Source organism: Hemiscyllium ocellatum, chromosome 29, assembly GCF_020745735.1.
Source record: "Hemiscyllium ocellatum isolate sHemOce1 chromosome 29, sHemOce1.pat.X.cur, whole genome shotgun sequence".
Taxonomy (NCBI): domain Eukaryota; kingdom Metazoa; phylum Chordata; class Chondrichthyes; order Orectolobiformes; family Hemiscylliidae; genus Hemiscyllium; species Hemiscyllium ocellatum.
The window spans coordinates 50,510,421-50,582,509 of record NC_083429.1 but is presented as its reverse complement, the minus strand read 5'-3'; the positions used below and the strand labels follow the sequence as shown (position 1 = coordinate 50,582,509).

General features: G+C 40.6%; 2 protein-coding genes across 6 annotated transcripts; both read left to right on the top strand.

Annotated features, from left to right (window-relative positions):
• Positions 1-8,743: 8,743 nt before the first annotated feature.
• LOC132829602 (uncharacterized protein C4orf54 homolog) lies at positions 8,744-17,235 on the top strand. The gene has a single exon (XM_060846879.1). The coding sequence runs from the start codon at positions 8,813-8,815 to the stop codon at positions 13,466-13,468; it is 4,656 nt and encodes a 1,551-aa protein (XP_060702862.1). The 5' UTR covers positions 8,744-8,812; the 3' UTR covers positions 13,469-17,235.
• Positions 17,236-36,721: 19,486 nt separating this feature from the next.
• LOC132829611 (marginal zone B- and B1-cell-specific protein-like) lies at positions 36,722-65,490 on the top strand. Of its 5 annotated transcripts, none has more exons than XM_060846900.1 (5): positions 36,722-36,806; positions 58,278-58,455; positions 60,132-60,253; positions 62,052-62,156; positions 63,875-65,490. In XM_060846900.1, exons 2-5 carry the CDS (start codon positions 58,363-58,365, stop codon positions 64,038-64,040), a joined length of 486 nt encoding a protein of 161 aa, XP_060702883.1. In that variant the 5' UTR covers positions 36,722-36,806; positions 58,278-58,362; the 3' UTR covers positions 64,041-65,490. The 5 variants fall into 5 exon arrangements, with proteins under 5 accessions (XP_060702883.1, XP_060702880.1, XP_060702879.1 ...); XM_060846897.1 differs by having other exon boundaries at positions 36,735-36,887; XM_060846896.1 differs by having other exon boundaries at positions 36,789-36,946.
• Positions 65,491-72,089: the final 6,599 nt, after the last annotated feature.

Sequence of the window (72,089 nt, the reverse complement as noted above, 5' to 3'; positions counted from 1 at the left end):
GCTGGCTCCTCACCCAATAAAGCCAGTTGTTCAGAACTTTCACCTTTGTTTTAAAATCACAGTATGGCCAGGCATTATTGCTTTAATCCTCTCCAGTCATACATTTGCCCATTAAAGGTTTGTGTTGTTTTAGCCTTCGTATTTAAGGAAGGATATAATTGCATTGGAGGCAGAGCAAATGTTAATCTTCATTGTTTTGGCATGTCCCACCTTTAAACCCTGTGATTATTTAATTTGTTTCGCAGATATGGCTGTTGCTGAAAGGGCCAGTGTTTATTACACATAACTGTCTCTGCAATGTGAGGTTGGAAATCATTTTAACATATTCCTGAACATTTCCTTGCATGTTCTCCCAAATCTCAGCAGAATCAATCATCCAACTCTCCAGTTTCCAAAAACAGGTTTTAATCAATACAAAACAAATTGTGCAAAGGTATCTTTGAAGATCTTTTTTCTTTAAATGTCCTCTTGGGTTTGGATCCAAGTTCTCAGATTCAATTTATGAATTAACATTTTTAAAAACACTCTTGTTGTTAAAAAAGGACTATATTTGCCTTTCTTCAACTACATAGACCCTCATGTAAACAAGTATTCGTATTCATGTGCCCATTTCAAAGTCTTGATAAATATTTGAAATTGGGAATCAAAATGGAAGCTCACAGGCACCCCACTGTAATAATCTAAGGTTATGAAATTAGTGATGTCGCACAAATCCTGCACAGATCGTTCTGCTATAATATGAGTTTCATCAGTGCGAATTGGCTATAATGTGATTGATGAATTGTGGACATTATTTGCATAACACAAACTTTCTGATGCACAGGTATAGCAAGTCTTCCATAGCGCAATCTTCTACAACACGATTTCTATAGAGATTTCCCATAGCGTGATTTTCTATAGCATGAGGTTGCAGAGAAACACAACTGTCATGTTATAGCAGAATGATCTGTAACTCTAACTTTCAGGATTATCACAACAGAAGCAGTGAAATCACAAGCGTTTCTTTCTGATACTGCAACCTCTTCCAACGTGCCTGGACTTATCCAAAAGGGCCCTTACCGCTCCAAGTAACTCTGTTGGTGTTATGGCAAGGCCTGAAAAGTGCAAACTGCACAGGTCATGCTTTGAACGTCCCCACAGTGAAAGCTGGATCTGTTTGAAGACAGCTGTTCTCGAGCTTGTGCAGATGCTGCTGCAAACTATAAATGTGTAAAATACCCCCATGCCCCCATTCCCTCCATGGTGATAATGTTGGGTGCAATATTCAGGAGTACAACTTCTGAAATTGGGCTCCACTGTCATTTTGGTTATGATGCAGACCCTCTCCATCATTACAAACACTTGGAGGGGTTTAGGAATAAGCAGCAGAACATAACAGAGTGCAGGATAACAGGATGATCAGGAGAACATTAGAGAATTCGAATCTCAAGTTTACAATAATCATTAGGTTTTAACAGCAGATTTTAGAGTGTTTTATTAGTTTTTAGTCTGGATTTATTGAATGGCATAATTTTAACTTTGTCAGGAATGCTCATGTCATTTAGTCCAACTATTTCTTGATTTCAAAATATTGAATATCAGCTATTGAATTCTAATGCAGCATTATTTGCATTTACTCTGAGTTTCAGGTACAGGGTCACAAAAGTTCGTTGCTGTATTAAAGAATTGGAAATGAGAACCTGCAGAAGAACAGGAAGAGGAAGTGAAACAGAAACTATGTAGGAGTGGAATTGATCTAAAGTACAGAGCAAGTTGATTCCTTATTAGGAGCGTGACTTTAGCAAGATTATTCAGGACAGGAGCTTGACAGGTGGCTTCTCAATCACACAGCCAACGAGACAACATTTAAAATGAGAAAAAAAATCTTTAAAAATAATTCTTTATCAAAAATGCAGGACTGGAAAGTTCACCTTCAAAAATATGCTCCAAATGTTTGAGGGAAATGTCTTCTAAAAACTCCCTTAGAGAACTCCAACTTGATTTTCAATTGTATGGGAATGCGTGTTGGTATGGTTTGAAAATTCCTTTCTCAGAGATTGGCATTGAATTATGCCATCTCCGATACAGTTTGTAATTCTCAAGGACGTGACAGTAAGGACGGAACAGGAAATACACTTGCTGCCAATTAACAACCTCTGACGCTCTTTCAGGAGTTCTTAAGAGGCCAGACTGGAACAAAAAAAGATTTCCATCCTTTATTTTCTGGATGAATGCAAAGATATTAATTCATAGTTATTAAGCTCTCTGGACAGAATAAATTTTGATTCCATATATGTTTATTCATAAAGTCTGATGGATCAATTAGCACCAGATCAAGTATGCTATCTCACCTTGGTATCCAAGTCCACTTTCCACCACGTTTACTGTCTGGATCCCATCAAGAACTTCCATCTTTTCTTGGCATGGCAATGGTAGATCCCAAAGTGGCCACTGCCTACCTCTGCTGCTGATGCCAGTCTGGCAGCTCCTATTATTTTATTTCCAAAGGTAAGATGGCGCCGGATTGGACAGGAGTTGGGAGGTCATGTTACAGCTGTCCAGAGCATTGGTTAGGCCACTGTTGGAATATTGTGTTCAATTCTGGTCTCCTTCTTATTGGAAGGATGTTGTGAAACTTGTAAGGGTTCAGAAAAGATTTACAGGGATGTTGCCAGGGTTGAAGAATTTGAGCTATAGAGAGAGGTTGAATAGGCTGGGGCTGTTTTCCCTGGAGCTTTGGAGGCTGAGGGGGTGACCTTATAGAGGTTTATGAAATCATGAGGAGCATGGATAGAATAAATAGATAAAGTCTTTTCCCTGTGATGGGGGAGTCCAAAACTAGAGGGCATAAGTTTAGGGTGAGAGGGGAAAGATATAAAACAGACCTAAGAGCAACTTTTTCACGCAGAAGGTGGTACATGTACGGAATGAGCTGCCAGAGGAAGTGGTGGAGGCTGGTACAGTTGCAACATTTAAAAGGCATTTGGATGAGGAGATGAATAGGAAGGTTTTGGAGGGATATGGGCTAGGTGCTGGTAGGTGGGTCTAGATTGGGTCAGGATATCTGGTCAGCATGGACGGGTTGGACCGAAGGGTCTGTTTCCATGCTGTACATCTTTGTGACTAGATTAGATTACTTACAGTGTGGAAACAGGCCCTTCAGCCCAACAAGTCCACACCGACCCTCCGAAGAGCAACCCACCCAGGTCCATTCCCCTTCACCTAACACTACTTACCATGGCTAATTCACCTAACCTGTAGGTTTTAGGACAGTGGGAGGAAACCCACACAGACACGGGGAGAATGTGCAAACTCCACACAGTCAGTTGCCTGAGGCGGGAATTGAACCCGGATCTCTGGCACTGTGAGGCAGCAGTGCTAACCACTGTGCCACCGTGCCGCCGTGCCGCCCCTAACTCTATGACTATGATTCCTTGCAAACTCCTGCATGCAGATCTAAATTTCCTATTTCCTACAATTGTTCTACACTCTTTAAACTTAATAGTATATTTTTAAAAATTACTAATAACTATGTTTTATCTAAACTCACAGGTTTGAAGCTCCTCCGAACCTCAAAGCTGGCTTACTGGATGAACGCAACAGACCACGTGGTGCCCTCGACCATCCGTCCACCCCAGAAGAAGGCCAGGCTAGATGGAAGCAGCCTATGCGAACCCCAGGCTTGGGCCTGCTAGAAAATGGAGAGATCCGACAGACCTGCCCCAGGAAGGAGAGCCAACATGAAAACATTCGCCTGTACCTTTGTTTTTGGTTTTGTCGCTGTTTACCTATCATTTACTTATCTGTGCTACTTAACTCTGTGATCTGCCTATAGTGCTCGCAAGACAAAGCTTTTCACTGTGCTTCGGTACGTGTGACAATAAATTAAACTAAATTCAATTCAAATACCATTGTGACAAAAGATGCAATTCATTTGGAGTTGGGTTTCAGAATCTATCCAGGTGCCAGTTTCCTGATCCTGCTTTGAAAATGCATTTCCCCTCCCCCGTACATGTGGGTATAATTGGGATGTGTCTGTGAGTATTATGAAAACAGCCTCTGCTCCATCACAAATACAGAAGAGTGAATTAAGTTTCAGGGAAAATATAAATAACAGCGGTGTTGAACAAGGTCAGAGCTCGTGGTGAAATACTAACATAGACAGATAGAGGCAAGAAGGTGTAGATCTGATTCCTGACAACTCTTTGACCAGTTCCAGTTCTGCTGATTTCCTGTCGGGTCCCTGTAATTGGAACCTTTCAAAAAAACTCTCTCCTTCTAGATCACTTGAGATGCTGTCCTTATCTGGAAATGTTGGCTAATAGCAATTGCTGACTAACCATTTGTACTGCATTAGTTAAACCATTTCAGTCACCTGCACTTATTCCAGCTAACAAGATTTTGCACGAAATCCAGATAAATGTTTTCTGCTAGATTTATTTACTTAACAAACATGAATTGGATATTCAGCAACCGATGAAATAAAGTGCTCACAAGGATCCAAAATGCATCATTTTCATTTTAGGAAAATGGACTATTTTATCGCAAATACAGAAAAAAAACTAAAATGCACATTCATCTACTGTACAACTATATAATTACAGATCTAATAACTGTATTGATTAATCATTCTTTATCCAATAAATAAAATTAGCCATAATCAAGTCATCATAATCTTACCAGCCCATACAGCTGCTCCCTCATTAGAGAGAGATGACTGGTGGTGATTTAACCTGAGAGTTGCTACACCTCAAGCAAGGGGAGAGGTTGAGAGGAAGAGTCCTACATGGTAACCTCAGCTGATGATGGGAATTAGAACCCATGCTGTTGATATCACACTGCTTTACAAACCAGCTGTCCAGCCAACTGAGCCAAACCAAACCCTATTAGCTACAACAGATTCCATGAGCAATATCAATGGATTTGTTTCCATCGATATCAGAAACATTCTCCCCTACCGGACCCCTTCATGGCTCCAATGGCCAGTCTCCATGCATATGAGTCTAAAAGGAAATTCTGGCCAGCTATGTGACCACAGAAAGCAGCAGAATCCACCCCAATCCTAGTATCTGTGTCAATGCAATTTCCAGCAGAATTCTTTGGAAATGGATCAGCACTGGAAAATGAGGGAAGTTCCTAGGTGGGATTCTTTTTCTTCCCTATCCCAGGGTATGGAAGCTAGTTTTGTCTACTCAGCAGCTGCTGGGCATGGATCGAGGTAGCTTACTTCTCTGCTTGTTTCAGTAGCACAGTGAAGGGGTCTCAGCTGTGGTGTGCATTAACTTATGATTATAGAATCATACATTACAGAAAAGGCCCTTTGGCCCATCAATTCTGCACTACCCAAGCTATTGTAAATCCACACTAGTTCCAATTCCCATAGCTTTAAATGTTACAATATTTCAAGTACCCATTCAAATACTTTTAAAGGCTGTGAGGTTGTCCACCTCAACCATTCTCCCATGCAGTGCATTCCAGATTCACACCACCCTCTGCATGAAAAACAAAGTTACTCAAATCCCCTCTAAACCTCCTGACTTAAAAAATATGTCTTCCTGCATTGACCATTCCACTAAGGGGAACAGATGCGCTCTATTCACCCAATCCGTGCCCCTCATAATCTTATACACCTGTATCAGAACCCCCCTCAGCCTTCTCTGCTCCTATGCAAGCTGGGGCGGCACAGTGGCTCAGTGGTTAGCATTGTTGCCTGACAGGGACCTGGGTTCGATCCCTGCCTCGGGTGACTGTCTGTTTGCACATTCTCCCCGTGTCTGTGTGGGTTTCTTCCCGCATTCCAAAAATGTGCAAGTTAGGTGAATTGGCCATTCTAAATTGCCCATAGTTTTCAGAGGTGTGTATTAGTCTGCGGTAAATGTAGAGCATAGGGGAATGGGTCTGGGTGGGTTACTCTTCTGAGGGTCAGTAAGGATTTGTTGGGCTGAAGGGCCTGTTTCCACACTGTAGGAATTCTATATCTATATCTATTATCCAGCCTCTTTTCAAAGCTAAAGTGCTCCATCCCAGGCAACATCCTGATGATTGTCCTCTGCAACCCTGCTAGGGCAATTACATGTTTCCTATTGTATGGTGGACAAGAACTGCACACTGCTAACTAGCTTTGTGTAGTACCCATTAACATAAGAAGTATTCTTATCAGCATCATTTTAAAACAAAGTGTGATATTGAACCATTTGAGGAGATAGTAGGTTGGTGATCAGGAGCTTGGTCAATGAGAAATATCAATGAATAGACCTATCATCTTTCATGCAGAATGTTGTGGCTTTGAATCTACACCAGGGAGTTTGGCCCACACTGCAGGCAGACACTCCAGTACAGTACGAAGGGAATGCTGCCCTGTCTTCAGTGCCAACCACAGCCAAGGCTTTATGCCAAGGTAGCCCTGTCTAACCTGTCTGCTGGATTTAAACAGTCTCATGGCCATTTCAAATACTATGGAATGCATTGCCTGGGAGCATATTCCATAGGAGTTTTTGAAGAGGTTTGGAATAATGCTCAGTTAAGGGGAAATGTATTGAGGATGGAAGCCAATAAAACTAATTGCAAAGCTCCCTCAAAGAGTCCAGGTGGAATGGCCTCTTGCTATGCTGAAAATGTGTTGCTGGAAAAGCACAGCAGGTCAGGCAGCATCCAAAGAGCAGGAGAATAGACGTTTTGGGCATGAGCCCTTCTTCAGGAATGAGGAAAATGTGCAGGTTAGGTGAATTGGCCATTCTAAATTGCCCATAGTTTTCAAAGATGTGTATTAGTCTGGGGTAAATGTAGAGCATAGGGGAATGGATCTGGGTGGGTTACTCTTCTGAGGGTTAGTAAGGATTTGTTGGGCTGAAGGGCCTGTTTCCACACTGTAGGAATTCTATATCTATATCTATTATCCAGCCTCTTTTCAAAGCTAAAGTGCTCCATCCCAGGCAACATCCTGATGATTGTCCTCTGCAACCCTGCTAGGGCAATTACATGTTTCCTATTGTATGGTGGACAAGAACTGCACAATGCTAACTAGCTTTGTGTAATACCCATTCCTCATTTCCACACTTTCCTCATTCCTGAAGAAGGGCTCATGCCCGAAACGTCGATTCTCCTGCTCCTTGGATGCTGCCTGACCTGCTGCGCTTTTCCAGCAACACATTTTCAGCTCCGATCTCCAGCATCTGCAGACCTCACTTCCTCTTGCTGTGCTGTCTGGTTGTACAAGAGCAGGTGAGTTCTCCACAGTTCCTGGCCTACACCTTCTCCTGACAAACTCCCCTCCCTCCCCAATCCACTTCAATAACAACTGATGATCATATCATCAGAAATCTGTAAAATGATGACATGCATGGATAGGGTTGACAGTCAGAATCTTATTCCCAGAGTTGAAATGTCTCACACAAGGGAGCATGCATTTAAGGTGAGAGGGGGAAAGTTTAAAGGAGATGTAGGGGGCAAATCTTTAATACTGGGAGTGGTAGGAGTCTGGCATACACTGCCAGGGGTGGTGGGGGAGGCAGATACGTTCGGGGCTTTTGAGAGACTTTGAGATAACTTCATGAATATGCAAGGAATGGAGAGACATGGACCAAGAACAGGCAGAAGGAAATAGTTTAGTTTGGCATAGTGTTCAGCACAACATCGTGGGCTGAAGGGTCGGTTCCTATGCTGTCCTGTTCTATATTTTATCTGTGCTCATATCAATGTTGTGGGATCATGCTGTGCTTTATTTGGCTGCTTGTATTCCTCATATTGGAGCATTCACTACACTTCATTTTCACTTTGTGCAAGTTTAATCTTCACCATATAATTCCGGAGGAGGGTGGGGTAGTCCTGACCCTACAGATCAGCGGCAAGTCACCCTTTGCAAGCTTTCATGGGAGTTGTTTTGTGATAAGGGTTGGTAGACGAGGAGGAGGTTGGCGTCTAATCCTCAAACAAAATCTTTGAAAAGACAAGCAAGCAATTAGTTTCCATGTTGCAAGGTCAATATCCAAGACCTGGTTGCATCTGCTCCGGCCTCTCGCTGGCTGTGTGCGCCAAGGCTCATAGAATGAGGGACAACCTGATCCATGGGGTTAGTGTGTGTGTGTGTGTGTGTGTGTGTGTGAGTGTGTATGTGTGTGTGGGTGTGTATGTGGGTGTGAGAGTGTGTATGAGAGAGTGTGTGTGAGAGAGTGTGTATGTGTGTGTGAGAGAGAGTGTGTGTGGATGAGAATGTGTGTGAGAGTGTGCATGCGAGAGAGTGTGAGAGACTGTGTGTGAGAGAGAGTGTGTATATGTGTGGGTGTGTATGAGAGAGTGTGTGTGAGAGTGTATGTGTGTGAGTGTGCATGTGTGTGTGAGAGTGTATGAGAGAGTGTGCATGTGAGAGAGTGTGTATGTGTGTGTGTGAATGCGTGTGAGTGAGAGAGTGTGTGTGTAAGAGAGTGTGTGTGTTTGTGACAGTGTATTTGTGAGAGTGTGTGTGAGAGTATGTGAGAGAATGTGTTTGGGAGAGTGTGTGTGAAAGGGTGTGTGAGAGAGAGCGTGTGTGTGTGTGTGTGTGTGTGTTTGTGAGAGAGTGTGTGTTTGTGAGAGAGTGTGTGTTGGTGGGATGGGGGGAGACGTTGGAGAGACAGACACAGCAGCAACTGCAGAGGGAAGGCAAGCCGACAGGTTCAGCTGTCAATCACAGCCCAGAATAGAGCAGAGCTGGGGGGCAAGGGGAAGGAGAGGCTGGGGGTGGATAGCAACCGAGGATTTTGCAGAGCAGAGAGCAGTTTGCAGGCACAGTATCCCGGGGCCAGCACCTACACGACAGAGAGTGCAGGAGGGAGGGGAGGGGGGTAAAGTGAAGAGGATGTTCCAGGTGGAGAAGCAGGAGTTCGGTGAGCATTTCGCCCGGGGCCCCCGGGTCAGTGTGGCCAACACTTGCGGCGATTTCATGAGCGACACCTCGAGCTTGGTGAGTGACTTGGACGAGACGGACTATGAGGTTGGCCGCTTGACAGCGCTAGCTTTCCGCAGCCTGGCCTGCCCTCCCAGCGGCTACATGGAGCTGTTCGAGTCCGGGGGCTCCACCGACCTCTCCCTGGACCTGTCCGAACGCAGCAGCGACACCACCCAATGGTCCACCTCGGCGGAGCTGGGCATGAGGCCAGGGAGCCGGGAGCCTGGACCCCGGGAAGCCCCTGCCTGCGGGAGCAGCCACTTCGAGTGTGTGGAGGTGGCTGTGGAAAGCCAGAAGGAAAATCATGGTGGTGGGGCCAGGGGCACTGTGCCCAAGAGGGAGATCCAGTTCAAGAAGAGGGAGAGCGGTGAGCTGAGTGTTTTGCAGACCATTGCCTGCCCAGAGGAGAGGAAGACCACCTCCTGGGAGGAGGAGGTCAGGACCAATAGCCTGCACCGAGCCGAGCCCCAGGAAGAATGCTCCAAAAAGGCCAAATTTGCCTCCTGCCACATCTCCAACGTCATCTCCAAGAAGATGCAGTTTGAGCAAGAGCTCAAGATGGAGCGGGGGGCCGTCCAGGACCCCTTCTCGTCTGTGCCGTCCACCCCGTCCTCGGCCCCTGTCAAAGAATTCGAGTTCCCCCTGCCAGGTCTCGCTCAGGAGGAAGAGCCTGGCAGAGGCTGGGAGTTCAGCACCGAGCTGCTGGGAGGCAGGAGGAGCGTGGTGCTGCAGGAGGGCTGCTCGGATACTGGCCCTGCCCAGGCCACCCCACATCCTGGCGGCTTCAGGGGCTGGAAGGAGAGCTGTACCGAGGATCAGAAAGCAGGGAAGCCAGGGAGAGCAGGAATCTTCAGTGATTCCAAACCTGAAAAGGCCACCGCGCACAACAGCCTGGAGGAGAAATATGTGGAGGTTATCCCACAGGTTACCAACTACCTCAGCCATCCCACTGTGTTTGAAGACAAGCCCAGCTATAAACAACTTGGTCATAAAATAGACAGTGTAAAATCCAGGAGCAGTGTAATGCCACAACCACCCAAGGTGACACCTGTACCTCCAACCACACAAGAGAAGCTTGTGGACCCATACGGGACAATTGAACAGCTGGCTCCAAACATAGGCTCCCGCAGCAAGATCATCCCTCTTGACCCTAAATATCAGACTCTGCCTGCTTCATTTAAATTCGAGACTGATGATTGTAGAATCGTTGACCCCCAGTTTGACCGAGGTGAACTGACAGCACAGAGAGCAAAGGGGCCCATCCATCAGGTGCGTGATGTGCGTAAACTGGTCAAGAATACATACGGAGCGCTAAGTTTCCGTGGCTCCGGGGAAGCCAAACCTTCTGGAATTTTGCATCCTGATGATTCCCAACTGCTCGCAGAGTCTGATCAAACCAACGTACCAGTGGCCAACATCGCAATGCTGCCTATGAACATTCAATGCAAATCCATAAATTGGAAAGGTAATCGAGAAATGTCTTGCAATTCATCAGTAGACAAGAAATATTGGACCTACGCAGGGAGTACAGACACCTCCAGGTTATATTCATCTGATATCAAGCTGCTACTTCCATCTGATATTAAGAAAAGCAAGACAGATCCATTTAAGAAAGCAGAGACCGAAAACAAGACTTGCAAAAAAGTTGGGAAAGCAGAGGGTGCATTGGCGATTCAATCTGCAGATTCAAAGAACATCAAGAAGAAAAACAAAATTGATAAATCGCAAAGCTCACCTGCTTCAAGAAAGGAAGCTGCCAGAATTTCTCCTTTAAGAGATGGCTCTAAAAAGGACACACAAGAGAAACAAGATGTAAATTTGGTGAGGAGGCTTCCAGCTGGTGAAGATCGTAATTTGACATCTGAGACAGACAAAGTCAAAAAGAGTTGGTCAGCTGGTGTAGACAACCAATGCCCATATTCATCACTGTTGAATTCACATTCAAAAGGTATTAAGGTTGAGACTGGTGGAGAAAAAACAAAGAAAGATTCAGCAGAATCCATTCCGAAACAGGAGAATACAGTGCTAAACAATAATGTTGGTACTAAAAAAGATGACCCAATGAAACCGCATAGCCAATTAAAACCTACTGGAAGTGTCACTTCTCTCAAAGAGGATTTGAGTTTGACACATGGGAAAAGTGATTCAATAAAAGAAACTCAAGACAGACCAGAAAAGCAAAATAAACTCCAGAAGATTGCGATTTCAAGAAATAACATTGCCAAAACATTGGCTGAGAAGGATGAGTCATTAAACCAGAGCAAACATTTAAACATTTCAACTCCCAATTTAACCAACTCAAATATTTCAAAAGGAAAAGATACATTAGAGAGCAAGGTTGACTCCAGATTGGATCAGCAGAAGACATTTCGAAAGGTGTCTTCATCAAAAAATGAGAGCACCCAAGAATTAACCAGGAAAGGGGAATTGAACAAGGAAGGTCAGTTCAGAAAGTTAGGAAATAAGAGTGACAATGTGGTTTTAAAGACTGAAGAAATTGAAGGAACTGAGGAATGTGGAAGAGAAGGTCAAGTCAAGGGGGAGCAGAAAAGTCAACGCTTTGGGAAATCTACTATCAGTGGCGAAGACTTACTGTCACCAGTTGGGAAAAAGGATGATGCAAAGAAGGTTCAGATTGGACTGGAAAAGAAGACTGTAGTGATGAGTAGCTCCCTCTCACAAACTGTAGACAACGCAAAATTATCTGGGAGAGGTGAGCCTAGAAATGAGTCACATGTTGGATGGCAGAAGGACAAGAGATTCTCAAGTAATCCCACCTTAGAGAGTGAAGTCATCAAATCATCATGCGGGAAATATGAAACGGTCAAAGATATCCAAATTCGCTTAGAGAATCAGAGTAAGAAATTGGGAAGCTCTAACGAAGAAAAGTCAATGTCTGGGAAAGCCAAGGCTAATAATGAGAGCCTGTCTGGACTTGAAAATCGAAAAACCCCTCAGGATTATTGTGCCCAGAGTAGCGAAAGCATTAAATCGTTCATGTACAAGACTGAGACTAAGAAAGAGAGCCTGAATGACTCTCAGAATCATGTTAAAAAAGGGAAAGCTGAACAAGCTTCGGAAAAAGCAGGCATGAAAGTGCTAAAGGAATCACAGCCAATCAAAGATAGTTATGTTTTGTCATTGATCTTAGAAGAAGAAAACAGGAATAACTTGGAGTCCACTGATGCCAAAATGAGAAACAAACAGTCAGTATCTGTGAAGCATCAATTCTTAAATGATCCTGGTGTACAAGCTTCCATTTCCTCTTCCGTTAACAGCACAGATAAACAAACTGTATCCTGTGTGAAGCCCACAGATCACCATCAAACAGTAACAAGCTCAGTGAAGACATCAACTCACAAACTGGAAAATCATAGTAACTCAAAAGGTTCATCAACCCTCACTGCTGAAATGCCCAAGTCAACACCCAAAGCAACTTATCAGCAGACACATTCACAGATCCATTCAAGTTTAACAGAGTTTAATGTGAAGACACTCCCTGCTGTCAAGTTGTCCAGCCAGGATATGAACAAGTTGAGTTCATCTGCAGTTGAAACACAGCCCACAGGTGGAGCAATCACTCAGGAACAAGCATCACTTTCCCTGGACAGCGTAAATTATCTTGCCATTCCTATGAAAGAGCAGAAAGCACAGGTGCCCAATGTGGGACTAACAGCTGTTTCTCCTCGAGCTTCCACCTTCAAAGCAAATCCACCATCGGCGATCCCCTACTTTCAGCATCAGCGCAGCGTGGAGGCAAATGATCCTCAAAGGCAAGACAAACAGACAGTGTCTCATCGAGTTACCCAGGATGCACAGTCCCCTGGCGTTCAGCTGAAAAATCCAACTTACTCTTCTGTAAATCAAACCCAGCTTCAATTCTCTCCGGGTGCTAGGACGTCAAACCTTGTGGAGACAGGTTGTGAAGTTCCACAATCTTCTCAAGACTTGGACAACTCCCCTGTGCCTTGTTATCAGTATCCTCAAACTCAGAGAAAAATGCTTGTGGATCCAGAAACAGGAAAATATTACTTTGTGGATGCTCCGATTCAACCTCCTCGTAAAATGCTGTTGGATCCGGAAACAGGGCAGTACGTGGAAGTCATGATGCCTCAGCATCCCTACGGCGGAGTATATCAAGTGCCTTTCCCTCCTTACCTTATAAATCCAGGAGTCATGAGCCCATCTTATTTACCAAATATGCCATACCCTGGGTTATTTGTAGGACCTCCTGTGTCTTCTCAAAGGCCTATGGAACTGCAAGGCCAAGTACTGCCCCAACAGAGTATCCCACAAGGTAAAGCAGATTCACAGCAACATAAACAGTATGTCCAGAGGAGTTTCTCTGCTGACTCAGCAAACTTGGAGGCCTTGTATTATATACCAACAGGTATGCCATTATATCCCAACCCAGGCCAGCCTGGTCTGCAGCAAATACCAATCCAAGCTAAATCTTGTGCTGAAATTAGAGACAGCAAAACTACAGGCATTTGGTCAATGCAACAAATTTATGGGGTCAGTAACCTTCTCCCCCATGGAAGGCCAAGTAGTTTTATGGTGGAGTAAAAACCTAAGTAGGTACATTTGATGACAGGCTGAAAAAGGGCAATGAGAACCTGCAGCTGAGCAAGAATCAAGCATCGGCCACAGATTCAACCACACAGTCATGTCAGAGATGAATGGCATTCACTGAAAAGTATTTTTCTCCAGACATCACACCATTATCAGTCCAGGGACACACAGCTCAATGGGAAAAACCACTCAGTTTATTCAAGTGATGTTGAAAAGCATCTTGTGAATCCCCAGCAACTTAACGGCAACGTTGAATATCAACTTGGGCCAATTCCTTGCGAATGTTTTCATTTCCATTGGAATCTGTGATCAATTCATGCAACGCTTGAAAGGGCTCAATGACTTTGGCCTCCTATTTGGGGAGAAAGGAACAACATTGAAGGTGTTTGGTTACTCTTTCTTAAAGCTATTGCAAAAGGGTGATTTACTGTGCTAAGGCAAAGAGTAAAAGGGCAAACTTATGCCCTAGACCCATGATTTATATTCTTTTTAAGCAGATTCCATCTTATTGTCTACAAAAGGAGACATTGAATATATCTGTGACTATTAAATAATGTTCAGTTGTGTCAGATTTTGTGTGTGTGAAATGCAGTTGCCAGCAACATTGGTCACAATTCCAGAGTCAACTGGAGTGAAGGTTGCAAAGGCATAGAAATGTACCCTCTTGCTTTTGGGAAAATTTTCATTTCCTTGTGTACCATGCATGTGAGAATGTTTCGCTCAGTCTTCAGAATTTCGCTGTGCTATCAGAAACTGAACTTAATGATTAGTTTATAAAGAGAAGTTACTTTATTAACTTGACAAGCACAAACAGGTTTTTATTATTTTATTGGCACAATGGTTGTTAAACCATCCTGTACCATCTCAAAGTAATTGACAACCTGTCAATAGGAAATTGCTTTCTGGGGATTCTTTAACCTGTTCCACAAGTCATGTTAGCACAAAATTAAACAGGGTGGATTATATAGGGCGATGCTGGGAAAATACAGGCTCAGTATTTCATATTTAGTAAAACTAGTGATGTTAGGGATAAATCATACTACAAGTATCACCTCTATAGATTGAAACACTTATGACCAATAGTTACTCAATTTACATGCTAGTTTGATAATTGTACTACATAATTCAAAGACACTTATATTTATGTACAAAATTCTCAGTGATCTTCACAGCGTACCATCATTGAAGAGCAGTGGCTTGTTATTTTGATAAATGTGATGTGAGTGAGGAAGGTCTGTCATTTTTAGGTATTGCCAATACCAAAGGAATTAAGATAGATCCAATAAAGATTTCTCTAGCTTTCATATGGGGTGGGAGTGTGTGGGACTGGTGAATGAGAATGTGGACTGTGTCAAGTAACATTTTCTAATGTATGCCAGGCAATTGGTGAGGTAGGTGCATGATTGCACTTTGATGCCAAGTTGAAAGTATGAAGCACTTTTTCACTGACAATGGCACAGCTCAGATATAAAGTAAAAACTGCTTTTTCCTAATAAGTAATGATCTTTCCTGCCCCAACCTCTAAGATTCCCTGTTGCACTAGTGCGACCTTTCAATTAAAAAATACTTGGCCAATTTTGTGAATGGGATGACTGGTTCTTAAAATGTTCTGCTTGTTTCCTTCTGGGAGCTTACATTCACTATTAATTGGCCTAATTTCATTTAGAGTGCTTGCCTCTGCTGCCAGGATATGTTTGGAGAGAGAGAGAGAGAGGGGAAGAGATTCCCCTGCTATCTGAATCACAGATTTGTTACAGTACAGAAGGAAGCCATTCAGCCCATAGTATCAACTCCCTGTTCTCTGAGCATTTTGACTTCGTAGGAGACAGTGAGGGCAGCAGATGCTGGAGATCAGAGTCAAAAGTATGGTGCTGGAAAAGCACAGCCAGTCAGGCAGCATCCGAGGAGCAGGAGAATTGATGTTTCAGGCATAAGCCCTGATGAAGGGCATTTTGACTTAATGCCAATCTCCTCCTTCTCTCTGTAACCCAGCACATTGTTTCTATTTAAGTAATTATATAATGTCTCAAATAAATAAACAAAAAAATTCCAAAAGAAAGACAACTAAATTGAGTTTGGAATGGAATTGAAAGCTAGACTGAGGGATGGGACTACCATTGCTTGTTGAAAATAGTCTGAAGTCCTGCCAAATGATCCAGTATACTTGGAAACAGACAACTGTAACACTAAGAGGAACATCATAACTATTTATGTGCTGCATTCACCTCACTCCTTGAACATTCATTCAGATCAATCCCAAAGAGCTGCCACTATAGCAGTTCCTGTTTAATTCAGAGCATAGCTGCAAACCTCGTGGGATGCTGTACCAGAATATATCTTAAGAACAAATTCACTGGCTCACATAAATAGTGCAAGACATAAATTCATGAAATGATATGCCACAGAAAGAGGCCATTTGGCCCAGGCGCATCTATCCAATGAATCCCACCGGCCTGTCCTTTCCCCCAGACTACTGCCAATGCCTCCACTTTAAATACTTACCCAATTTCCTTTTGAAAATGACCATTGAGTTGGTTCACAGCACACTTTCAGGCAGCACATTCCTGATCATAACAACACAATGTGCAATTTTTTTCTTACAGGCCCTTCTGGTTTGTTCACCAATTGTCTGAAACTTGTGCAAAAAGGGGAAAGAATTTCTGTGGATGGATTCAAGGTACAAAAACTAATCTGAATGCTGAGTTAACACACTAGAATATATTCCTCTTTGACATATCCATTTGTGTATAACAGTGTGGCACAGTGGCAAATGGTGCATGTTACAGATGTTCAAGGACTAGCACAGGTACAATGGACCGAGTGGCCTCTTTCTGACTTGTATAATTCCATGGTTCCTATTGGAATGTTTGTGTGACAGGTGAGAACAGGACAACAAGGGGCTATAATGCCTTGAGAACACTTACATTTTGTGCATTCACCTGCTGAAGGGACTGCTTGGCTGAAGTAGTGGAGGGGAGCTGCTAGGTATTCACCTGCGTCCCGGCAACGCTGGGTCAATGAATAACAGCTGTCAACATTTTGCTGCAAATTCAATCTAAAGTTAACGGTAAAAGATGTAAAATTCAGAATTGATACTGGTACCTTTATCCTCTCCATGCCTCAATGGTATCACTCTTGTCTCTCAGTCACAAGGTTATAGGTTTAAGTTCCAATTAAGACACTTCAGAACAAGGTTTACGCTGGTACTTCAGTGTAGAGCTAGGAGGTTCTTCTTATTGGAAAAGGTGTTAGACCAATGCCCTGCCTGCTCTCTTAAATCGAGGTAAAAAATCCAATGGAAAACTATTTCAAAGGAAGCCAGGGTTCTGCCTGAAATGGATCCTGCAGGATCACCAAAAACAGATATTCTGGTCATTTATTTCTGAGGTGTTTATGAAAGCTTGCAGTGCAGAAATAACCATGGTGCTTCCTACAGTACACAGTGACTGTGCTTTAAGAGGATTTTCTAGACTGTACAGTGCCTTTGGGGACATTGTAAGTTTGTGAAAGATGCTGCTTAATACAAGTTCTTCTTATTTCTTGAAACCATGCCAGGTACAGTGTGTTCAGTAGTGACTTTAGTAAATGAATTGTGGAGACATGTATATTTACATTGAATCATACTACTCATTGATGTTGAACTCATGTTTTCTGGAAGTTGAAGACACTATTTCTAGCCATGCTTTTGTGCTAAGTAGTGGCACTATTTTGTATCTGATAATGTATCAATAATACGATATTTTACAGGTTTGTCTTGTACAAAAATGGATGCATCTTATGTTGAATAACAAATAAACATCTCCTGAAAAACATTTCATTTCAGATGTATGTAATCAGCACGTACACACTTAGGAAATTACTTTAATCAATTTCATCCCTTTGTGGTGTCATCTGCAAACTTACTAACCACACCTTCTATATTCTTATCCAAATCATTTATATAAATGATAAACAAAAGAGGACCCCCAGAACTGATCCCTGTGGAACAAAGCTGGTCACAGGCCCTCAGTCTGAAAAACAACACTTCACCATTACTCTTTGTGTTCTGCCATTGAGCCAGTTATGTATCCAATTGACAAGCTCACACTGAATCCCATGTGACCCTACTTTATTAATTAGTCCACCTTGTCAAAGGCTTTACTAAAATCCAAATAACCAACATTGACTGCTCGGCCACCGTCAATCATTTTGGTAGCTTCTCCATAAAATACAAAAATGTTTGTGAGATACGATTTTCCTCACCCAAAACCACGCTGACAATCTCTAATCTATTTTTGCTTCTCTAAATGTCCATCAATCCTGACTTTTATAATCACCTCCAACAATTTACCCATAACCAAAGTCAAACTCACAGGTCTATTGTTCTCCAATTTCTTCTTACAACCTTTAAGTACAACATTAGCCAACTTCCAGTCATCAAGTACCTCACTCATAGCTATAGATGATGCAAATATTTCTGGAAGCAGTCTCGTAATTTCTACCATTACTTTCCTCAACATTCTGGCATATATTAGACCAGGTCCCAGAGATTTATTTACCTTTGAATTCTCCAAGATCTCCCAAACTTCCTCTTCTTTAGTGTGAACTAAAACTTCTAGAAGAAAGTGAGGACTGCAGATGCTGGAGATCAGAGCTGAAAATGTGTTGCTGGAAAAGCGCAGCAGGTCAGGCAGCATCCAAGGAGCAGGAGAATCGACGTTTCGGGCATAGCCTGAAGAAGGGCTCATGCCCGAAATGTCGATTCTCCTGCTCCTTGGATGCTGCCTGACCTGCTGCGCTTTTCCAGCAACACATTTTCAGCTGTGAACTAAAACTTCCAAGTTTATATTTCTGCATGCTCTAGTCTCCATTTCTTTCTCCATAGTAAAACTGACACAATATTCATTTAGTATCTCTCCCATCTGCTAGAATTCAACACAAAGATGACCTCTTTGCGCTTTAACAGGCCCTACCCTCTCTCTAGTTATCCTCTTGCTCCTATGTATCCTTAATCTTATCTGCCAATGTTATATCCCCCGTGTCTTCCTGATTTCTAACTTTCAAATGCCCCTACACTCTGTATATAAAATGAAGAGATTTAATTCAACCAAGTTGTCTATATCTAAAATAAGATTCTGTTTATTCTTATCTAAAATCTCAATATCTTTATTCATCCATTGTTCCTTAATCTTACCAACCTTACCCTTCACTCTAACATGAACATAATGCCTATAAAATCTTGTCATCACACTCCCACTTGTCAGAAATACTTTCACCTGAGAACAATCCAATCAACTTTTGAAAGTTCTTGTCTCATACCAATAAAATTTGCCTTACTCCAATTAAAAACTTGAACTTATATGGAAGGCTTATCCTTTTCCATTACGATTTTGAAAATAATAGATTTATGATCGCTAGACCCAAATTGTTCCCCCACATTTACTTCAGTCACCTGCCCTGCTATATCGCCCAAAAGAAGGTCTAGTTTTGCTTCTTCCCCAGTAGGAACATCCATATATTGATAAAGAATATTTCCCTTAACACATTTGGCAAATTCTTCACCATCCAAAAAAATTTAGTAGACTAGGCCAACGGTAGTACAAGTAAATGACTGCTTCAACCTTTGTTAAGCAAAAAAGAGGTAATGCCAGATACTTTCTGGTGGTTGGAAGAATCATGAGAACATATGCAACAGAAACAGAGAAACTGGAGAATGGAGTAGAATCCTTGCAAATTCAGGGATGGGAGGAGGTGTAGTCAAGGTCACTGAGAGTTGGTGGGCTTGTAGTTGATATTGGTGGATATCCTCACAAATGGAAATAGTGAAATCAAGGAAGAGAAGAGAAGTCAGAGATGGACCAAGTGAAAGTGAGAGAAAGATGGAAAATGGAAACAAAACTAACAGTTTTTTTCCCCAATTCTGGTAGAAAGCAGGCTTGATGATAGCAATGATGTATCAAAGAGAGAATTGTCGGTGGGGTTCTGAATGGATTAAGGAATGTTCCACATATTTCATAAAGAGACAACATAGCTGGAACCCATGCAGCTACCCATAATGGCACATTTGACAGTGAAAATGTGATAAAAAGTAGAGGTTTTCAATATGAGCTCATCTAGACGAAGAAAGGTTGTGGATTGAGACTGCGTGTGGGCTTCTTTTTAAGGAAAAAGTAGAAGACCTTCAGATCATCTTGGTGCGGAATAGATACATGGAAGGATTGCATGTTCATGATAACAAATTGTGAAACATAAAGCATTAGAAGAATCATGAATACCTGTGTTTGATCTCTTCATCAAGAACTGCCAACTTGACATCGGCCATCTTAACTTCTCTGTTCCACTTACCCACTTTAACCTGTCTTCCTCTGAATCTACAGAATTCTATTCACTCAGGTCTAACCTCGACCTTATCATCAAATCTGCTGTTAAAAAACTGATGTTGTCATCATCTGGCATGCTGGCCTCTAATTGACAGAAGCAGAGCACCAACTCTCAGCCACTTTGTCCTACCTCCCCTGCATCACAAGAGATTGCACAAGGGTAGGGTGCTGGTGGTTAGAGTCAATATGAGAAAAATAAGTTCAGTGGGGCTGGAGCAGAATTAAATTATGGTTCAACCAGGACTGTCCTGGTTTTGGATTTTGTGGGAGAGATACAAACAGTCTGTACCTGGTTTGGGGGTGGGGGTGGGTGCAATAATATGGGAAGCTGCAGATTGAAGGCCTCCAGAGGAAATGAGGTCAGTGACAGTCCTGGAAACTACAGCCTGATGTTCAGTGATGGGATTGTGATGCAGGGGAGATAGGAGGAAGTGGCTGAGAGTTGGTGCTCTGCTTCTGACAGGTAGAGGTCAGCATGCCAGATGATGACAACACCACATGCAGGGTTACGGGGAGAGGATGGGGGTATGAGTCTGGGGAGAAATGCTTTTTGAAGGGTTGATTGACTCAAAGGGCCGAATGGCCTGCTGCCAAGATGCAGGGATTCCATGATTCTTTAAAAGAGTTTTATCAGTTCACACACCAGCCTGTCCCTTTCGAGAGAACAGAGCTTTAGCCGCAGTCTTACCTAAAGTGTTTATTTCCATATGCTTGTGTGTAAGGGTGTGTTTCTGCCCCATCAGTAATTGCCTTTGGGAAGGTGGTGATAAACCACCTCCATGAAACACTACAATACAAATGGGAGGTTTCTTTTGAGGTTTGATAACTTGCCAGCCTATTTCAGTGTTAATTATATTGTGTATATTATATTGCCCAACTACATTATATCACTACTTTGGATCTTAAGTTACACATGGGCCAAATAAGGCAAGAAGAACAATTTTTTTTCTGTAATTGAACCTTGCAAATAGGGGCTACAGTTGTTTTTATGACATATTAGTAGCTTATATTACTCACTATTACTGATAGTATCCTTTTGTTTCAGATTAGTTTAATCCCAGCTGCCAGAATTTGAGCCCAAATTTCCTGAGCATTTTGTCGGCACCTCTGGATTACTAGTTCAGTGACATAGTCACTATGTTAAAGCGCCCCGCTATATAAGAACTGGCATCATCCCCATAAATCCGTGCAGAGCTGTTTCCGTGTTGCTGGTTTTCTGCTCCATCAGTTTGCCAGCTGTTTCAGAGATTTGCTGTCTAGAGCATTGAAATCTAGCCGGCATAGGAAAGGTTACTGTATCAGTCAAAGATGAAACAATGAAGTGGAGATTGCCAAGCAACACTTGGACAGAAACCATGGTGGGGAATATGGAGATATAAATAGTAAAGGTCACACACATAAAGTCTTTGATTGAATTCTAGCTGCATGCATGATTGAAGAAAAATGAAAGCTTCTCCAATAGAAGAAATCTGAATTATCATTAGTTTAATTAACACCAATAACGCAACTGTTTTTATGTTAAATTGAATCATTGCTTCAATTGGCTTTACACCTCAATGGAATATCTTATAGTCTTCATGTACAGTTTGATATTCAATAGTATTGGCTCAGATCCAAGCCTCATGTTTGCTTCTCAGGTTTTATTGCCAGGGTAATTTTAAAAGAATGATTTGCACGGAGTTGCATTGCGGAGCAATTTGCAGTGTAGCAACAGGCCATTCAGACCAATGTGACCATGCCAGTGTTTATACACTTCCCATCATATGGTCAGTTATGTCTGACTGGGTCGCACCCACCTCTGATCAGAAGGTTGTGGGTTAAAGTCCACTTTAAAGCATTCAGGAACTAATCATCAATGACATTTCCAGTGCAGTCCTGAGAGATATTTGGAAGTGCCTTTTTGATGTTTAAAGGAGGTCCTGTTTCCCCTTTCAGATAAAAGATTCAGGTCACTGTTCCAAAGATGAATGGAGTGGTTCTCTATCATGTCTCACCTAATAGTGTCAGAATAGACTATCTGACCAATACTTCACAATGTCCATGGAAGCTTGCTTTAAACAAATTTCCTATTGTGTTACCTGTATTACAACTACAGCAATATCACCTGATGAAGGAGCGGCGCTCCAAAAGGTAGTGCTTCCAAATAAACTTGTTGGACTATAACCTGATGTTGTCTGGCATTAACTTTGTTCACCCAGTTCAATACTGGAACCTCAAGGTCATGACATTCCTTCTACAGTACTTCATTGGCTGTAAAGCACTAGCTGTGAAGCATTATCCTGAGATAATGAAAAGTGTCATAACAATGCAATTCTTTCTTTCCCTGTCAGTATTTATCAATTTGTGGCAATAGTCACAGATTGTAGGACAACAGGGTATAATTACAATGTTCAAAAGACATTTGGATAGGTATATGAATAGGAAAGCTTGGGAGGAATATGGGTCAGGAGCAGGTAGGACTCCTTTAGTTTGGGATTAAATTCAGCATGGACTGGTTGAACTGAATGGTCTATTTCCATGCTGTATGATTCTATGACTCCAGAGGACACAACTTAAAAACAAGTGGTAGGCCTTTTAGAATAGAGTTGAGGAGAAACTTCTTCACCCAGAGAGTGGTGGATAAATGGAATGCTCTGCCCCAGAAGGCAGTAGAGGCCAAGTCTCTGGATACTTCCAAGAAAGAGATGGATAGAGCTCTTAAAGATAGTGGAATCAAGGATTATGGGGATAAGGCAGGAACAGGATGTTGATTGTGGATGATCATCCATGATCATAATAAATGGGGTGCTGGCTTGAAGGGCCGAATGGCCGATTGTTTATTGTCTATGGACTCTGTAACAATTTGGAAGCAGTAGAATGGACTATCAAAATATCAAAAGGTGTTGAAGGACAGAACTGAATCTATGTTGTTACACTGGGATTACATTAAGCATCAAAGCTCTAAACAAAGGTTACAGGCTCAGAATTCCAATAGATTGCCAAAATGTAAAATTGGTGTTAGAAAGATTCATTCATCTATGTCACTCGCTGTATTCTTTGATAAAGAGTGTTCATATTCTTTACCTCTGTGTGTGTACTCTTCACTAACGTATGTATATTCTTCATCAGAGTCTGTGTACTTTTCATAAGGATGTGTATATTCTTCATCAGGGTGCAGGAACGCTTCATCAGGGTGCGGGAACGTTTCATCAGGGTGCGTGTAGTCCTCATTAGGGTGTGTATATTTTTCTTTAGGCTGTGTGTATTTCATCACAATGTGTGCATGCTTTATCAGTGCGTATACTCTTCATTAGGTATGTATATTCTTCATTAGGTATGTATATTCTTCATTAGGATGTGGGTACTCCATTACATTGTGGGCACGATTCATCAGGATATTGTCTCATATTGCCTTCATTAGGATGTGCATACCCTTTATCAGGGCTTTGTACACTTAATTGGTTCATGCGTACTCTTCACAAATAATGAATAGAGTTGCCCTCTGGTAGTTCAGTGCTTTAGTTTTTATTTTGTATTGTTCTACTTACATGTTTTCCATTTTATATTATTGATTTTTATCCCTGTTCTGGCAGTCTGTATGTTAATAGCAGTAAATAGAGTGCCCATAAACTGGATTATTATCAAATGCATCTGATTTAAATTATTGGTTAGGATTTATTGGAGATCTGTCAAATTCGATTGAATGCACTTTGTAAAGTTCAATTTGTGTTTAGAAAATGTAGCCAGTTTTCTGCTGTACAGAAATCCATGAAGCTAAGTTTAGCCCAATTGAAAGTACAGTCTGTATATGGAAGTGCTCAATGATTTGCAATTAAATACCTCTGCCTTGAGTCAGATCCTGTGAGATTAGAGGGGAATTAGAGGCAAGTATTCTGTTGCATCTTCCGGTTCATCAAGCAAAAGATCAAAGGATCATATAACACAGGTGGAGACCATTCAGCCCATTAGGTTTGTGCCAGCTCTTTGAAAGCAGTTAGTCTCACTCTCACTGCTCTTTTCCTGAATATATGTCCTTTTTAAATATATCTCCCATTGAAAGTGACACTTAAATCTGCTTCAGCCACCCTTGCAAGCAGTGTTTTGTTGTTTGAACATACAAATTAGGAGCAGGTGTTCGACCATTCAGCCCCTTAAGCCTGCTGTACCAATCAACAAAAACATTAAAATGTCTGATTGTAGCCTCATATCCACAGTTCTGCCAACTGCTGTTTACCTTTGACTCCTTTGTTCATCAAGAATTTATCTGCGTTCTGCCTTTAAAATAATCAATGATACATTATTGCCAGCTGAGGAGAAGAATTCCAAAGACTCATCGCCCTCTGAAAATATTACTTTCTCCTCATCTTTATCTTTACTGGAAGATCTTTTATTTTTAAACTGTGCTGTCCAGTTCTAGCCTCTCCCACAAGGGGAAACAGCCTCTCAGAATCCACACTTATCAAATCCCTCAGGATCTTGTATGTGTCAATAAGATTGCCTCTTATTCTCTGAACTTCAATGATACGGGCCTAGTTTGTCCACCCTTTCTTCTGGAGGTAAACCCTCCATAACAATATCAGCTTTCAATGTAATGGAACCTCTCTCCTGAGAGCAAGTAAACAAGACATGGCTGGGAAGTGAGAGGGGAGACATATAGAGGACAGATATTATGCATTGAAGTTGTGGAACTCATTGCTACAAGTTCTAGAGTTTGTATGCGCCAAAGTGAACAATGAGGCTTTGCTCCTCACGCTTGCATTGTGCTTTATTGAAACATTGTAACAGGCCTGGGTCAGAAATATAATCTTGAGAGCAAGGTGGTTTTTCTGAAATGGCAAACAACAGGAAGGTCAAAATCATTCCTACAGATAGACTGAATGGATGATGACCTAATCACCAATGTCAGAGGAATCATAACTATTCTATCAAACTGTTCTCACCAACTTCTCTATTAAAATCTTGAAGAGTTTTGAACCTCCTCTTAACTTTCTCTACTCGAAGGAGAACAACCCCAGCTTTACCAATTTCTCAACATGCTCAAGTCCCTCAACCTTTACCCTGATTTGAGTAGATCTTTCTACCTTTGTCCCGAAACCTGACATCTGTCCTAAACTGTGGCTGTCAGAAATGGACCCAATCTCCATCCAAGACACCTTCTGTGGTCACATGGGAAGTTGCCATAGGTGTGAGAGGAGATGTTGGGATGGAGGAGGAGTGGAACAAGGTGTCCCAATAGGAATAGATCCTGTCGACGACTGACAAAGGAGACGACAGGAATATGTGTCTTGGCATGGCATCCCACTGGAGGTGGTGGAAGTGACATCTTAAGATCCTTTGGATGAGGAGACTGGTGGAGTGAAATGTGAGGACCCAGAGACACCCTATCATTTTTGTGGGAGGGAAGAGAAGGGATGAGAGCAAAGGTGTGGGAAATAGGTCAGACATAGCTAAGGGTTCTTTCAACCACCATCTTAGGGAATCCTTGGTTGAGGAAAAAGGTGGGAATCTTTTCAGGCCCCCCCCCCCCTTGCAGATGGTGGCATCATCAGAACAGATCTGATGGAGACAGAGGAACTGGAAGAATGAAATAAAGTCTTTTCAGCAAGCTGGGCATGAAGATGTATTGTCAAGGTAACTGTGGCAGTCAATGGAGTTGAAGTGTATATTGGTGGCCAGAACACCTCCAAAAATGGAAACAAAGATGTCAAGGAAGGGGGGGAGTCAGAGTTAGATCAGGTTAAGGTGAGAGGAGGGTGGAAATCAGAAGCGAAATTGATAAAGTTTTCAATTCTGGCTGAGAGAGGGAAGCAGCACCAATATGTCAATGAAGTACCAGAGAAAGAAGTGCGGGGAGGCACCTGAGTAGGACTGGAACATACACAAAGACACAGGCATAACTGGGACTCATGTGAGCACCCATGGCCACAGCTTTGATCTTAGGAAAGTGAGAGACGTTAAAGGAGAAGTTGTTCAAAGTGAAGACAAGCTCAGCCAGGTGCAGGAGAGTGGTGGCGGATGGGGACGATTCAGGAAGATGTGGAGGGCCTTGAGACCATCCTGATGGGAAATGGGCATGTTTGTAGGGTTTATCGAAGTTATACAGCATGTAAAGGGATTGCATGTCACATGGTGAAGACAAGACAGCTGCTACTTGTGAACTGAAACTTCTGAAACTGACATAAAGAGTCAGAAGAATTGTCATAGTGAGCAGGGAAGGACTGGGCAAAGGGAAAAAGAATCGAGTCAAGATAGGAGACCTGCGGTTGTGTAGGATTACTCACAAATGCAGGAAACTCCGAAGTGTTTTTCAATGAATGGAATTCACTGCTGCAATGTTAGAATTAGAAACATGGTGGTCAGTTTATGCACAGTAAGATCACATAATGAGATAAATAACTAGCTCATCTGCTTTCTTACTGTTGGTGTTAAATGAGTGATAAATATTAGCCAAGACACTAGAGAAGATGCCTTCCTTTTCAAAACAGATTTTTCACATTGAGCTGAGACATTGCTGCACTCCCTCAGTTTTGTATTGATGTTATCAACCTGGATTATACACTTAAATGGCTAGAGTCAGACTTGAAATCATAACATTTTCACTTTGAACTGAATGCTTCTCAGATTTATGGGATTTATAACAGGAATCGCTGTACTGTCATTTCTTCTGTAACACAATGTGCTGCCCCATGCTATATAATACAAATAACGCTTAAAGTTAGTGAGTTTTGAGAAGATTTGTAGCTTAGGTTGAGGTTCTAAATGTAGGTTTGCTCGCTGAGCTGGAAGGTTCATTTTCAGACATTTCGTCCAGAGGCTCACGGAAGATGTTACCTAGTATGGTGACGAAATGTCTAAAAATGAACCTTCCAGCTCAGTGAGCAAACCTACATCCAGAACCCTTAAAGTGTTGCCGATTTAATTGCGTTATAGACAATACATGGTTTACAAGATCGCGTTTTAGAAACAGTGTACTCAACTTACCAATCAAGTTACAGGCAATTCATGTTAATGAGAATGTTATGGCAGAACTGACTGTATATGAAAAGAATGCTCATCTGGACTTCAAAATTCCCTTCTCTTCCTTGAATAGTGAAGTGGGATGTTTTACAGCCATTTGAGTGGGCAGATGTCACTTCAGTTTTAACATTTCATCCAAGACTCAGCAAGAATGTGGATGACCTAATATAGTGTAATACCATGCTGCAACTTTAGAGATAGAAGGTGGAATCAGATGTAGTGGTATTACGGTTGAATAAAGGCAACTACAGAGGCGTGAGAGAGGAACTGACCGGAATGAAATGGGAAAAGAGCCGAGCAGGAAAGACCGTGGAACAGCAATGGCAGAAGTTTCCTGGAGTAATCTGGGAAACACATCGCAACTTCATCCTGAAGAAAAAGAAACAAACTAAAGGGAGGATGAGACACCCATAGCTAAGCAGGGAAGTCAGGGATAGGATAAAAGCAAAAGCATATAATGTGGCAAAGGGCAGTGGGAAGCCAGAGGATTGGGAAACTTACAAAGACCAATAGCTGGACTGCAAAGAAAGAAATAAGGAGGGAGAAGATTAAAAATGAGGGTAAGCTACTCAGTAATATTAAAAAAGATTACAAGAGTTTCTTTAGATATATAAAGGACAAAAAAAAGGCAAAAATGGACATTGGGCTGCTGGAAAATGACACTAGAGAAGTAGTAATAGAGAACAAAGAAATGGCTGAGGAACTGAATAAGTACTTTGCGTCAGTCTTCCAGGTGGAAGACAGGAATAATATCCCAAGACTTCAAGAGAGTTGAGGTATAGCAATGAGTATGGTAGCCATCACTAAGGAGAAGGTGCTAGAAAAATTAAAATGTCTGAAAGTGGATAAATCACCTGGACCAGATGGGCTCCAGTCCAGAGATCTGAAGAAGGTAGCTGAAGAGGTTTTAGTAGTGATCTTTCAGGAATCACTGGAGTCAGGAGGGTCTCAGAGTGCTGAGAGTTCAGTAATGTAACCCCCGTTTAAGAAAGGAGTAAAGAAAAAGACGAGAAATTATAGGCCAAGAAGCCTGACCTCAGTCATTGGTAAGATTTTGAAATCTGTTGTGAAGGATGAGATAGAGTCATAGAGTCATAGAGATGTACAGCACGGAAACAGACCCTTCGGTCCAACTCATCCATGCCGACCAGATATCCTCACCTGACCTAATCCCGTTTGTCAGCACTTGACTCATATCTCTCTAAATCCTTCCTATTCGTAGACCCATCCAGATGCCTTTTAAATTTTGTAATTGTACCAGCCTCCACCACTTCCTCTGACAGCTCATTCCATGCACACACCACCCTTTGCGTGAAAACGTTGCCTCTTACGTCCCTTTTATAATTTTCCCTTCTCATCCTAAACCTAAGCCCTTTAGTTCTGGATTCCCCCACCCCAGGGAAAAGGCCTTGTCTATTTATCCTATCCATTTCCTTCATGATTTTATGAACTTCTATAAGGCCACCCCTCAACCTCTGATGGTCCAGGGAAAACAGCCCTAGCCTATTCACCCTCTTGCTATAGCTCAAATTCTCCAACCCTGGTAATATCTTTGTAAATCTTTGCTGAACCCTTTCAAGTTTCACAACATTTTTCCGATAGGAAGGAGACCAGAATTACGTGCAATAGTCCAAAAGTGGCCTACTCAATATCTTGTACAGCTGCAACATGACCTCATAACTCCTACACTCAGTGCTCTGAGCAATAAAGAAAAGCATACCAAACGCTTTCTTCACTATCCTGTAAGATCGCTGAATGCTTGGAAGCGTATAGTAAAATAGAGCAAAGTCAGCATGGGAGGTCATGCCTGACAAATCTGCTAGAATTCTTTGGTGAAATAACAGGTAGATTAGACCAAAGAGAGCCAATGGATGTTATGTATCAGGACTTCCAGAGGTGCTTTGATAAGTTGCCACACAGAAGTCAACTGATGTCATAAGGGTCCATGATATTAGAGGCAAGGTAATAGCATGGATAGAAGATCGGCTGTCTGGCAGGAGGCAGAGCGTGAGGATAAAAGGGTCCTTCTCTAGATGGAAGCTGGTGACTAGAGATGTTCCACAATCGTTCACCCTACACAGTAATGATATGGATGAAGGAACAGAGGGCATTCTGACTAAGTTTACAGATGATAGAAAGATAGGTGGAGGGACAGGTAGTGCTGAGGAGGAGCAAAGGCTGCAGAAAGACTTAGACAGGTTAGGAGAGTGGGCAGATGAAATATAACGTGGAGAAGTATGAGGTCATGAACTTTGATAGGAAGAATAGAGGTGTGGATTATTTTCTAAATAGGGAGAAAATTGATAAATCTGAAGTGGAAAGGAACTTGAGAGTTCTTGTCCAGGTTTCTCTGAAAGTAAACTTGCAGGTTCAGTTGGTAGTTAGGAAGGTAATACCATTCATTTCAAGGGAAGAGAACATAAAAGCAGGAATGTACTCCTGAGGCTTTACAAAGTTTTGGGCAGACCCCATTTAGAGTATTGTGAGCAATATTTGGTCCCATACCTCAGGAAGGATGTATTGGCCATGGAATGGGTCCCGAGGAGATTCATGAGAATGATCCCAGGAACGAGAGGCTTAACATGTAAGGAATATTTGAGGACTTTGGGATGATATTCGATGGAGTTTAGAAGGGTGAGGGGGGGGATCTGATTGAAACTTGCAGAATACTGAACAGCCTGGACAGAGTAGATGTTGGGAAGATGCTCCCATTGGCAGGAGAGACAGGGACTTGAGGGCACAGCCTTAGAGTATAGGGCGATAAGGAGGAACTTCTTCAGCCAGAGAATGGTGAATCTTTGGAATTCATTGCTACAGAAGGCTGTGGAGGCCAGGTCATTGAGTATATTTAAAACACAGATAGATAAGTTCTTGACTGCCAAGGGGATCAAAGGGAGAAAGTGAGAAAATGCATGGAAAAACTTATCAGGCGTGACTGAATAGCAGGGCAGACTCAATGGGCCGAATGGCCTGATTTCTGCACATATGTATCATGGCCTTATGGCCGCATGGCCTAAATCTTCAGGAAGTAGGTTATTTATGTTTAACATTTGACGCAATTGCATAAAATAAAACTTTCAGTTACATCCTCTGAGGTCTGCTGACCTCAGATAGTTACCTAGCTGTAATATGGTTCTGCCCTCAGGATTAGTCAGAGGAATTTCTGGTCTTGATTGTTCCTTCTAGAAAGAAAAACTTACATTTCTACAGCACCTTTCCTGGCCTCAGGAAAATCCAGAGTGCCTTAGAATCAAATGAAGGACTTCTGAAGTAAAGGCACTACTGTGACGTAGGAAATGTGACAGCTGTTTTATTTTTCCCTCATTCTTTCTGGGACGTAGACATCACTGACAAGGCCAACATTTATTGCCCATCCCTAATTGCCCTCAAACTGAGTGGCTGGTATTTTAGAGGGCACTTGAGGTCAACCACGTTGCTGTAGGTCTGAAATTACATGTAAGCCATATTGGGTAAGAAGGGTAGATTTTCATCCTGAAAAAACATTAGTGCACAGGATTTTTTTATGATAATTGACAATGCTTTCATGGTAGCCGTTACTGATAGTAGCTTTTAATTTTAAAATTAGTCATAAAAGCATGTCACTATGTAGGGAAAATTGTCCACCTGCTAACACCCTTCCCCTACAACATAAATGATCTACTGCAATTCTTTGGAGTGGGATCTGAACTCATCATTTTCTGGGGTTAGAGTGTTCAGCTAAGGTTGACTGTGTTCATGTATGCTATCACTCAAATCACTGTGAGCGGCAGGTGTGTATGGTTGGGGTTAGGATCAGTTGAAACCTCATCCAGGACCAAGTAATGCATTGACATATATGCTATTGACACTCACATTTTGAAATGAACATGAAAATGAACAAGAACATGATAAGAGTGTTAGAAAAGAAATGTAACAAAAAAAATGAAAGAGAATCAATAGGAACTGTCTTAAACAGCATTAAAAGGAAGACACTGAACAAATACTAACGGAAATCTTCAACTCTTTCTTTGATATCCAGCTCATGAATGATTGCTCAACTGTTTAAAAAAGCACTTAAACTCCTGATCAACAGGAAATGCTAAGGTGAGTAACTCAGTGAATTGGTGTGGGCAATTTCCCCACACAATGACATCAACAAATGAGAGTTTAATGCATTCCCTCTAGAGAAAGAAAACTATTTTTTGGGCTTCTAAGCTGTAAAACATGTGGAGCAAAGTATACAGAGTGAAGTAAAATAAATTGAACAAATATGTGCAAACAGACAATGAGGATTGGGGTACAGTGTGGTCCCGCTTTAAAACAGAGAAGAGGATTTTTTTTCTCTCTCAGAGGGTTATGGGTCTTTGGACTTCCCTTTCATAAAAGACAATGGATACAGAATCTTTAACTATTTTTAAGGCAGAGTTAGATAGAATCTTGATGACCCATGGAATGAACTATTATCAGAGATATGCATAAACGTAGAATTGATGTTAAACTCAGATCAGCCATGATCTTGTTGAATGGCAGAACAGGTTTGAAGAGCCAAGTGATCTTACCCTTATTCTTTGTTCATATATTCCATTAAATTAATCAGGCACATGGAGACCTTGAGTTGAAACTTTCTCCTTCTCGAACACACCACCCACCCACCCTTACTTCACAGCTGTTTCATGATGTTACCAGCTGGGAGTCTAACTGGGTCCTGGAGTGGCACAATGGGGCCTAATAGAGGCTCAAGACCTGAGATTACTTTGCTATCATCTCAAAGCTGTGGAATCCCAGGTATTGGGTGCTGTATTGAACTAGCCCAAACCATTCCAGGTCACAATGTCTGTTAGATAGCCAGCAGAGTTTCAAAGATCTACATTCAGTTCAGCAGAGCATAGAAAACATAGGAACAAGCTTGTTCTGCCATTCAATGAGAGATTGGCAACGTAACTCCAAAATACTAACCTTTACCCCATATCCCTAAATGAAAATCTATCGATCACCAACTTTAACAATTGGTCTAACATCAATTGCAGATTGCATAAATGAATTCCAAACTTCTACCACCTTATGCTTGTAGAAATATATTCTAATTTTGCTCCTAAATGGCTTGGTTCTCATTTTTACTTTCTATCCCTTAGTCCTAGACTACCCAACCCGATGAAATCATTTCCCTGTATTGATCTAATCAATTCTCCCACATGGAGGTGGCATTGCTCCTGTTCTGGGGCCACCGGGCGCGGACCCATGTTGGAAAAGGACTAGAACTTGCAAAACTAGGTTCCCGTGCTAACCAAATTTTTTTTTACACTGTAACAAAACTTAAAGTATTTGTGCCTAAATACTCTGTACTTAAGATTGTGCAAGAGGCAGCACTACAAACTTTTGACTGCACTCATTGAGTGCACATGACAGCAGAGGGCATTCTATTCTATTTGAAATCATTGATCAAAACAGCTTTTGGGCTTCTAATTTCAAAGCAATACAAACACAGTTTACATATCTCCCTTATAATTTAAACTTTGGTGTCCAGCTATCCTTTAGGATCATAAAACTAAAAGTCCAATACAATCCTTGTGAATAAAATATTGGATTTTTTTTCCATACAGAGTAAGAACTTGAACAGCAGATGGACTGCAGCAGTTCAAGAAGGCAGGTAGGCAAGAAATGCTGGCCCAGCCAATGACACTCACATCCTACGACTGAATAAAAAGAAATGACTACACCAAAGGTCCTGCTGGCTGAAGCTGGTAGATGTTTTTACAAACAGTTTCATTTCTGCTATCTTCAAAACTACTCAAGTTGTATTCATTTCATAACTGCTCTATTATACATAAAAAAGTTATCAACCATCACATATGTGGCTTTCCTGGAGTTCAAAATAACCAAATTTTATGTATTTCCCAAGAAAGGTAGACACTGTTCTGTTTAGTTTAGTCATAGTATGAGCTTTCCCACTGTAAAGCAAAGTCATATCTGTGGTTTTAATGACTTGCAGTTTTACTTCTTGCTAATAATGATGTAGATTAATAATTAGAGTAGCTATTGTTTTCCCTGGCTGAAATAAGAAAATAGCATAAATGCTGGAATGACTAAACAGTGAGTTGTCCTTTTTATCTTTTCCTGTTATTAAAGCACTATCTTGTTTTTGTATTTGTTCAACATTTATTGACATACCTAATAGCCTAATGAGAAAGTAGTAGTGACCTGACTCTTGAACTGCTGCAGTCCATGACAGAACACACTTCACACATTTCATATTTTAAAATGAAGAATCTGCAATATAAGCAGGTCCTAAGGGCCATATTCAGGTCAAGATCAGAACTCGATGAACAAATGTTAATGGATGAATAATCCGTATTGACAGACATGGTATGTTCTAGGCACTGGGCCAGATAATCAAGAGACTGGCTAAACGCAAATGGCTAATAGAAAAGTTACCAAAAATGATTATAGAATAAGGTAGAAATTATGCAAAGAACAATGATAATATTGCACATACTCATTTAAGACAATCGTATAGTATGACTTAATATATCATTGTATTTCATACTGACTAAAATGACCACAACATGTTGACAAGTTCTTATCACATTTGCAGGATGTGAATATAAAAGGTACAAAACACAGCAACTCAATGGTGTTCAACCTGATCTAGTAACCAGTATGAACTGATTAGAGTAACATATGTCCAAATCTTTCTGAATGTTTTTTCATGTGAGTAATTGTTACTATTAGTAATCTTACAGTTGTATGTCTGTTAAAATGTGTAAAAGTATTGATTATAAGTATGTGTTTAATCATTCTCAAGTTTATTCAAAGCGATTGGATAAGGTTTCTCTTGTAAAACCCAATGTAGATTCAGCCCATTAGGAAAACAAACTCATGTTTACATGGGGCACTGAGGGTAAATCAATCTCATTCGTAGCATGAGTAGGATTGAATGGTGGAATTAGCTGAAGGAGCTTCCTGGAAGTGAATTTTGAATTCCATAATGTTATCTTTCATAGAATCATAGATTGATATAGAGCAGAGAGAAGCCATTTGGCCCATCAACAATGTGATATCTCTTTTGAAGACCAAACCTGTTAATTTAACACACATTTCACTCCTTTTCCCTGAACTATTTAAACCATTTTCTTTTAAGGTGACTGCATTCACTGCCTTGCAACTTAAATCCTAATTATTCCTTATATAATGTTTCCCTCATTGTCACAGACATGGGATCTGATTGAGACATATAAGATTATTAAAAGATTGGACACTCTGGAGGCAGGAAACATGTTTCTGTTGATGGGTGAGTGCCGAAACAGAGGACACAGCTTAGGACAGAGATGAGGAGAAACTTCTTCACCCAGAGAGTGGTGGTTGTGTGGAATGCTCTGTCCCAGAGGGCAGTGGAGGCCCAGTCTCTGGATTCATTTAAGAAAGAGTTGGCTAGAGCTCTCTAAGATAGTAGGAATCAAGGGTTATGGAGATAAGGCAGGAACAGGATACTGATTAAGGATGATCAACTATGATCATATTGAATGGTGGTGCAGGCTTGAAGGGCAGAATGGCCTACTCCTGTACCTATTGTCTATTGTCTATTGTCACCTCTGCCAATCACTTAAATATATACTCTTTGGTTTTTGACCCCCTCTAGCCATTGAAAACAGTTTAGTTATTCCATTTAAAACTTTCTGGATTTTAGACAACACCATCAAATCTCTTCCTAACTTTCTCTGCTTAATGGAAACCAACCCCAAATTTTCCAGTCTTTCCACACAACTGTAATCCCCAATCCCTGGAAGCAATATATTGTTGTCTGACAACCCCAAATCACCAAACAACTCTGATTGTCCCCTTTAAAATACCATGCACGTGGGAGCCCTGCAAAAAAATTCAAAGAGCCCATGCACTTAAACAATCAACCCACGCAATCCACAAAGAAAATGAATGTCATCCAGAACCATTTTAATAAATCTTTAACATGCCTTCTCCAAAGCCTTCACATTCTTCCACAGGTTTATAAAATCATGAGGGGCATGGATAAGTTGAATAGACAAGGTCTTTTTCCTGGGCTGGAAGTCCAGAGCTAGAGGTCATAGGTTTAAGATAAGAGGGAAAAGATATAAAAGGGACGTTAGAAGTAATTTTTTTCACACAGAGGGTGGTACGTGTATGGAATGAGCTGCCAAAGGAAATGGGGGATGCCGGTACAATCACAGCATTTGAAAGGCTTCTGGATGGGTTTATGAATTGGAAGGGTTTAGAGGGAAATTGGCCAAATGGGATTACATTTAGGATATCTGGTCGGCATGAATGAGTTGGGCAGTAGGTTCTGTTTCCATGCTGTACAACTCTATGATTCCATAAATGTGGTGCCCAGAAATGAACACAAAATTTCAGCTGGATCTGAACTATTATATTCAGTACTTTTCAAATGAACTCAGAAATTCACACTGGGATACCATGGAAAGACAGCTGTCTCGTGAGTACTTTGTCATACTATAGATGCTTAAAATCTGCAATATAAACAGAAAATGTTGGAAATGCTCAGCTGGTCAATGAGACATCTAGGGATGGAGGAAAACACTGTTAACATTTCAGTTATATAATTTGTTATCAAAAGCAGATACTGTAAGCTTGAGTATAATGCAACAGTTCATATCCAAGTAAATGGTCACTCCTCTCAATCCTACAGTGTGGAGTTGCCAGTGTTGCACTGGGGTGGACAAAGTTAAAAAAATCAAACAATAGCAGGTTATAGTCTAACAGTTTATTTGGAAGTACAAGCTTTCAGAGCACTGATCCTTCGTCAGGTAGCTAGTGGAGTAGGATCATAGGATAGAGAATTTATAGTAAGAGATCAAAATGTCATACAACTGATGTCATCAAAGGTTGGGAAACACTGTCGGAAAGATTGTGGTTAGGAGGCCAGTGAGGAGGGAGTTGGTGCTTGGTAGCAGCTGGACACAGAATACTAAGTGGTAAAACCTCCTTGCATACTTTTACCCAAACTAACGTTGGACTGGACATCAGAAAATCAAACTTCTTGCATGTACAACCTCAGTTGTGGTTCAGATAATTATGAAATCGAGAATGGTAAAGATAAAAGTTGTCGACGGTGGGTACTACAGATGCTGGAGATTAGAGTCAAGATTAGAGTCAGGAACGATGAAGGACTTTTGCCTGAAATGTCAGTTTTCCTGCTCTCAGATGCCGCCTGACAGGCTGTGCTTGTCCAGCACCATTCTCAAAGATAAAAGTTGTCATAGTCCCAGTGGACTAAGGGATTGCTCTCTCATTACAGAAAGAGATGACCGGAACTAAATTTAATCTGAGACCTTGAGACAAGCGAGGAGTTTCAGAATGCTGGATCTTTATGTTAACCTCAGCCAGCAAGGGTGAATGTCAATGTTATGGCATGAAAGCTTCAGAACAAAATTTCACTGAAGTTATATATCCAAACAAAATACGTGTAACCCCCGTTTCCTCCATAGCATGATATTTTGCCTGCATCCAATGCTCTCACTTGACTATGTCATGCCCATTACCCATAATTCCACCCAGAAACCATGTTTGAACTGCACACGTGTCCAGCATTACACCCACGTGCACTAGCCGTTAGGGAATAACGGCCTCAGCGCGTGGCCAGACAGGATGTTAAGCAATGTGCGTCTCGCTCTTATTCGGCATATGAGCCGTCAATCATTAGAGATCTATCGTTCACTGGTTATATCTGATGTCAATCGTCTCCGCCCTCATGCTTTAAACCAATAATTTTCCGGTTTGGGGAAGTTTCCATGCTGCTATTGGCAGAGCTGATGTTAGAGGGGCGGGGAAGGCTGTGCAACGCCTTCTCAAGGAAGGTCTATAGTGATGATTTCACCCAATAGGAAATGGAGGTGGGGAAGAGGGCGGGTTCTTCAGCTTGAGCGGGAAAACGGAGAGCGGCGAAAGTTCGAGCGGAAATGGGTTTGATTCACACCGGCCGTATTTAAATATCGTCTTTTAAAATATATGTTAGTAATTACTGACTGTCCAACTTGGAAGAGGGAAGGGTTGTTCGTAGACGTTATATGCAAAATCCCGCAGTCAGAAACGTACTTCAAGCTGAGTTTACGAGCAATTTTTGGGATTGTCGTATTTGGCACAATAACTGGTTTGTTAATACAGAATTTGAATATTGTCGAACAGACACATCCTGTCAAAGGTTTTCACCCTGCGCTCAACATGACAAATCGGAAGAAATAAGTACGTAAAGGAGAACAACATTCTCTTTAAGGTGCAGCCCTGACGTGGTCTATTCGGACTCAATTCATCCCACAGATGCTGCCAGAACCGCGCTTTGTTTTCTTTGTTTTTATTCCCTTGCTCTCTTTGTAAATGCAGGTTTTATATATATTATGTATCTAGAATTGTCCAGACGGCAGTTAAACGTCATCCACATTATTATTAGTCTGGAATCAGAGGTCAGACAGGAAAATACGGCAGATTTCTCTCCCTCACAGGCATTTAGCGACCCAGATGGGTTTAAATGAAAATTTGCAGTGCTCATATTTCCATGCCTGCCATTCGATCTTTCATATTGATTTCAAATTTTGTCACTTGCTAAAATTGGGATTTGAACGCAGCACACGATAGAGTATGAGGTTGTGAGTTTCTACGCCAAGTGATCTACGAGTTATGTACAGGAGCTTCACTTTATAGCTTGAGCCATGGATGCATTCATTCACTTACTAGGTAAGGGTGGATGTGTGTGAGGACATTGACCTTCCAGGTGCAGAGGCAGGTTCCATTTTGCCCTAATCAGATGGAAGACAGGTACCATGCATAAGATAGACTCCTTGCCAATGTAGAGAGTCATGGCCCACAAAAGACTATAGGTATGACTCTCCATTAGAGAGAGAATTGGTTACCAATAGCTTGAATAGCCCCTGCAGAAAGAAGGTGAGATTATTGAATTGCCAAAGTCAGTATGGGGATTAAACCTGTGCTTTTGATTTTATTCTTCACCACACCTGAATTCTTTGGTCGACTGAGGTAACTAACTTTCACTTCAACAATGTGTAGTGTTGCTCAACAGAGAGAACTAGGGGCTCAAGGGACATAATTCTTTGAATTCACAGGAAGGCAAGGTGATTAAGAAAGTGCTTTAAACCACTGAGTATAGGTGTGGGGACCCAGGTTGTACCGGATGTTGGTGAGGCCACTTGGTGTACTGTGCATGGTGGCCCTGCTATAGGAAGGATATTATTAAATTGGAGAGGGTTCAGAAAAGATTTATGAGGATGTTGCCAGGACTAGAGGGTTTAAATTATAAGGATAGGCTTGGAATTTTTTGGGTTGTAAGTTTGGTCACTGAGATGGTAGATTTGTTCTTAGATGTTTTGTCACTATACAATGTAACATCATTAGTGAGCCTCCAATGAAGTGCTGGTGTTCTGTCCCACTTGCTAATTATTTGTCTTGGTCTGTTGTGGTGGGTGTTATCACTTGCAGTTCTTTTTTACAAGGTTGGTAAATGGGGTCCAAATCATATATTTGTTCATGTAGTTCCGGTTTGAATGCCAGGTCTCTAGGAATTCTCGTGTGTGCTTTTGTTTAGCCTGTCCCAGGATGGATGTATTGTTCCAGTCAAACTGGTGTCTCCTTTGTCTGTGTGTATGGATACTAGTGATAGTTGGTCATGTATTTTGGTGACTTTTTGATGGTTATGTATCCTGGTGGCTAGTTTTCTGCCCGCTTGTCCAATATAATGTTTGTTGCAGTCCTTGCAGAGTATTTTGAATTGTGACATTTGTTCTGCTGGTTGTTGGTATAGGGTCCTTTAAATTCAACAGGAGCTGTTTCAGTGTGGTGATAGGCTTGTAGGCTACCATGATGCATGGGGCTGGAGTAGTCATCTTCTCCGAGATATCTTTAACGTATGGCAGGGTAGCTAGAGTCTGTGGGAGTGTTGTGTTTTGTTTAGGTCTGTTGTGTAGGAATCAGCAGACTGCACTTATCAGATACCCATTGTTCCTGAATACGTGGTATAAGTCTGTTTCCTTGGCTGCTTCTAGTTCCTGGGTGCTAGAACATAACAACACAGTACAGGCCCTTTGGCCCTCAATGTTGTGCTGACCTGTGGAACCAATCTGAAGCCTATCTATCCTACACTATTCCATTTTTGTCCAGTGAGCATTTAAATGCCCTTAAAGTTAGCTAGTCTACTACTTTTGCAGGCTGGGTGTTCCACACCCCTACTACTCTGAGTAAAGAAAGTACCACTGACATCTGTCCTATATCTACCACCCTCAATTTAAAGCTATGTCCCCTTGTGCTAGCCATCAACATACGAAGAAAAATGCTCTCACTATCCACCCTATCTACACCTCTGATTATTTTATATGTCTCAATTAATTCACCTCTGAAACTTTTTCTCTCTAACAAAACAGCCTCAAGTCCCTCAGCATTTCCTCATAAGATCTTCTCTCCATACCAGTTAACATCGTAGTAAATTGCCTCTGAACCCTTTTCAAAGCTTCCACGTCTTTCCTATAATGAGGTGACCAGAACTACATGCAAAACTCCAAAGCAGATACACCACTAGTAATTGAACTCCAGGATGAACATTTCCCATCAATCACCACCCTCAGTCATCTTGTGCAATAGCCTATCGTTGTAAACCTTATCAAACGCCTTATTGAAATCCATATACACCACATCAACCGCCTTACCCTCATCCACTCGTTTGGTCACCTTCTCAAAGAAAGCAGTATGTTGTGCTCATTTAATTAATGTCCTGATCGGGCTCCACCAGTGGGTGTTGGGATGATTGCTCCTGTAGTTGAGTATCTGGTCAGTGTGTGTGGCTTTCCTGTAAACAGCATGAGCCAAACTAACGTAGTTTACAAAATACCATGCAAGGACTGCACAAAACACTATATAGGACAAACAGGAAGACAGCTAACAATCCGCATCCATGAACATCAGCTAGCCACAAAACGACACGACCAGCTATCTCTAGTAGCCATACACTCAGACAACCAGCAACATGAATTTGACTGGGAAAACACCACTATCATAGGACAAGCCAGACAGAGAACAGCCAGAGAATTCCTAGAAGCATGGCATTCATCCCCAAACTCCATCAACAGACACATTGACCTGGACACCATATACAAACCACTACAGCTGAAACTGACACCCGGAAACGGCAAGAACATCCATCAACAGACACATCGACCTGGACCCCACATACAAATCACTGCAGCTGAAACTGACACCCGGAAGCGGCAAGAACAAACCAATATAAATACCGGAAGAAACATCAAAGCAGCGCTTCACACGAGGCTCCAACAGCACTGATGATGTTCCCTAGCCAGGGAACGAAACGTTTGCAGCAAAAACTTCCAGCTCGGCGAGCAGAACCACAACAACGGATACCCGAGCTACAAATCTTCAATCAGATTTTAAACACTGGTCTGCAGTTCTCCATTGGCGTTTTGTTCTACTGTGATGTCTAGGAAGGGGGGTATGTTGTTGTTCTCTTCTTCTTTGATGAACTTTATACTGGTAAGGATGTTGTTTATGTGTTTGTGGAGATCTTCTAATTTGTTGCGTTTTGTGATGACAAAGGTGTCATCCACATAGCGGACCCAAAACTTGGGCTGGATCATGGGAAGAGCTGTTCGTTCTAACCTGTGCATAATTGTTTCTGCTAAAAGTCCTGATATTGGTGATCCCATAGGTGTCCTGTTGATTGGTTTGTAGGTATTTTTGTTGAAGATGAAGTGGATAATGAGGCACAGGTCTACTAATTTGAGGATGCTGTACTTGCTGATGGAGTTGGTGCTGTCAGGTATTTGTGGCCTTGGTTCATCTAGCAGTGTTTCTTTGGATAGGTGATGTGAATAGGGCCATCATATTGAAGGAAACCATGACCTCGTCATCCTCTTTGGTGATATTAAGGAATTCCTGGGTGGAGTGGATGGAGTGGCTTGAGTCTTCGACTAGGTGTTTCAGTTTGTGTTGCAGTTCCTTTGCTAGTCTGTATATCAGTATACCAGGAAGTACCTCAGACTATGATCTGAGGGGGTTGGGGGGGGAGGTCCTTGTTAATGTATCTTTGGTAATCCGTAGAAACTGGGTGTATTGGATCCTTCAGGTTTTCTTTTTTGGAGGTCTTGTTAATTTCACCTGTTTTGTGAAGTTTTCTTCAGGTTGGTGTCATAACATTTTCTCGCTGTGGAATCGGGTCCATTGCCACCTGTTGGTAGGTATCCGTGTCTGTGAGTAGTGTGTTTGCTTTTTCAATGTATTGTGTTCTGTTCAGGATGACGGTCATGTGCCCTTTGTCTGCCGGTAAGATTACGATATTGTTGTCTTTTCTGAGTCCTTCCAGTGCTTTCCTTTCCAGAGTGTTGGTGCTACTGTTTGTCTGACAGCCTGCTGAATTTTTTTCCATAAGTCCGTTGTCTTTCAAGGTGGATTCCAGTGCTGCTAGGAAGTCCTTTTTGTCCGCGTCGCTCTGGTTGACGTTTATCTCTCGTACTAGGACGGCTTTTTCCATGTCTGAGAGTGGTTGGTCTGACAGGTTCTTTATCCAAGGCTCACTGGATTTTTGTTTTACTGAAGTGTAGGAGGCTGAAGGGTAATCTTACAGAGGTTTACACAATTATGAGTGGCATGGCAAAGATCTTTTCCATAGGGTCGATGATAGCGAGTTTTGAGAAGATTTGTAGCTCCAGTTGAGGATCTGGATATAAGTTTGCTTGTCGAGCTGGAAGGTTCGTTTTCAGACCTTTTGTCACCATACAAGTAACGTCATCAGTGAGCCACCTGTGAAGTGCTGGTGTTATGCCATGCTTTCTATTCGTGTGTTTAGGTTTCCTTGGGTTGGTGATGTCATTTCCTTTTCTTTTTCTCAGAGAGTGATAGATGGGGTCCAAATCGATGTGTTTGTTGATAGAGTTCCAGTTGGATTGACATGCTTCTAGGAATTCTTGTGCATGTCTCTGTTTGGCTTGTCCTAGGACAGATGTGTTGTCCCAGTCAAAGTGGTGGCCTTCCTCATCTGTATGTAAGGAAAGTAGTGGTAGTGGGTCATGTCTTTTTGTGGCTCGTTGATGTTCATGTATCCTATGTTTAGTTTTCTGCCTGTTAGTCCAATGTAGTGTTTGTTACATGCTTGCAAGGTATTTTGTAAATAACATTTGTTTTGCTTGTTGTCTGGATAGGGTGTTTTGAATTCATTAGCTGCTGTTTTAATGCGTTGGGGGTTTATAGGCTACCATGATGCCAAGAGGTCTGAGTACCTCCATAGGGTGGGTGTGTTCAAAACTAAGGGCATATTTTTAAGGTGAGAGGAGAAAGATTTAAAAAGAGCTTGAGGGAAAATGTTCACACGGAGAGTGGTTCATAAGTGAAATGAACTGCTAGGGGAAGTGGTAGATGCAGCTACAGTTACACCATTTAAAAGACATTTGTATAGGTACATGAATAGGAATGGTTTTGAGGAATATGGGCCAAATGCATGCGGGTGAGACTAATTTAGTTTGCGAAACTTGGTCAGTGTGAACGAGTTGGTGTGAAGATCTGTTTGGTGCTCTGTGACATTATAATTATGCCGCTGCCTCCCGCGATAAACGTTTACCTCCAGAACATATGTACCCAGTGTTGAAAAGGGCACAGTGACATAATAAATGCCCCCAAGGTGCCAGTGCAGTTCAAGTCTTTTGTTTAGATAGAAAAAGAACAAAGGTAAATAATTGTTTTTTGAAAGGATATCTTCAGGAATGTTCAAACCATTTTAAGCTACTTCATATCATTGCTCTATGCATAGTTTAATGATGCTTTACATTTATAACTTTCTTCTCATTTGTTTCCTTCAGTATGGAGAGAAGAATGGTGTTTAGATGATATAACTGTTACCATTAGGCTATAGAAGTAGTTCAAATACATTATTAAGGTTTTCAGGTAATCAAGTGCGCTCAAATTTTGCGAGTACAGTGTTCCAGCAGTAGCGTTGACCACAAGCCATTCATTTTCCATTACATTGATATTTCTTGTGAATTAACCTGATGAGCGCAAGATAAAAGTTTATTTTTTTTTAATTTCAGCAATTCTCCATTTTACTTAATCTTAAAATATCTGTTCCTATGGTTTTCTGGACTGTAGCCTGATTCTGCCCTCTGTGAATGCATGAATGTTGCAGGGAGGGTGAGGACAAGTTTAAATAATTTATATAAGACATTAGTTCAGCAAGGTTTGTGAAGGTTTGTAGCTCAGTTTGAGGTTTAGGATGTAGGTTTGCTCGCTGAGCTGTAGGTTTGATATCCAGACGTTTCATTACCTGGCTAGGTAACATCATCAGTGGCGACCTCCAAGTGAAGCGAAGCTGTTGTCTCCTGCTTTCTATTTATATCTTTCTCCAGGATGGGGTTCCTGGGGTTTGTGGTGATGTCATTTCCTGTTCGTTTTCTGAGGGGTTGATAGATAGCATCTAGATCTATGTGTTTATTTATGGTGTTGTGGTTGGAGTGCCAGCCCTCTAGGAATTCTCTGGCCTGTCTTTGCTTACCTGTCCCAGGATAGATGTGTTGTCCCAGGCATAAAATTCACCAAGGAGGAAGAAACCGACAACAAACTTGCATTCCTGGACGTCACTGTCGAAAGAAAGGACAACGGAGAACCACAAACCTGCATATACAGAAAACCGACAAACACTGACCAAATACTTAACTACACCAGCAGCCATCCCGACACACGCAAACAAAGCTGTCTCAGAACACTATTCCAATGAGCCACCACACACTGCAGCACAGACGAACTTCGGAAAACAGAGAACCACCTATACAACGTATTCACGAAGAATGGATACTCAAAAAATACAGTGCGCAGATTCCTCAAGAACAAACCATGACAAGCAGACCAAACACAGCCAGAAACCCTAACCACCATACCATACATCAAAGAAGTTTCAGAAATGACAGCTAGACTAATAAGACCCCTCAGAATCCTAGTAGCACACAAACCCACCAACACACTCAAACAAAAACTAACAAACTTAAAAGACCCAGTACAACCCATAGACAAAACCAATGTCATCTACAAAATTCCATGCAAGGACTGCCACAAACACTACGTAGGACAAACAGGAAGGAAGTTAGCCACCAGGATACACGAACATCAGCTAGCCACAAAAAGACATGACCCTCTCTCCCTCGTAGCCCTACACACATGAAAAAAAACACCATTTCGACTGGGACAACACACCTATCCTGGGACAGGCTAAGCAAAGACGTGCCAGAGAATTCCTAAAGGCCTGGCACTCCAACCACAACGCCATAAACAAACACACAGATTTAGATGCCATCTATCAACCCCTCAGAAAATGAACAGGAAATGACATCACCACAAACCCCAGGAACCCCATCCAGGAGAAAGATATATAAATAGAAAGCAGAAGACAACAGCTTTGTTTCACTTGGAGGTCGCCACTAGCCAGGTAATGAAACGTTTGGATGTCAATCCTACAGCTTAGCGAGCAAACCTACACCCTAAACATTAGTTCAGACTTGACTAGGGCTTTCTTACAGTTTTGGGCATTGCACTTTAGGATGAATGTGAAATCACTGGAGAATGTGATGACAATGGTTTCAGGGATGAAGATTTTCAGTAATGAAAGTAGATTGGAAAAGTAGGACTGTTTTCTTTGGACAATGGAAGACTGAGAGGAGAAGGTATTTAAAATCATGGGGAATCTGAAAAAAGTGGATAGAGAAAGATTCCTCCCACTTTGAAAAGCTCAAGGAACACAGATTTAAAACGAGTGGTAGAAGAAACAAAAGTGACATGAGAAAAGCTTTTTTCTCACAGCGAATAGTTAGGATCTGGAATACATTGTATACGAGTGTATAGAGGCAGGTAAAAAAGCTGTATTCAAAAGGAAGTTAGATTGTTACAGTCTATTCTGATATAATGTTCGGTTCCCGTGTGATCCCACGTTATAAGAAAACCAATGGGACTGAAATTGCATTATAGCCATTTCAGATAAGGAATGTTTGGATTCTACAAATAATGGTCTAAATTCTTCAATCATGTTAAACCCAATTCGCGTTAAAGAAATGCATATTATAGCAGAAGCGACTGTACTTGAAAAATGACAATGCATGAGGTTACAGGGAGAAGGCAAATAATGGCAAGAATAAGAATGCTAATTAAGAAAGGCCGCACAGACAGGATGAACTGAATGGCCTCCTATAACAATTTTGTGATTGTGTAAAGAAGAGGCTGGCTCTATTGGGATGGTTGCAGTCATGTATCTCATGGCCACTGTGTAACCACCAAATGGAAACTGGCCACCATATCTGAATGTACATGTTGCTGGGATTTTGATTAATTCTTTTGTGGGATGTGAGTGATGCTGGTGATGTCCTCAATTGTTGCCTATCCCTAATTATCCTTGACCGTAGTTGAGAGTCAACCACATTGCTGTGGATCTGGAGTCACATGTAAGTCTGACTAGGTAAGAACAGATTTTTCTCTCTTAAGAACTTTAGTGAGCCATGTGGTTTTTCACTGCAATCAGTGATGATTATCATTACTTGAGATTAGCTTTAATTCATTTTTTTTTTATTAATTCAAATTCAAGTAAGCTGTTGTGAGTTTTGAACCTGTGAACTTAGGATATTAGCCTAGATCTCTGGATAATGAAACAAGTGAAATTCCCTTGACACCAGTGCCATGATTTTGCTACCAACTATCCATGGCCTTGTTTTTTCCTATCTTTATAATTTCTTCCAGCCATATATTCCTCCAGTGTCACTTCACTTGTCCAATTATGGCTTTTTGTTCATCTTCTATTTTAATCATTTTACCATTGGCAGCCCAGAACTATGGAAGTTCTTCCCTAAACTTCTCAATCACTCTATCAACTTTACCTCCTTCAAGTCATTCCATAAAATTTTTTTGATAAAGCTTTTGATCATCTGTACTAATATATTCCACTCTGAATCTAAATTTATTTGAGATTCGCACATGTGAAATGTTTTAGGATGTTTTACCATTTCTTGGAGAAGTTCAGGAGTTACTTCCAGGATCTTGACAAATGTTTATCCCTCTGCAAAACAGCTTAACTGGTCATTGTTGCCATTATGGGAGCTGGCTGCACACACAATGTCTGCACACAAAATTTCCAACTTTACAGTGATCAGTGTATTTCAGAAATTGTTGCAGGGTATTCTAGAAAGCTCTGGGGTTGTGACAGATGCTATCTAAATAATAGCAAGTTTGCTTTTCTAGGACTTCCACAGCCACTGGGACACTAGATGGTTAAAAGTTTTTGATTTTCTTGAAGTTTCTTTCTGTGCTTATACTGCCTCTTGTGGTGATGCATAAATGTTTGTTATCCACTCATACTTCAAGGCACCATCTTCAAGGCCAAATACTGAGTGGCAGGATTTTTGATAAGCAAATGGTGTTTGGGTCTACTCAGTACTCTACTGTAGTGTACAAAATCCCATGCAAGGACTGCACAAAACACTATGTAGGACAAACAGGAAGACAGCTAACAATCCACATCCATGAACACCAACTCGCCACGAAACGAAGCTATCCACTCAGATGACAAGCAACATGAGTTCGACTGGGACAACCCGACTATTATAGGACAAGCCAAACAGAGAACAGCCAAGGAATTCCTAGAGGCATGGCACTCATCCACAGATTCAATAAATAAGCACATCGACCTGGACCCAATATACCGGCCACTGCAGCGGACAGCTGGAGCTGACAATCGGAAGCGGCAGATACAAATCACTATAAATGCTGGAGGAAACATCACAGAAGCGCTTCACAGGAAGATCCCAAGCACTGAGGATATCATCTAGGCAGGGGACGAAATGTCTGCAACACAAATTCCCAGCTCGGCGAACAGAACCACAACAACGAGCACCAGAGCTACAAATCTTCTCCCAAATTTTGAGTCTACTCATGTTGCGTAGACTCGAAGAGGATTGATGAGTGGTGGACATGATCTATATGGACTTCAGAAAGGTGTTCAACAAGATTCCTCATTGTGAACTAGTTAGCAAGGTTAGATCACATGGAATGCAGGAAGACACTGAACTGACCTGAATGTAGAAGACAGAGGATGATGATGATGGAGGGTTCCTTTTCAGATTGGAGACCTGTGACCAGCAGTGTGCCACAAGGATTGGTACTGGTCCATCAAGTAAATAAATGATTTGGATGAGATCATAGGAGGTATGGTTAGTAAGTTTGCAGGTGACATCAAAATTGGAGGTGTAGTGGACAGTGGAGAAGGTTACCTCGGAGTACTATGGGATTTTGATCAGATGGGCCAATCCCAGGAGTGGCAGATGGTGTTTAATTTAGTTAAATGTGAGATGCCATAGTTTGGAAAGACAAATCAGGACAGGACTTGTACACCTAATGGTAAAGTCCTGGGCGTGTTGCTGAGCAAAGAGACCTTTGGAGTGCAAGTTGATAGTTCCTTGAGAGTGGAGTTGCAGGTAAATAGGATAGTGAAGAATGTATCTGGTATGCTTGCCTTTATTGGTAAATGCATAGAGTATTGAAATTGGGAGGTCATGTTGAAGCTGTGCAGGACATTGGTTAGGCCACTTTTGGAATACTGTGTGCAACTTTGGTCTCGTTGCTTTAGGAAGGATGTTGTGAAACTTGAAAAGGTTCAGGAAAAAGTTACAAGGATATTGCCAGGGTCGGAGGGTTTGAGCTATAGGGGGAGGCTCAATGGGGGAGCTACTTTCCCTGGAGAGTTTGAAGCTGAAGGGTGACCTGAGAGAGGTTTATAAAATCATGAGGGGCATGATGAATAGGGTAAATAGCCAAGGTATTTTCCCCAGTGTTTGGCAGTCCAAAGCTCGAAGACATAGGTAAAGGTGAGAGATGAAAGATTTAAAAGGGACCTAATGGACAGTGTTTTCATGCAGAGGGTGGTATGTTTATGGAATGACCTATCGGCGGAAATAGTGGCAGCTGGTACAATTACAACATTTAAAAGGCATCTGAATGAGTATATGAATAGGAAGGGTTTCAGAGGATATGGGCCAAATGCTGGCAAATGGGACTAGATTAATTTAGGATATCTGATCAGCATGGACAGGTTGGACTGAAGGGTCTGTTTCTGTTCTGAATAACTCTTTGACTGTGTTCTTGTATTCATAGCTGCACCTTTCCTGCAAGAGTTTCATATTAGGGATCCAGAGACTGAACATTGGATTTTTTTCTTTCTTGTTGATGATAATGCCCTTGCCAGCACCCAACAAGTTTGAGTCAGGACTGGTGATAGAACTTAAAGCCCTTCCTGACTGGTATAGCTCACTCTTTTCTTGGGAGGCATGTTTCTTTATCACAAATAGGGCACAAAATATGATATCTCAACTTATATCAATTGTCCATGTAATGAAAATGGTCCATATACTGGCTATTCTCCCTCCTCAAAGCAAAACATGATTATCTCATTTACCTCAAATAACAGTAGCCTTTTTATGATGAGATACTGAATACGTTGCATGTGTACTGTCTGGAGTTTAGAAGAATTTGTGGGACTTGACAGGGTAGATGCAGAGATATTGTTTCTGCTGGTCAGGGATTCTCGAACATGAGCACAGTCTCATGGTAAGGGGCTGATCATTTAGAATTGAGATTAAAAGAGAAAAAGTATAACAAAGCAAAGATAAATGGGAAAACAGAGGACTGGGAAGCTTTTAAGGAGCAACAGAGGATTACTAAGAAGGAAATATGCAGAGAAAAAATGAGGTACGAAGGTAAACTGGCTAATAATATAAAGGAGGATAGTAAAAGTTTTTTTAGGTATGTGAAAGGCAAAAAAATGGTTAAGACTAAAATTGGGCCTTTGAAGACAGAAACAGGGGAATATATTACGGGAAACAAAGAAATGGCAGAAGAATTGAATTGGTACTTCAGATCTGTGTTCACTGGGGAAGACACAAGTAATCTCCCTGCAGTAACAGTGGCTGAAGGACCTGAACTGAAGGGAATTTATATTCGCCAGGAATTGGTGTTGGAGAGACTGTTAGGTCTGAAGGTTGATAAGTCCCCGGGGCCTGATGGTCTACATCCCAGGTTACTGAAGGAGGTGGCTCGAGAAATCGTGGATGCGTTGGTGATTATTTTCCAGAGTTTGACAGATTTGGGATCAGTTCCTGCGGATTGGAGGGTGGCTAATATTAAACCACTTTTTAAGAAAGGTGGGAGAGAGAAAGCAGGAAATTATAGACCAGTTAGTCTGACCTCAGTGGTGGGAAAGATGCTGGAGTCTATTATAAAGGATGAAATTATGACACATCTGGATAGTAGTAACAGGATAGGTCAGAGTCAGCATGGATTTCTGAAGGGGAAATCATGCTTGACTAATCTTCTGGAATTTTTTGAGGATGTAATTCTGAAGATGGACAAGGGAGATCCAGCAGATGTAGTGTACCTGGACTTTCAGAAAGCTTTTGATAAAGTCATACATAGGAGGTTAGTGAGCAAAATTAGGGCGCATGGTATTGAGGGCAAAGTACTAACTTGGATTGAAAGTTGTTTGGCTGATAGGAAACAAAGAGTAGTCATAAACGGCTCCATTTCGGAATGGCAGGCAGTGACCAGTGGGGTACCGCAGGGATCAGTATTGGGACTGCAGCTTTTTACAATATATGTTAATGATATAGAAGATGGTATTAGTAATAACATTAGCAAATTTGCTGATGATACTAAGCTGGGTGGCAGGGTGAAATGTGAGGAGGATGTTAGGAGATTACAAGGTGACCTGAACAAGTTAGGTGAGTGGTCAGATGCGTGGCAGATGCAGTTTAATGTGGATAAATGTATGGTTATCTACTTTGGTGGCAAGAACAGGAAGGCAGATTACTACCTCAATGGAATCAATTTAGGTAAAGGGGCAGTACAGAGAGATCTGGGTGTTCTTGTACACCAGTCAATGAAGGTAAGCATGCAGGTACAGCAGGTAGTGATGAAGGCCAGCATGCTATTAGCCTTCTTAACAAGAGGGATTGAGTATAGAAGCAAAGAGGTTCTTCTGCAGCTGTACAGGGCCCTGGTGAGACCACACCTGGAGTACTGTGTGCAGTTTTGGTCTCCAAATTTGAGGAAAGACATTCTGGCTATTGAGGGAATGCAGCGTAGGTTCACGAGGTCAGTTCCTGGAATGGCGGGATTACCTTACACTGAAAGACTGGAGCGACTGGGCTTGTAAACCCTTGAGTTTAGAAGACTGAGAGGGGATCTGATTGAGACATAAGATTATGAAAGGATTGGACACTCTGGAGGTAGGAAACATGTTTCCGCTGATGGGTGAGTGCTGAACCAGAGGACACAGCTTAAAAATACGGGGTATACCATTTAGGACAGAGATGAGGAGAAACTTCTTCACCCAGAGAGTGGTAGCTGTGTGGAATGCTCTGTCCCAGAGGGCAGTGGAGGCCCAGTCTCTGGATTCATTTAAGAAAAAGTTGGATAGAGCTCTCAAGGATAGTGGAATCAAGGGTTATGGAGATAAGGCAGGAACAGGATACTGATTAAGGATGATCAGCCATGATCATATTGAATGGTGGTGCAGGCCCGAAGGGCAGAATGGCCTACTCCTGCACCTATTGACTATTGAGATGGGAAGAAATTATTTCACTAAAAGGATTGTGAATCCTTGGAATTCTCTGTCCAACAGAGTTTTCAGTGCTCCATCATTGAATATTTTAAGCCTGAGATAAACATTGTTTTGTCTCCCAGGACTTCAAGACATACGGGGAGTGGGAGAGAGTGTGGGTTTGAAACCAGAAATCAGACATGATTATATTGAATAGTGGACAAGTTATGTAGACCAAATGCTTCTTTTTCTTGTGAACTCTTTTAGAGTCAAAGAGTCATAGAGATATACTCCTGTACTTCAGGGTGTTTTCTTTTTATGCTGTGTAATCAATGCCTCCTTTGCTAGAGCTTTTTTAAAGTTGTGTCATTACTACGTTTTGTTTGGCTGAGGTTGAGGCTTTTATTTGGCTCAGGGAGTGGTCATCAAAAAGCATTGGAGATGCTTGTCAAAACACAATGGTCACAATGGTCTATGCTATTTCTTTCTACTGTTCATTGTTTCTAAATTCAAAGTTTACATCATAGATAAAAATCAAAGACTCTCATTTGGCCTACTGTTGTTCCTTGTTTATATGTTCATATTTGAGCTGCATAGTATTCGAAGGTGACCCAGGACATTCATCCAAAGTCAGAGTAGTTGAAACCAGAAAACATGAAGTTAAGTGACTGAAAAGCAGATGTGATAAATGTTCAGAAAAATCTAGATGGGGCATAGACATTCAATGGAATATTCATAACGTATGTGGATGTTTGACTGCAGGATTCGTGCTACAAGTGATACAAACTCAGATTGACTAATCTTTTTGTTTTTTATTATTATTTAACAAATTGATTGAAGTAGACAAATGAAGTTTAGAGAAAGGACTATATGGAGGATTAAGAAGGGGGCAGCAATATCTGTCCGTTACCAAGAAAGGGAAAAGATTTGGTAGAATTATTGTTAATTACTTAAAATTTCCTGTGAATGAATTATTATTGCATTTACCTACTAATATGTCCACCAAGCAAATGGAGGATGTACAAAATATTTCATTCCCCAAAGCAGTGCCCATGTCAAAATCCTGGCCAACAAGTTCATGCAGAAATTAGAGAAACAAATTAAAGATAGATATGATACTGAAAATAACTCCTGTCTGTAGCTGACAGCAAGCAAAGTCAGAAAGGAAATTGAATACTAATTATCTCCTATATACATGCTCAATATTTCAAAAAAACAGGCAAGGTTTAGATCTCATTTCAAAGAAACTGATGGAAATTTATTTTCTCTGTAGTAAATTTTATTATTTTAAGGCCTCTGATATACTGTGAAGCTGGAAAGCAAATTGAAAATAGGGCCTTAGTCTCTGAAATTCTCTCCTTGAATTGCTGAGCAATCTATCAGGTGACAACCCCATTTAAATGCAGCAGGAAATAGATGTTGACAACGTATATTTAAAATGTGTTTTTAAATCAAGTTTATGTAATCTTAAGCTTGATAACCTCTGAAAGCTTGAAACCTTGAAGAATTATTGTTGTGTGGATTATGAAATGCCTACAAAGGGATAGGATATTTTGCTTGTTCATTGCTTCAGTGGTTAGCTGGATAAACTTAGTGTTTTGAATGGGTTTGGAGTTAATGAACATGCTGCTTCCCAAAAGAAGGTACATGGTTAATAAAATGGAATGTGCTGGAAAACTCAGGTCTTGCAGCATCTGTGGAGAGAGAACAGAGTTGACATATCGAGTCTAATATGATCATTCTTAAGGGCTTTCAGACCTGCCTCTACAGTATTTTGCTTTTATAGGCGATTAAATAGTATCTGTGTCACTGGAGTTTAGGGCAGGTTCAGCAATAATTAATGAAAATATGGGGATGGGTAAAAATGCTGAAGTGTCACAAATAGGATAATTTCACAGACAGCTTCACAATTATCTTTCAGATAGAGGGATCATATTGTTCAGTATGCACAAACAGCCTGCAAGACTCTTTAAACTTGCCCAAAGAGGAATAATAACTGCTTGCATTGATAATTCTTAACCAATGGTTTTCCTGTTTGAAATTATATTGGTTTGGAAAGAGCCTCTGCACAATGTTCGATAAACCTTAATTCAGAACATAAAGCTCCATTAGTGTCTCCTGGTTGATATTGATGAGAGCATTGATTTAACTGAGGCAGCATACAGAAGCAAAGGGCTTACAGATATCTTTCATCGGGAATGAAGAGAACGTATGCAGAATTTTCCTTCAGATGACTAATTGACCAAGTTTTGTCTGATGGACCAGTTTGTATATAGCGCAAGTTTTCCACTTCCAAGGAACATCTGTTTAGACTTTTAGACATCCGTTTAGATTAGCAGGCACACTGTAGTAAGTATTTATCTTGAGAGACGTAAATTCAGTTGAGCTTGTTGATGTGGATTGATCCAATTTCAACTTCGTACTGATCTTTTAGAATTCTACAGAATACATTTTACTTTATATAGTCACCTTTTGCATCACTGTAGCTTCCACACCCAACTGAAATATTTATAGAGTTCATAACTTTTCACTTACATTGAGCAGTTCATTGGAAAACAAATACGAGGCACAGCATAATGGGGAATGCTGTATACTTTGATTACAATGTAGGGTTTCCATCTGGAGAAAATCACTTGTAATGGAATTTCCACAAGCAGGTAAGGATGGTGAGGGAGACAGCTGCAGCATTCAATGGACCCTCTTAAGAAAAAGATTGCGTTTGGGGGAAGGTGGGCTCATGGAAAGAAGGAGCAGCTGGACAAAGATTTCCTCAACCTAATGTGAACCGCAGGCTTCATCTTATGTGTATACTGTATGTGCTTGCTTGTTTAACCTTAATTTGCCTTCATGTTTGTATTGGCCTGATGCCGAAGGAATAAAAAAATCCTTGCTTAATGATCTTTGGGTCATCAGTGTCAATGTGTTCAAATTGCATTTTACATTTCTGATATAGTTGGCAGGATTCCACAGCACCGGCATGGGCATCAGGTCATGGCAGAGGAATTGAAAGTAATATTGTCTATCATTGGATGTTCAAGTATTAGTTCAGGAAATTGGATCTTTAGGCCAAATTCAGGGTGAGACTCCCCCTGTGCATTTTCTTAACACTGTAGGAAGGAATTGATACTCTTGGTTAAATATTCTACTTGTTAATGAATAAGGCACTGGACAGATTTGAGGGAAGACTGGAAACACCTCATGATCCAGCAATTGAAAATTGGATTGAATATGCAGAACTGGTTGGGGCCTCAACGTGAGTGAGCATCTGGCATTTGTGATGCAATGCATAGAGAAAGCCATCAGGAAATACTTGGCAGAGGTACAGATGTTTAAAGAAGTTCATAGTAGCTCTTTGAGGTACTAATAAGGGTTTTAGGGGACAGTTTTTATGAGTACAAGCAAGCCAAAGGAGAAGATCTGTTTTTCATAATCCTGAAGTTTTTAATTGCCCCCATCTTCCTGGATCCCTCTTTGAAATTAAATCAGGGAAAAGCTATTGATGGACCATTGAGCACAAACAGACATGAGAATGTCCAAATAAAGTTGAGGCTTAATAGTGATAAAACTCAATTAACTTTCTGTGAAGTTTGGGATCACATCATCCAGATAACAGGAATGATTGGACAACTAAATCCAGGAAAGAGGCTACCATTAAGGAAGTTTGTTGTCAGTGTTGATGGGGTTATACACCTGATGCTGAAGAGATATTTGGAACAGATTGCTGCACAGCAAGTGCAAATCCAGTCCTTGCTGTCCTATCTCTGTGGTAAACTTTAAGGATGATTCTACCCAAGAACTGTTCCATCGAGATATTGGAATTGTGATCGGGCTGAGATTCAATCGAGACTACTGTTAACATGACAACCACCTCTGTTTTCTGGCAGAGATGTCCGCAATTGGCTGACTGAGGCAAATATTTCTATCCTCATTTTAAAGATGCACATTGGCACTTTAGAGGAGAATTAGAGAAGGTAGCTTGTTCCTACTCTTAATAAGTACAGGAAAATTTTCAGTAAAGATTATGATGACATTGGATATTGTGACATGGTAAGCCACAGGATTGTAATTAAAGATGATTGTCCAGTGGAGATTCTTTGGCCCTAGATTCCACTTCATTGGGAGGAAGTCTAGGGCTACCTGCAAACGTCTTTGGAGTGAAATGTCATCTCAGTTGTCAAGTCCATACATCTACTCCCATAGTTATGGTCAGGAAGAAAGACAGAAATTTGAGGATGCATGTTGATTATCAGTCAGTCAATACAAAGACTATAAGGATGCTTATCCTCTACCTAACATCGAGGTAACATTGCAAGTTTTCCTAAGTGCCAATTATTTCTGCAGTTTTGGTTTGACCCACAGTTATAACAGCGACATATCTCTGAATAAGTCAGCATTCTGAACAGGTACTGACAGACTTTATGATTATGTGAGCATGCCTTTTAGGCTCTCTCTGGCCCATGCCACCTCTGTGCATGTTGGATAAAGCTTTTAGCAATCTTAATTTCAATCCCATCTTGTCTATCTGGACAACATACTCACCTTCAGCTTGACATTTGAGGCGATCCTTGCAAGACTAGACATTCTCTTAGCCCATTTGCTAAAGTTTAACTTGAACGACTTTAAACCAGAGAGCAGCCAAATTTTCAGAACAAGTGTATGGTATATTGGACACTTACCAAGGAAGGCATTACTCCTGATGGTGAGAAAATCTTAGTGGATAGAGGAGTGGCCTTTGCCTAAGACAAAGAGGAACTGCGTTGGTTCATTGGTCTATGTGGTTAGTATAGGAGATTTGCGCAAGGCTATGTACAGTTGGTTGCCTCACTCCTTGATTTACTGAGAATGCCAGAGAATGCTGAGGGAGTGGTTGAGAAACAATGTGTGAGGTTGGATACTTCATGGAGCATCACTGGGAGTTTGACATCAGCATGTGAAGACTCCTTTTGCACCCTCAAACAAAAGCTTGTCTCATCACTTGTAATGGCTACCTAGATTTTCAACTGCCTTTCGTGCTGGAAATTGACACTGGATCGGGGTGTGTTCTGCCACAGTTTCAAGGGCAGAAAGGAGTGGTTATTGCTCATTCCAGGTTGAGTGTCAAGGTAAATGAGAGGAATTTAGAGAATTATTCCAATATGAAACTCGAAATGCTACCCTGAGACGGGTTATTTCTTAGAAATTCAGACATTCTGATCAATGCAGCATTTTCAAGCAACAGAAACCCAATGAATGCTGAACTCTCAGTTTCGATTCAAGATTGTGTACAACTAATGTACATGCTCATGAACTTTGTTGGAAAACTTTCCATGCCTGGCTAGAGGGACCTATGGGTTGACACCATTCTCATGCCCAAGTCAAAGGCAACAGTCTGACCTATTTCCCTATGAAATTTGAATTAAGAATCAGTGAACTGTCACTAATGCACTTTTGAGTGATATCCAACCGGATCCAGAGAGTTAGAACCAGGCTTGGATTTAATTTTGCCATCTAACTTAAAATAGTTTCAGCTAATTGCTGGCATTAGTGCACTGCACCATTGCTGGAAGGCCCACCATCCATCCACCTAGCACCAACTGAAAAGAGAGAGTCTAAACAGTCACAGAAAACACTGACGGGCTAGAAGAGGATGGAGTGATTGTGTGGTTCTAACAAGGAGAGAGAGAGACAGATGAAGTCTCCAAAATTAATTGTTGATGTCAGTTCATAATCAAGGAGGATATCAAGGCACAGAAAAAATGACTGCCCTGACCAGACAGCTGTTGATATTGGTGACTGCTGTCAAAATTGAGAGATAAACTTTGGCTGAAGCAGGCAAATGACTTTATCCTAGCATGGGATTCCTGGTCACCAAGAGACTTCTAGAGGTCCTTACGATGTATGTTATGGTCCGTGTCCCCAGTTGAAATGTTCTTAGTCGTGGAATATCTTCACCAAGTTCACCAGCCTTAAGCCATTTCTACCCATGACCAAAAGGTCTCCACTATAGAATTGAGTTTTACTGGGTGATTGTGTCGTTGTACCATGTCAGATTGATAGTGATCATGGACACAACTTCAAGATCAAGATGCTAAGGAACTTTGCAAGATCTATGGCATTACCATGAACCATACCATAAGCAGAGTGGTAATGAGCAATGCAATAGCTTCAACTACACTCTGCATGACCATCTGTGAACCAAGATTGCTGGGAACAAACAAGTCGCCTGAGGACCTTCCAAAGCTAGTTTATACTCATAATATCAACCACCCCCCCCCCCCCCCCCCCCCTCGACATTTATCCATAGGCTACTCTCTGCACTACCTTCCAAAATTGGAATATCAGAAGTCAGAATAAGATACAGGATTCATAGGACTTTGATACAGAGTGGCTACAATAGGTTCAGGCCGGCCTCAGGAAACAGTTCAGAGGGAAGTTGCTTCAGGCCAGAATCCTTGTACATGATATGGAAGCGTGCAGTCCACTCAGTGCTATAGCAGAACCTGGGGTTCAGTGTGTGATGGCTTGTGTGAAGTGGTGTCAGATAACGATGTGAAATCCTGGAGTGACCTGCATTTATGAATCCAGAGGGTGAATCCATTGTGAGAGGCGTACGCCTACCCTGGAAAATAGCATAGGAAGGACCTTTTCGGAGAAAGAAATTAGAGCAACATGAGCTGTTGATTAAATGATTCCTGGAGACCTGACTGACCAAGGTCCCTATGTGGATTATTTGCCACAAAGCGTAGATCCTTTGGAAGTAAGGAAGTGAAAAGATCTTGAACAAATTATGGCTATATCCCCAACCCTTACAGTTTGCTTCAATTTGGGATGAAAGAAGACTGCTAGAATTGAGCATCCTAGCCATGGCACTATTGAATCTGTTAATTTATGCAGCTCCTTAGCACACAGTCACTGTTTAGTTGCCAAGATGGCAAGTTTCAAGCAGGAATGCCTGTAACAGAACCTCTGGCAATGGTGGTGACAGTGAGGAAGGGTGCTCAGCAGGGAATCTTGAGCTGTTGTGCCAGGACTTCTAGCAGCAAGTGGCAACAGTGTCGCATGGCAACTGGAGCAGTTGAATAGATCCTCTCTGGCAAAATAAACTGTTCTTGGGTGAAGGTGGATTCAGGGGAAGGAGCACTGAGACAAAGTGTTCCTCAACCTAATGTAAACTGTAGGCTCCATTACATTTAAATTACATTATGTTTAATTTTAATTTCTTTTCATAGTTGCGGTGATCTGCTGCCAGTGAAATAAACAATCCTTGCTGCATGATCTTTTGGCTGTCCATGTATTCAAATCGCATGTTACACACTGAATACAAACAAGGTGCTCCTCACCTGGAGGGAACAGAAATGATAGAAAAATCCATATTATCTGTTGGCCAGATCAGATTAAGTTTGATGAAGGCAAGAGGTATCAGCTGTTTCCCAATCCTGAGATTGTCCATGTGTTGTGATGACTAGAAGATTCTTAATGGCAAGAGTGTCAACTGTCCTTCGAGACTAATAATTTTTGAAACTATAACTATTTAACTCAGAATTTTGTGTTTTGATTCTGAAATGTTTGAGAGATAGCAGAAAGTATTTGGGGAAGGTTTGATTTCCGAAATCAGAAAGCACCTCAATAACAAGTCTGTTTTTCTTCCTCTCCTCCAGTATGTTTTAATATCACACAGCTGCTACTTTTCATTTCCTGATTGGTACAGCACAAGGAGACCAAGGAGTACCACGTCAGCATTTGAAATCTTTAATACCAGCCTTTGCTTCTGTATATTCACTAACCTCGATTGCAATATAGTGTCAATAATCATCACAGCGGCCATTATGAGGTTTCTTATTGTGGCAGTTCTAACTATATGTCTGTGCAACAGCACCAGTGCAGGTGATCAGAAGGATAAGGAAAGAAAGTATGCTTCTCAAAGTTCGGGGCAATTTCAAGAATCGGGGACAATTGAGATGAAATCACCTAATCTGAATGACGAGGAGTTTCACTCTGGCCATATGCCTGATTATTTGAAGTGTGACTCCTGCAGAGCAATTTCTTATCAGGTAGGTTGAATGCACTATACGATTACTGACTGCTCTTTGGAATTTGTACCCTCACACTTAGAGACTTACTCAGTTTTCTTTTATTTTCTGTAAACTCAGCCTTTTATCTGTAACTACATATCACCGTTTTCTTCATAATGCTTAATTCAACCAGGTTCACAAAATAGCTGTACAGTTTATTTCTGTCAATTCAAAAGTTGCTTTCAGTACAAATATTAAATTTATTATTAAATTAGAGCGCAGAAAAGGTTTTCAAGGATGTTACTAGGATTGGAAGGTTTGAGTTTTGGGGAGAGGATGGACAGGTTGGGACTTTTTTCCCTGGAGAGTGAGAGCTAGAGGGGTGACCTTATAGAGGTGTATAAAATCATGAGGGGCATAGATAAGGTGAATAGCAAAGGTGTTTTCCCCAGGGTGGTGAAATTCAAAACTAGAGGGCATAATTTTAAGGTGAGGGGAAAGTTTTAAAGGGGACCTAGGAGCAACTTTTTCACAGAGGGTGGTGTGAATATGGAATGAATTGCTAGAGAAAATGGAAGATGTGGGTACTGTTAAAAGACATTTGGACAGGTACACGAATAGGAAAAGTTGTGAGAGATATGGGCCAAACGGAGACAAATAACTAGTTTAGTTTGGGAAACTTGGTCGGCATGAATGAGTTGGACTGGAGAGTCTGTTTCTGTGCTATATGACTACAATTTAAAATAATAAAATTTTAGTAACACATGCTTTTAAAAAGCAAATTCAAAATGCCTACAATATAATGGTGGCTGCACTTTAAGTGCTTCTTTGACTACGTGTAATTTCGTGACATTCTGAAAGGCACTATGTAAATTTAATTTATTTTTAGTAAGCTTTGCAGAAGGGCGTAGAGTGTAGTCATATCTCCAGTATCTGTACTGGTTGAGTGGGCCAGGAAATACTATTTCTTTGTATATAAAATGAGTTTTGACAATCAGATCTGTCGAACGGTTAAATTTTATTTTGTTATCAGTTGCCTCACTAAGTTTTAAAGATTTCTAAAAATGAAACTGGCAAATTTGTTTTGAGTGCTCTACCAGTCAGCATAAAGAGCTGTGGATAAATCAGTGGCACAGATAAGGCGGGGCTGTCCCACAACAGGCCATACGTTTTTGAATTCATGATAAAAAACTTCATGAGTAATGTTAGATTCTCATTGCAGTCAGCATGTATTGTAATTACTGTGGGTGATATCTTTCTACGTAATTAGTTATTAATTGCTAGTTGCTATTAAATTAATTTATACAGCAAATACATTCCTGTTAGCATGATATTTGAATACATTCTAAGAAGTAGTCCTGATATAGGAAGCCAGATCTTTCCCAGGTATTTTTTGTTTCAGTACAGAACATTAGAACAAAACAGAACAAATTCCTTCCACTTTTTATCTTGCTGGGATTTGAAGAATGTCTGAACTCATTGAGGGCAGTTATTTTAATCCATAAACTCTCACAAAGTTGAGAATAATATGATGGGTATCATTGGAGTTTGGAACTGCAAGAAATACTCTTGATGAAGAGCCTTAGGCTGAGAATGGGAGTTTGTTATTCCAATGTGGTAAATTGTGCAGCTGTAGAAGTATGATAGTTATCAAAAGAACAGACTTTACTTCAGTTTTAAACAATGACAATTGTTATTCACTCTGTGCTGTAAAGATGCAGGAATATCTTTCGAAGTGGGAATCAAAAATCTCTGCAGTGAAAGAAGGGAAAGCGGTATTGAATGAATCTGATTACACCGATGCTTTGGAGAAATGCTGCTCCCAGAGTTGGGAAAAGTGAGTTTCTGTCAGATGACCCTTTACACAATCCCAGATAAGTCTCCTTCCTTACTTGTCTTGTAAAATTTTGTGAATGGCTTAAAAATGAATAATCGTGTATAAAGATATTTTTGAACCAAGATTACGTGTCATAATTCAGCAATTATGAATGATTTCATATTAGAATTATTTTTATACTTCAATAATACTGTATTTTTATGTAAATGCAGCTACTTGAGAGTGCGTTATTGCAGACATTTAAGTGACTATGTAGAAAGGGACTAATGGCTCAACTGCAGCTTTTATTTATGTAACACTTTTAATGCAGTAAATCATCCCAAGTTGCTTCGCAGGAGTGTTATAATGCAAACTTTGATGCTGAATCACATAAGAAGCTGCACATTTGTTTGAAGCAATTTAAGGAGATTTTTAAAGAGTGAAAAAGAGTTAGTGAGGTGTAGGAAAGGAATTTCAGCACTTAAGGTCTAGTCAAGTGAAGGTTCAAAATATTAGAGATGAAGGAATAGAGATCTTAGAAGGTTTTGGGATTTGTGAAGGTAATATAGATACCGTGATAATTAACAATTATATAAAAAGATCTGACTGAAAATTTCAACTGATACTACTTATGGTTCAGGTCGGAGGTTTTAAAACACCATTTGGTAGAACAAGGTGTAATCACATGACTTGATTGTTTCTGAAAATTATTTGTTTATAAGAGGTATGAATTGACTTTATTCAGGTTTTAATGTTTATCAAGAAATAATTTTAAAGAGTGATCAATGAATGATTTACTTATTGTCACATAAATCTTGATGAAACAGTGAAAAGTATTTTGTCACCACAATACAACACTATTTTGAGGTACAATAAAGATAAAAAGAAATTACTTAAGTAAGAGCTCTTCTTCTGTTCAAATTGGGGTTTCAAGCACAGTTTCAGGGCTTGTGCAATATCTCTGCAGAGTGTTCTAGGCCTCAAGGAGTCCAAGGAATTATATGAATAGATTACAATTATTTTTTAACTACTATAAAGGTTACTCGCCCCCATGTCTGAAAAGTTTTTCGAGAATTACCTACAGCATGGAATAATGGTAATTATTTTCAAATTTTATATAAGTTGTAATTATTGAACACTTAAAATAAACAGTGTTGTCAGCAGTATGAGTTTGGTTTCATAGAGCACAAAGCACACTATGATAATTGGCAAGGATAGTTCAGTGTCAACATTTGATGACTCTGTAGAGCATTGAGAATAAATAACACTTTCTATTGACTCTCCAATGGCAAAATAGGGACATTTGTGATCAAAATCAAGACCAGACTGTATTCCCACATTAGTAACTCAGTAAAAGAGCTTCTTCTTATCCATTATACATTTCACCTATCATCATTTAATCCAGTGCTTATTTCTTCCAATTAAGCTTGTCACAGTCCAGCTTCTTCCGAACACATAAAGAATAATCATTTGGCTGAGGTGTGACACCCAACTTCTGTAAAAGTTGGTTTTTCAAAAGAGAAGAACAAAAAAGGCAATCTTTATTTTAAAAGTTCAGTTGAGTGTCGAAAACGTATTAAATACTTAGATATATCTTGGAACAAAGTGTGCGTTTAATGATATGTCTTGTGCTGTTGTGTCTGTATTATTAAATCAGGCATTCGGTTCAGCACATTTGTCAAGATTTGTTTCTCCAAAAGACTTCTACCACATTTGTTAGATTTTGCTGGTACTGAATCTATAATTAAGAGCATACCTCATTGTGACTTGACATAGAGCCCTGTGCAAATTATATTTTTGTTCCATTAATGCTTTGCAGGCATGGCGTAATAGAGGTGAATGGCATTAAACGTCTATCAGGCCCTGGACTAGAGACTGAAGATTTTACAGGAGTGATGGTGATGAGTGGACCATGGCCAGGACGGTAAACATATTACAAAACAGTAATTTGAATAACTAAAGTGTAGTAGCTATTATATTCCATTGTATGTATCTCTTCACTTTAGAGATTTTAATGGATAACATATTTATGTTTTGATAAGTGTAGTTGATAAGTTGAAATGTTACAGGGGAATGTTTGGTGGATCGACTCACAAGTAAACAATTGTTTCTGTGTAGTTTTGACACTGAATTTCCAGAAATAATAGGACATGGTAGTAATTTTGTTAAAGATGTCACCTAGTTTGATATAGCTAACTCAAACAATCACAGGTTTCTATTCTTAATGGAATTGCAGTCTTCTCACTGAACACCATCACAAACTTCAAAGTGAAGATTGCCTCAGTGATGCCATCATGTGTGGAGGAACTCTTGCATTCATGCAATACCTTTTACATTGCTCAGAAATGTTTCAAAATGCTTATAAATACTATACATCAACAGTACTGTTATATCAAACAAGACATCATTTTGTGGACAGCAAAGAAAGAAAATCTTGCATTTATATTGTACTTTTCAAACCCCTCACACAACTCAGGTAATGAAATATAATCACTGTTGTAGGAAATGCAGCAGCCAATTTATGCACCACAGTTTCCACAGACAGCATTATTAGATAATATGGGTATGGGCTGTTGATCAAGGGATAAATATTGACCTGGAACCTGCCAGGATAACTGCTCTTGTTTGAAATAATCCCATGGGATAATTTACGTTCGTAGGACCACAGGACACTGTGACACTCCGAAAGGCGATGTGGGGTCTGTTTGATGTCTCATCCAGAAGCTGGTATCTCTAAAACCAAAATTGCAGGTTAATTAGACAATATGGAGTACTGCAATTTTGGGTTTGGAGATACCAGCTTCTGGATGAGACATCAAACAGGTCCCACCTCACCTTTCAGAGTGTCACAGTGTCCTCTGGTCCTACGAACGTAAATTATCCCATGGGATTATTTCAGAGATGTCGTGGCACACCCCTGGAGTGGGTGGGACATGAACCTAGGTCTCCTGGCTCAGACGTAGGGACATTATCACTCTGTCACAACAGCTTATTAGTACAGCATGGAGAATCAATGTCAAATGATCACATAACTGACTAGGAATTGAAGCCATAACTTTCTAATTCACAAGTGTTTGGAATTCTATCAATTGAAGTACAACAGACAAGATTGTACACACAGCTATGTGTTGAATTACTGGGCCAGTGTGCAATAAACAGAGTTGAAACCAGGATAGGGAGGATCAAATAATAATCACTGTAAATGTCTTTCTGGTCAAAGAACTGGATTGCCAAACTTGTGGACAGGCAGTTTACTCAGTAATTCAGATTGAAAAATAATTGTTATATTGGGATAATTAAAGAGAAGAATGCACAGAAGGTAATTTAGGGGGAAAATGCAATTATATTGATAACTAGTAACACAAATTCTTCAGTATAAATTGAATTGAAACAGCAGGCTGGAGATTAGAAACCCAAAGTTTCTTCTGTTCACAAAAATAATTTGGAAACATTCAGCAACCTATGAGTATTTGAAAGACAGTGCAATGTTTGGCATTTTCATTTTCAAATACTGACTAGTTCACTGTGTCTTTCCAAAAATTATCTGTTCTTTTAGTTCTCCTCCATTTACTTGCTATTTTTCAATTTTTTAATTGGATTCCTCTTGTTTGGATCATTAACACATCTGTCTAATTCCTATAGGTTGTTCAAAATGTGCCAGGCTTACCTCGGAGAGTTTTCAGAAGAGGACATTTACAATGAATTCAGGAAAAATCGAGACTATTTAGAAGATTTTCTCTGTTTTGGTAAAAATGGAGCTTGCACCAAACATAAAAGTTTCCAAACAGCATTTAAGGATGAAATATAACCATTTTATGTTGCCTGTTCAAATGACAAGTGCACATGAGGAATTTGGGTGATGGTGTGAGCAGGTGTTAGGGCTGGGGAGGGAATCAGCGCATTTTTAAAATTCATTCAAACTAATTCAGGCCCATACCCAAATTTCTGGTATTCACTCGTCATAAAATAATATATAATAGATTAATTAATTCATCTAAATGTTATTTAAAATGCTGATAGATAGTCATGCTTTTGTATCCTTATAAATTATCTTGCTGATGTTCCAACACATTCTTCCATATAAATATTGAGGCCCAGAAATCAATGGAATCCAATAGTACATAGCCCTCACTACTTAAAAAGTCTGCGTTTAACTGTCAACTCTTTAAACTAACCAAAAAGCAAAAGCTGTTAATTATTTGCATTAGTGTTAAATTCAAAGTTGCCATTTTGTTTCTTTAATGCTCCAGTTTTATAGGCAGAAACAGCTTGAGGCCAATGTTTTGTTGGAAAATGAAGTAATGATTGATGTGACTTTCAAATTGTGTGAACTCTAAGCCACCTATGATAAATTGTTATCTTTTCTAATGGCCCTGTGTGCAGGCATTATTAAAGCTGAAACTATGTCTGGACAATTACAACTGACATAACTTCTGCAATGCTTTTGAATTTAGGGAGACTGAATTGTAATGTTTGGGTCATTCATACCACCAATACAAATATTCCACACTTTCATTCAATACTCTAGCAATTTATATGAATGTATGTGTTCTAAATAGGGACTGGATCTGAATTTATGTGTAAGCAAATGTGTTGTCAGTGGAGGTCTGGAGAACAATCAGATTCATAATCATTTATAGGTTAAGATATGTGTAAATTGGTTTTAATCTTTTTGAAAATAGTTCTCTCTGCTTTTGAATACTGTGACCCATTTATTAGTTTGATTTCTTGCCGGAGTTGCCATTCTTCACAGACATGCCAAGACAGTGAATATCAGCAGATAATCTTTCCTGGCCTGGTGACATTGGGGATGTCTGGCTGGGGTGGAGGAGGGCACAATATAGAAACATTACAGCTAAATACACTATTATCTTCATCTGTGAGCCATATGTACATCCTTGATCAAATACCACAAGTGAAGAACTTCAAGTTGGCACAGCTTTACAATCACCTTGGTTGGAATCAGTGAAGAACAGTTACATTGTCTGGTTATACTTCACTTTCACTAACTTATCGGTTGAGGAAAAGTACAGATAATTTATAACCTGGAGATAACAATGGTATTTATTATAAGTTCTATTTAAAACCATGTTTGAGACTGGACTTTCCACAGTTCACTGAATATTCTTTTATTGACATATAGCTGATATTATTCAGTGATCACGTTTGTTCTGTGTGCATTTGAAATTTGCAATTTAGATTCAAATACCATGAGACAAGTGGAAAGGATTCCCAAGAGAGGTACTGCAAGCATGTTTTTGGCATTTATTCTATTCATTCTGAAATTTAGTGTTAAGCTTGAGAAAAATAAAAAGTTTGCATTTTTAAGACGTGGTTTTTTTTTATATTTAATTCCCTCAAAGATTTGCAGCTACTATTTTAAATTAATAGTTAATATCACTGTTGCTTAATTAACAGATTATTCGTTATATGGAGCAAATGTATCTCCACTTTTGGAGGCATCAGATTGTGGAGCTCTCTATGATCAGAAATACCTTTCTATCTTTGACATTAAGTATCAACTTCAAATACTTCAGGCCAAGTATAACATGGAGCTAGATACATAGTAAAGCTCCCTCCATATTATCCCATCAAACACTCCAAGTGCAGGGACAGCACTGGGTTAGATACAGATCAAAGTTTTCTTTAAATTATCCCTGTCAAACACTGTCAGAGATTGTAAAACTTATATTATACACAGTGTTAAGTTCCCTCTGCTCTGTCCTATCAAAGGTATGACTAACAGATGTGCCATGAACTATGGATGGAATAAATCTTTCTGCATTGCCCCATCAAATTAGCATGTTTAAGTATTGAGAAACTTCCATCAGTTTTGCACTGACAAAATGTGTTATCCTCACCTTCTGAAGTAAAGGACGTTGCATTTACTCTTTATAAGTATGACATCTTCTTTCATTTTCTAAACCTGCCATTCTTTTCATTGATTTCCCTGTGTCCCTGTATGTCTCATCACTTCTTATCTACTCAACATTGCTTGCACCTCAGATACATTTCTTCCTGTTCTGTTAATATGCTGTAATTAATATCTATCCATCTGACAGTCTAGCTTTAACCTGCATCTTCCTTAGTCTATTTCTTTTTATTGATTAATGCCTCAGTATTCTCTTCTCAAACTAAGCTGCCAGTAAGGCACAGTATATTAATAATTCACCCACTCTGAATTCACCTGGAATTTTGAGTTCAGCTCTTAGTGTGATCTCGTGAAGACTTGGTACAGACTTGTAATTGGATGTCTACCTGGTTTCAGTACAACAGCAGACCTGAGGGACCCACAGCGGCCCAAATGTTGCAAATTAAGACTGCAATACAGAAACGGAGGATTAGATTACTTACAGTGTGGAAACAGGCCCTTCGGCCCAACAAGTCCACACCGACCCGCCGAAGCGCAACCCACCCATACCCCTACATATACCCCTTACCTAACACTAGGGGCAATTTAGCATGGCCAATTCACCTGACCCGCACATCTTTGTGACTGTGGGAGGAAACCGGAGCACCCGGAGGAAACCCACGCAGACACGGGGAGAACGTGCAAACTCCACACAGTCAGTCGCCTGAGGCGGGAATTGAACCCAGGTCCCTGGCGCTGTGAGGCAGCAGTGCTAACCACTGTGCCACCGTGCTGCCCAGGATCCACTGGGTTTCCACAGTGGGGAATTCTTATCCAATTATCTGCTTAAGAATCATATTCCTCTCACTGACAAAGACATTTTTTTTCTGCTGAGCATCCCTCTGGTGTTTCTAAAAGGAAAATAAATTTGTTTATAGAAACATAAGAATTAGGAGATGAAATAGGGCATTTAACTCAACCTGCTATGCCATTTAATAAAATCATGATTAATCAGGTTGTGGTCACAACTTCAGTCTGCCAAGTCTGCCCTACCCCTTCTTTAACCCATATCTCCTTTGTCTATCACACATTCAGTTCAGCCTTGAATAACTTCAGCAACTCAACCTCACTGCTTTTTGGAGAAGCAAATTCCACAGACTGGTGCACCTTTGAAAGAAAAGCATTCTTCTCCTTTCTATTTTAAAAGGGAGACCTCTTATTCTGGAAATGTGTCCCCCAGTTCTAGTTGGCACCCATAGGAGGAAACATTCAGCATTCAGCCTCTCAAGTCCTCTGTTGCTGGCTTCTTTATCTCCTCCATTACAAGTGCTGCAATTTTAAATGCTCCTGTGGAGTGCTTTGGGATATTTTACAGTAATACACCATATAAATGCAAGCTGTTGTTTGTGCTGTGTATTGAGGACATAGAGGTCCTGGGACCCTCTTTTGCAGTCCTTGGAAAGATCTGGGACCCTTATTTCAAAGGAGAGCTCCATGCTGGACATTAGTATCCGATAACCTGCAACCCCAAAATTGTAGCTTGTAACATCCACTTTGGGAAGGCCTAGTTTAAACAAATTGCCAGCATACCTCAACAAAATGATGTATAAGTTTTTTTTCACATAAAAGTCTTCTCCCTCACATACACTTGGTTTATAGTGTTCAAAAGATTCCTGCTCATCCTTTTTAATATTTGCCTTACTCTCCACGAAAAATAATTTTTGTGTTTAATTTCTTCTGTTCAGCTTGAATCTGATTTGCCGTATTTTAAAAGGTTTGCCATATATATTTAAAGTAAATGGATAAATTTGTACAGTAAGAACTGCAGGTGGGAATGCAAAGAAATCCATGAACCTTCTCATGGAAAATTTCACACAAGCATTTCCGTATTTTAGACTTTCGCACATAAATGTGAAATTACTGTTGAATCATAGAATAATACATCACAAAAGGAAGTCATTCAGCTCATTGTGCCTGTTCCAACTCTTTGAATGGTCTGTCCAATTAGTGCATCCCCTGCTCTTCCTCCATAAGTCCACAATTTCCTTATTTCCCTTGAAGTATTTAACCAATTGCCCTTTGGAAGTTATTTTTGAATCTGTTTCAATTATCCTTTCTGGTAGAGCAATCCAGATCATAAGAAATGTGTTTTTTTTCCTGAGCCCTCTGTTTCTTTTGTCAATTATGTTTCCTATCTACCAGCAACTGGAAACATTCTCGTTCTTTAATATTCACAATATTACCACAAAAATGCCTAACTTGTTTACGATATTCCTATGTTTAACCTTGTACTGGATTAATGTTGCCATCCTGCAGTTTTGCAAAATAAGTTTTAAACCATGATCATTGTAGCTGGAAGTCTCTTTTAAAGAAATTATTGTACGAAATACGTTACAGATTTTGCAGTTTAACTGACTTTGAACACATCACCATAAGTTATGATTAAATAGTAGCAGCTGCATGGGGCATTTACATTGATTTTCTAAGCAATTTACTTGGAAAAGCCATTTTTAATTAGTTAGAGACGTGAATTTGTCAGTTGTTATGATAATTATATTTTCTCTTTGTTGAATATAGTCTTTGCAGCTGGGGCACTGTTCATGCGTACCAGCTGTTCTAAGTACCTTACCTTACACAAGAGCACATTCTTCTTGACTGAGTCTAGGTTAAGTGTCATGAAATGTCAGCATGGTGGTTATGTCACTTAGGACTGAAGTATAAGTTGAAATTCTACCATATCAACTGGCGTGTAATGGGGAGCATCTAGCTATTGGTTTGTTAAAAAGAAATCTGGTCCACTAATGTTCTTCAGAGGACGAAGTCTGTTACCCTTACCTGGTCTGGCCTATATGTGAAAGCTTATCCATAGAAATGTGATTGTGTGGCAGATTGAGTTTAATTTAGATAAATGTGAGGTGCTGTATTTTGGAAAGGCAAATCAGGACAGGACTTAGAAAACTTAATGGTGACATCCTGGGGAGTGTTGCTGAACAAAGGGAGTTTAGGTTCAAATATCCTTGAAAGTGGAGTCACAGGTAGACAGATAGTGAAGAAGGTGATTGGTATGCTTGCCCTTATTGGTTGGTACATTGCGTAGAGATGTTGGGAGGTCATTTACAACAATACAGAACATTAGTTAGGCCACTTGTGGAATATGCATTCAATTCTGGTCGTCTTGCTATTGGAAGGAAATTGTGAAACTTGAATGAATTCAGAAAAGATTTACAAGGATGTTGCCAGGGTTGGAGGGTTTGAGCTAAAGGGAGAGGCTCAATAGGCTGGAGCTATTTTCCCTGGAGTATTGAAGGCTGAGAGGTGACCTTATAGAAATTTATAAAACCATGAGGGGCATGGCTGGGTTAATAGCTAAGGTCTTTTCCCCAGGGTAGAGGAGTCTAAAACTAGAGGGTAATGGTTTAAGGTGAGAGGGGAAATGTTTAAAAGCGACCTAAGGGGCAGCTTTTTCATGCAGAGGGTGGTGTGTGTCCAGATGAAGTTGTGGAGGCTGGTACAATTACAACATTGAGAAGGTATCTGGATGGATATATGAATAGGAAGGGGTTAGAGGGATATGGGCCAATTGCTGGCAAATGGGACTAGATTAATCGGATATCTGGTTAAAAAAGGAGAAGTTGGACCAAAAGGTCTCTTTCCATGCTATACATCTCTATGACTGTTCATTGCCCTCTGAACTGGCTGAGTGATATAGTCAGTTTTCAAGGAGATTGCTCACCACTACTCTATAAAGGACAGTCATGCAATTGGCAGCAAATTCTGGGATTGGCAGTGGCACCTCATCCCTGAAATGAATGTTTTTTAAGAAGTAAGGATAAAGAATTCAACCTGGCTTTGTGCCCAGCCTGACCTATCCTAGCATCTGCAGCTCAGAACTAATCAGCAGGGATCAAGATAGGACAGACTGATCTTTTTATCTCCATTCTGACCCATGTATTTGTTGGCTAATTGCAATTATCCCCTCTAACACATAGAAATAAATCTTAAAGCATGCAAGCAGTTCCAGCATTATGAACAGGTTCCGTTCTGGAGTCTACTTTCAAGTCAATTTGTACTCGAGAGAAGACAATGCTTCAAATCATAGAAATGGAATCATTGGCCTGTTTCCACACTGTAGGGATTCAATCAGTCCAACAAGTCCACACCAACCCTCTAAAGAGTAACCCATTCAGACCTATTCCCCTGCTATATCATCCTATATTTACCCCTGACTAATGTACCTAACCTACACATCCCTGAACACTCTGGACAATTTAGCATGGTCAATTCACCTAACCTGTGCATCTTTGGATTATGGGAGGAAACAAGAGCACCCAGAAGAATCCCAGACAGACATGGGGAGAATGTGCAAACACCACACAGGCATTCGCCCAAGGCTAGAATCGAACCCGGGTTCCTTGCACTGTGGGGCAGCAGTGCAATGCAGGACAATGTAAAGCAGCGATTTATATTCGTACGCCGGTCTTTAAAAGTACTCCTGTAAGGGATCATGTTCATAAGTTTGACCATTCATTAGTTAGACATTTGTAAACAGTGACTCCCTTGCTTGGTAGTTGCAAGTCTCCAAACAAGTATAAATGGACTCAGTGCAATCTGACTACAGTTTTACAAATTGCTCTTTTCCCTTTGTTTGGTAAGACCTAAAAAGGAGCTCACCTACTTTTGTTCCATTTTTGGCCAGGATTTTCAACACAAGACATTAACTTGTTTTTCTTTATTGGAGGTTACAAGATTTGAGGTATATTTCTGCAGCCCTTTTTTTTGTTGTCACTACAGCTTTGACCTACCCTGGAATTACTTTAGACATAGAAGCAACAAACTTACAACTAGATTGTAACTATGTTCAAACTCGACTACTTAATACAGCAATGTATTACTTCAGAGCAGATAGATTATTCTCCAGTTATTTAAAATTTGGAGTTCAGTGTTACCTTATTTCTCTGCAAATGGTTTTCACCTGAACTGATAATCATGAACCCTTAATCATGAAATCATGAACTCTTACTTTTATTTAAACGTCATGAACTTTGTCTTGGTTTTAGTTACATAGATGGTTCTCCATTCCCCTATGGGTTGTTCCTGGCATAATATCAATATTCTAGTATTTTTTAATTTCTTCTATGGCCTAATGCCCAATGTGATAATTTTAGATTTACATAAGCTGTTGATCAAGTCTTAACACCTCTTGATGTTGTAGAAGTAAACATTCATATGTTGACAAAAAAATAGAAAGAATAACACCTTGTAAGCACAAGAAATGTCAATTAAGTATATTCAACAAATCACTTCACTTGTCAGTACAGCTCGAGTTGAGCTAGTGCAATTGTGAATCCTGACTCACATTCAAGCATGTATAATGAGGATAGAATGAGACTTGTAGGAACAGGCAAAACAGATGGCTGGACATCTGAATTCTTCCACCATGAGCTTTGGAATGATTCATGGGCTAGATAAAAGATAAAAAGATCAATGCTTTTAAACTGCTGTTTCCACCACACATCCAAATGTCACTAATACCAGAGTTTAGTGATAGAAGTCACCATGATGATTGGTACTGGAATTGCTCATGCTATCCAACAGCATTGACAATTTTGACTAGAATTGCATTCACCTGCACAAAACTGTCTGTGGTGGATTTAAATTCCCAATGATACTGTGTGTCCATTGCCATCCTTGCTCCCATCTTAACCTACATGAGGTCAGCAGCAGGCTTTGCAAAGCCGCCTGTGCAGATTTTCCCCAATAACAGCTGCAGTGAACCTAGAAATTCCTGAACTACCTCTCTCCTCATTAACTTTGCCAGACAAACTCAGATAAGCATTTCCATACCCAATATAAACTCAACAGCAAATGCAAAGTCCTTTTTGTTTGATCAGTTGGGTACTTTCCATAATGACTAACATTTTACAATTTCAACTAGCCTTGTAGCTATTACAAAATTGTGAACCTCTCCCATAATCCATTAACAACCGAACAGCATAAAGGGCTGTA

Excerpts from the sequence above, each read along its gene's own strand:
- LOC132829602 (XM_060846879.1), top strand. The coding sequence starts at position 8,813 with ATGTTCCAGGTGGAGAAGCAGGAGTTCGGTGAGCATTTCGCCCGGGGC.
- LOC132829611 (XM_060846897.1), top strand. The coding sequence starts at position 36,805 with ATGTTAGTAATTACTGACTGTCCAACTTGGAAGAGGGAAGGGTTGTTC. Across the intron at positions 36,888-58,277 it reads AAAATCCCGCAGTCAGAAAC|CACCAGTGCAGGTGATCAGA; the intron begins GTACTTCAAGCT and ends TCTGTGCAACAG. Across the intron at positions 62,157-63,874 it reads AGTGGACCATGGCCAGGACG|GTTGTTCAAAATGTGCCAGG; the intron begins GTAAACATATTA and ends TAATTCCTATAG.